The sequence below is a fragment of the Triticum aestivum genome, chromosome 5B (assembly GCF_018294505.1).
Source record: "Triticum aestivum cultivar Chinese Spring chromosome 5B, IWGSC CS RefSeq v2.1, whole genome shotgun sequence".
Classification (NCBI taxonomy): domain Eukaryota; kingdom Viridiplantae; phylum Streptophyta; class Magnoliopsida; order Poales; family Poaceae; genus Triticum; species Triticum aestivum.
The window spans coordinates 51,952,586-52,024,438 of NC_057807.1; the positions used below are offsets into that span (position 1 = coordinate 51,952,586).

At 47.5% G+C, this 71,853-nt stretch overlaps 3 protein-coding genes across 3 annotated transcripts; 2 read left to right on the forward strand and 1 right to left on the reverse strand.

Moving 5' to 3' along the window:
• Positions 1-20,138: 20,138 nt before the first annotated feature.
• On the forward strand, positions 20,139-21,194 carry LOC123115635 (uncharacterized). Its single transcript, XM_044536750.1, has 2 exons — positions 20,139-20,471; positions 20,764-21,194. Exons 1-2 carry the CDS (start codon positions 20,140-20,142, stop codon positions 21,050-21,052), a joined length of 621 nt encoding a protein of 206 aa, XP_044392685.1. The 5' UTR covers position 20,139; the 3' UTR covers positions 21,053-21,194.
• Positions 21,195-29,040: 7,846 nt separating this feature from the next.
• On the reverse strand, positions 29,041-30,882 carry LOC123110344 (uncharacterized). Its single transcript, XM_044530841.1, has one exon. It carries the CDS (start codon positions 30,836-30,838, stop codon positions 29,312-29,314), a length of 1,527 nt encoding a protein of 508 aa, XP_044386776.1. The 5' UTR covers positions 30,839-30,882; the 3' UTR covers positions 29,041-29,311.
• Positions 30,883-34,803: 3,921 nt separating this feature from the next.
• LOC123115636 (uncharacterized) lies at positions 34,804-37,684 on the forward strand. The gene is made up of 5 exons (XM_044536751.1): positions 34,804-34,964; positions 35,963-36,066; positions 36,204-36,573; positions 36,701-36,817; positions 36,973-37,684. Exons 2-5 carry the CDS (start codon positions 35,963-35,965, stop codon positions 37,402-37,404), a joined length of 1,023 nt encoding a protein of 340 aa, XP_044392686.1. The 5' UTR covers positions 34,804-34,964; the 3' UTR covers positions 37,405-37,684.
• The last annotated feature ends 34,169 nt before the right edge of the window (positions 37,685-71,853 follow it).

Sequence of the window (71,853 nt, forward strand, 5' to 3'; positions counted from 1 at the left end):
GGGGCCACGAGGCAGGGGGCGTGCCCTAGGGAGGTAGGTGCGCCCTGGACCCTCTGGGCACCCTGTAAGGCGTTGACGCTCTTCTTTTACTGCAAGAAAGCTAATTTTATGAGAAAAATCTGGGCGAAAGATTCACCCCAATCGGAGTTACGGATCTCCAGATATAAAAAAAAGGTGAAAGGGCAGAATCTGAGAACGCAGAAACAGAGAGAGACAGAGAGACAGATCCAATCTCGGAGGGGCTCTCGCCCCTCCCATGCCATGGGAGCCAAAGACCAGAGGGGAAACCCTTCTCCCATCTAGGGAGGAGGTCAAGGAAGAAGAAGAAGAAGAAGGGGGGCTCTCTCCTCCTTGCTTCCGGTGACGCCGGAACGCCCCTGGGAGTCATCATCATCACCGCGATCTTCACCAACACCTCCACCATCTTCACCACCATCTCCATCACCTTCCCCCATCTATATTCCGCGGTCCACTCTCCCGCAACCCGCTATACCCTCTACTTGAACATGGTGCTTTACGCTTCATATTATTATCCAATGATGTGTTGCCATCCTATATGATGTCTGAGTAGATTTTCGTTGTCCTATCGGTGATTGATGAATTGCTATGATTGGTTTGAGTTGCATGTTTTATTGTTGGTGCTGTCCTATGGTGCTCTCTGTGTCGCGCAAGCGTGAGGGATTCCCGCTGTAGGGTTTGCAATATGTTCATGATTTACTTATGGTGGGTGGCGTGAGTGACAGAAGCACATACCCGAGTAAGTAGGTTGTTTGTGTATGGGATAAAGGGGACTTGATACTTTAATGCTATGGTTGGGTTTTACCTTAATGATCTTTAGTAGTTGAGGATGCTTGCTAGAGTTCCAATCATAAGTGCATATGATCCAAGAAGAGAAAGTATGTTAGCTTATGCCTCTCCCTCAAATAAAATAAAATTGCAATAGTGATTACCGGTCTAGTAAAGTAGTAAATTGCTTAGGGACAATTTCACAACTCCTACCACCACTTTTCCACACTCGCTATATTTACTTTATTGCTTCTTTATCTAAACAGCCCCTACTTTTTATTTACGTGTTCTTAATTATCTTGCAAACCTATCCAACAACACCTACAAAGTACTTCTAGTTTCATACTTGTTCTAGGTAAAGCGAACACTAAGCATGCGTAGAGTCGTATCAGTGGATGAGCCGATCGTCGTCGTCGTCTTCCTCTTGGAAGCCATGGCTACGAAGAACCGCTAGACTAGCTGCTAGACCGGATTTTCACAACTACGCCCCCTACCTGGCGCGCCAAAGATGTCGGTGGAAAAGCCACCTATGGGATCACTGGAATCCCTACTACGGTCAGCGGGCGCGAGGTTGTGGAAAGAGCGGGTCTAGGAGCTAGCACAAAGATCATTTACCCAGGTTCGGGCCACGAGGATGCGAATACCCTAGTTCTACTTTGGTGTGTATTTGAGTGTTCTTGAGCTAGCCATGATACGCGACTTGTTCAAAAGAGCTGAATCCCTCTCCAGTATGCATCGGGCCTCCTTTTATAGGAAAAATGGGATGCCACAGTGGCACACAAGAGGTGGAAAGTGTACAGTAGTTGAGCTTATCGCTTGTCATTATGGGACAAAGCGCATTAAATGCGCCCTTAGGTGTCCCCTTGCTTTATCGAGGACGGTAACGAAGCACATCCTGTCCGTCGCTGCCTCGCCTTGCTTCGACATGCGTCCTAGCCAGCGAGGCGTGCGGCGCCATGTAGGCTGGCAGGCTGCTGAGCTGGTGCGGTGTCAGTGTCTTCAAGAAGATCTGCATGCCACCAAGCAAATGCTTGCTGAGCTGGTCTAGAGGCTTCACGTCGCCATGCAGGTGCTCGCCTGGATGGCTGGGCTAGCAGCTGCATGGAAGGGCTAGCAGCGGCGGTGGAGTCTTAGCAGGTGCGGGCCTGGCCGCGGCGTCGCTGATGTCCTCGGGAAGGGTCTTGCCAGGGTCCCGGCAAGGGTCTTGCCGTGGCGCCGCGGTCGTCTCCGGCAAGGATCTTGCTAGAGGTCTTGTGGATTTCCTTGGCAAGGATCCTGCCGAGGATCGTCATCTTCTGGTTCTCATCTGATCTTGCATGCTTATGATCTTTACAAAGATATGCATGCCACCATGGAGGTGCCTCCCGGGCCTTGGTTCCAATGTGGTTGATGGCGTTGGAACCCTGGGGCTCAAGGGTGGCGCGCTCCGCTCGCGTTGGGCAAGTTGCCCCGGCAAGGCTCTTGTCGGGGCTGCTGTCGGTGTCAAAACCGGCGGATCTCGGGTAGGGGTCCCGAATTGTGCGTCTAAGGCTAATGGTAACAGGAGGCGGGGGACACAATGTTTACCCAGGTTTGGGCCCTCTCTATGGAGGTAATACCCTACTTCCTGCTTGATTGATCTTGATGATATGAGTATTACAAGAGTTGATCTACCACGAGATCCTAGAGGCTAACCCTAGAAGCTAGCCTATGATTATGATTGTTGTCCTCCTACGGACTAAGACCTCCGGTTTATATAGACACCGGAGGGGGGCTAGAGTTACACAGAGTCAGTTACAGAGAAGGAAATCTACATATCCGAATTGCCAAGCTTGCCTTCCATGCAAAAGAGAGTCCCACCCTAACACGAGACGAAGTCTTCAATCTTGTATCTTCATAGTCCAACAGTCCGGCATAAGTATATAGTCCAGCTGTCCGAGGACCCCCTAATCCAGGACTCCATCAGTAGCCCCTGAACCAGGCTTCAATGACGATGAGTCCGGCGCGCAGATTGTCTTCGGCATTGCAAGGCGAGTTCCTTCTCCGAATACTCCAAAGAAGATCTTGAGCACAAGAATCATGTCCGACTCTGCAAAACAAGTTCCACATACCACCGTAGAGAGCATAATATTCCACAAGTCTAATCTGCTAACAACTTTTTCATAGCATGACATCACGCCACGGCCGGTCATTTTTCGAACCGTTTTTCTCAACCTGCTACTACGCATCTTGCGAGGCGGTTTTATTGGCACAGTTTGTCGAAGCAGAGATCGTGTCCCCTTATCACGGGATTCTCATCAATACGGGTGTGGGTAACCCAACCGCGCCATTAAAACGGCGCTTGGGAAACAAGCGAGTTTCTTGTGCAAGTGGGGAGGCGCAGGATCCCTACTACCTTTATAAGGAGATAAGGACTCCCTTTTTTCACCCATGCCTTCTTCTTCCTCTGCTCATCCATTCTCTCTCGCTCGAGCTCCAGCGCCCAAGCATTCGTCTTCTCCGCCCACAAGGGACCTCCGAAAATGTCCAGATCCGGAGCTGGAGGCAAGTGGATGGCCTCCACCATCCGGGAGAAGGATGTCAAGAAACTTCGGGAGGCCGGGTACCTGGCCAAGAAGATTAGCCACCACCTTCCGACGGCGGGACAGATTGTCCCTACTCCAGAGCCCCATGAGAGGGTTGTGTTCCTCCCTCACTTTGTCCACGGGCTAGGGTTTCCCCTCCACCCATTTATTCGCGGCATTATGTATTACTACGGGATCGATTTTCACGATCTATCCCCCAATTCCTTCCTCAACATCTCGACATTCATCGTCGTGTGCGAGGCCTTCCTCCGCATCTCTCCATACTTCGGATTATGGTTGAAGATCTTCAGTGTGAAGCCCAAGGTGGTGAGCGGCGAGCATGCGGAGTGCGGAGGAGCCATGGTGAGCAAGATGCCCAACGTTACATGGCCACCAGGTACCTTCAATGATTCCATCAAAGGATGGCAACAACAATGGTTCTATGTCACTGAGCCACGCGGCACAAAATGGGTCGCAGCTCCCGAATTCCGATCCGAAGCTCCACTGCGGCTTACGTCCTGGCCCAAGAAGGGCCTTAATGGGTCTTCACCAGATGAGTTGTCAGTGCTCCAGACGCGCGTCAAGGGTATGGAAGACAAGAATATCAAACTTGTCAACACTGTTGAGGTGATGTTAGTTCGCCGGATTCTCCCTTGTCAACACAGGGCTTGCAATTTATGGGAATTCAACCCGGCCAAGCACCAGACCCTATCAGGGCTTTTCGACTCATCGGACAAAGACATCTGGAAGGTTCTCTTTAAGTCCGGCAAATCGTGGTCGGATTCAACCGAGGACCGCGGGTACCAATTGTCACGACCCGCGAGTCCGATAAGTTTTCGTATGTTGGCAAGTCATACACTTTATCCGCATAATCCGAGGGAAATGCTTAATGTGTTTTTCCACATCCCTCCCTGGCCTAAACGAAGAAGGCAGGGTGGATCTACTGCCCGGCCCCGCTGCCAGAAGAACCAGCCGGCCCACTTCTGACGAAGATGCTGGTCCCGGTGCCTTATAAGGCGCCGAAGAAGAAAGCCGAGAAAGAGGCCAAAGAGACCAGGGGCGGCCTTCGTCGCCGAGGCACTTCGGACACAATATTCAAAGACTCCGATGCCCGCTCTTTCTCCATAGAGGACGAGGAAGAGGAGGAAAGACGATCCCCCCAGCAAGGGGGAGGAAGAAACGGATGGCCTCCACACACTTGGAGGCTAAGTCACCCAAGAAGGGTAAGACTCCCCTTCCGGAGGAATCCGCCACTGCCGCCGACAGCAGCCCGGAGTGGGATCCCAGGGTCCAGCCCCTTGTGAAATCATGAGTATATGAAGCCCAGACACGTTTGTGTATCTAGACTCACTATCGTGCAGCGTTTAACGCATTGCACCATGTCTTTTTTGCAGTCCGGCAAGGTCCCGCACCGAACAATCCTCATCAGAGGATTTACTGGGCTCGGACGCGATGGACAGCAGGACACCCCGACGGCCCCCTCCCCCAAACACGTGAATGACACTGGGGTATCGTCCCAAAGTGACCCAGGCCAAGGAGGGGGTGGGGAGACCATCAAGACGGTGCCGGAGGGTCGAACCTCGGTGGCCGGACACACGGGGGAGAAGGCTCCCATGGAGACCGACGGTGGGAATTATCTTGAATTCGGCCCCCAGACATACACCGTTCCGGAGACCAACACAGCTCCGAAATCAGGCAGGCAACCTCCCTTGACAGAAGGGGGTGCGCCTGTTCCACCGGCAACCTCAGCCCAACAAGAGGTGTGGGATACCTTATCAGCAGCGCTGAAAAGCGCCTCCATCATTGAAGAACACGGTGCCCTTATGGGTGTGGTGATTGAGAAGATTCAGTCCGCTGAAAGTGGGCTGAATGAAGCCTGCATCAGCCTTATAACGGGCTTTGAGGTATGTTGTGAGGTTTCAAAGAGTGTTACAGTATAGATAGTAGCCCCTGATACGTTGTTTGGTGTTCAGGAAAAAAACGGACAGGGGATCGAATATATGTTCACAGGAGACTTACTTTGTGACACCTCTCCCTCTTTTGTTTTTTATAAGCAGGCGTCTGTAGTGTCTGCCGCCTCTCATACTGCGGAAGTCTCCGGACTGAAACAGAGTCTGGAGCGGGCCGAAGACAAACTCGGCCAAGTGAAGAAGCAGTTGGAGGATAGCCAAGGTATGCAAAAAAAACCTTGTTCGCATTCAGCGTGAATGAATGATTGAGTATGACAAAAAAATTCTTCATGTGCTCTAGGAGCGACGGCCGAAGTCGAAGCTCTTAAGAAGGCAGTGGCCGAGGCCGAGAAGAGGGCAGCCACAGAGCAGGCTCTTCGTGAAAAGCACGAGGACAAGGTTATTGAAGCTGAGCAAGAGCTCCAAGAGGCCGTGAAGAAATGCGAGACCTTGGAGCAGAGTTTAGCGGATAAAGAATCCGAACTCACCAAGGCTCGTCAAGCCGCACGCGATGCCCGGGGCGAAGCCCAAGGTGCCCTGCAGGAAATCCAGGAGGCGAGGGAGATTGCGGCGTGTACGGCTTTTTCTATGCAAAGCAAATATTTGAAGGGAGAATATCACGTTACTAATTTGAATTCGGATTTCTCTAGGGGTGTTTGTGGAACTGCCACGCAGCATATCTGATGCCACACAATTCTACCAAGCCGAAGAAAGGAGTACTACAGGGAAGCTCTTCTGGTCGCAGTATCTGGCGCCAAAGTATCCGGTGCCCTTTGCTGATCAACTGAAGCAGCTGATCGAACTGCATAGGGCGGCCGAACTAGCCATAAAGGATTTAATTATCCGGCTATGGCCCACCTAGTCGATTCCCAGCAGCTACTTTGGGCTCGTGAGGCGGCTTGAAAGTGCCTGCCCTCGACTAGAAGTCATCAAGCGGTCGGTCTGCATGGAAGGTGCGCGAATGGCCTTCGCCCGTGCGAAGGTGCATTGAGCGAAGGTGGATGTCGAAAAGTTGATGACCGAGGGACCGCCTGCGGGGAAGGAGCACCGCAGGCCCGAGTTATATTATGACAGTGTCCTGCAAGGATCCCGCCTTGTGGTGGAACAATGCGCCAAGGACATTATATTCCCATGAATACATTCCTGTCGTCCTATGTAATGTTAAACAAGGTCATTTCTATTATTTAGTGCCTATTATTTGAAAGTTTTACCTCCTGTGCGGCCGTTTTATATATTAATCCTGAGAGTTGGCCAGTCGTCGGCTTCTGCCCCCACGAAGGAAGTACGGGGGTGTTCGGGATAAACCTGAGCACTCTTTACCCCAGTTTTGTGTCCTTGAAGGAGGTGTTCAGCACAACAAACCAGGCAATCGGACTATAAAGGCTTTATCACTCTCACTTAGCAATAGGAGTTTGACAAAAGAAGGGTAGGCGCAGCCCCTAGTGTTCGGAAGACTTCACTAGGGGCTCTATAAGCACCTGATCGGAAGAAAAGTCGATCCATCGCACGCTGCATTTGTTATCGCATAGTGCGGAAGAAATCATTAAAGATTTTGGAACCTCTCGAACAGCTGACCAGCTCTCGCCGTATCATGACAGTCAGTTTTCGGCTTTCTCTACTGAGGCGCTCGTCCGGAAGAACCGAGACGCAATCATAGTAGTTCTCCCTTTACTACCCTAGCCGATATAGCGGAATGTAGGGTAGCAAGCACACGAGCCGGGCAACCCAACTATTGACCCAAGACATGATTCAGAACCGATGCCTATAATGCTATAAGTTCGAGGTGCCGAACGACCATGAAGGTATTCGGACTTTATTGCCATATTGTGGGTACAACGAAGCCCCTGGCATATTAAGGCATATCATAGTGTATGGATGCCATTTGACAAAGAGTATCAAAAAGGGAACAGCAGGTAAACGTCATATAAAGCCACACGCTGCAATTGAATAATACGTCAAAGCGTACGAGTACAAGTAATGTGATAAAAAAGAAATATGACTTCATAACCTGCTAAGACCAGGGGAGGGAGGCTGTGTGCGGATCCGGGTAGTAATCGGATGGTCATCAAGGGGAATATCTAAGGGTTCCCTTACGCGTTCGAGCTATTTCCCTCCTTGGTATGTTTGTCCCCTCCTAGGTCTGGTTGCTGTGTCGCCGGTGATGGCCTACACGAAAGTGTACCTGCAAAGAAAAGGCGAAAAAATGTTTGTGTGCCACGGAGCGGTTGAGCCGCATTGTGGGGCCTTAACTTAGCTTTGCCTCCGCCTACCGCCGGCGCGGTTGATTGAGCTCGTGACGAGCTGGGCTATCCTGCCGCGGAGTAGTTCAGACTCCTTTAACGGTGTCCGAAGGCTTGGCTGTCGACTGAAGGTTCGATTGAAAGATTCCACTCTGTGCTTCTACTGCTAAGGCGGCGGTGTACTCTTCAGTATGGAGGGAGCGTTCGGCTTTGCCATTAACCGTGATGACGCTGCATGGACCGGGCATCTTGAGCTTAAGGTAGGCATAATGCGGCACCGCGTTCAATCGAGCAAACGCGGTTCGTCCGAGCAATGCATGATAGCTGCTGCGAAAAGGGACGACGTCAAAGATTAACTCTTCATTGCGGTAATTATCTGGGGGTCCGAAGACTACCTCCAGAGTGACAGAGCCTGTACAGCAGGCCTCTAGGCCTGGTATAACACCTGTAAAGGTGGTTCTAGTGGGTTTGATCTTTGAAGGATCGATACACATCTTGCGCGTTGTATCCTGAAAAAGCATGTTCAGGCTGCTGCCTCCGTCCATGAGGACTCGTGTGAGGTGAAATCTGACAATTATTGGGTCGAGTACTAGTGCGGCTGAGTTGCCTTGACGGATATTGGTTGGACGATCCTTACGATCAAAGGTGATCGGGTCGGACGACCATAAGTTATATTTTGGGGCGACTGGCTTCGTTGCGTCGACATCCCTAAGTGTGCGCCTCCGCTCCCGCTTGGGAACATGAGTGGCGTTTATCATGTTCACCATTTTGATTTGCGGGGGAAACTCCATTTGCCCTCCTATGCTCGGTGGCCGGAGCTCCTCGTCATCATCATCGCTTTGCGACCCCTTCTCCTTGTTTTCGGCACCGAACCTACCAGCTTGTTTGAAGACCTAGCATTCTCTGTTGGTATGGTTGGCTGGTGTTCCTGGGGTGCCGTAAATTTGGCATGGACGGTCGAGTATACAGTCCAAACTGGACGTGTCCAGACTGTTTCTTTTGAATTGTTTCTTCCTTTGACCGTTATTAGAGCCGCTGAATCCGGTGTTGACGGTCGTGTCTTTGCCGCTGTCGTCATTATTTCGACGCTTATGCTTGCTGCGTCGGGACTTGCCGTTGCTATCTCTGGCGTCTGAGGTGCCAGGATTTCTTGGTGTGCTGTTGCTACGAGCCAACCAGCTATCCTCACCCGCACAAAAGCGGGTCATGAGTGTCGTGAGGGCTGCCATGGACTTTGGCTTCTCTTAGCCGAGGTGTCGGGCAAGCCACTCGTCACGTATGTTATGCTTAAAGGCCGCTAGGGCTTCGGCATCCGGACAGTCGACAATTTGGTTCTTTTTAGTTAGGAAACGAGTCCAGAATTTCCTGGCTGACTCTCCGGGCAGTTGGGTTATGTGACTTAAATCATCGGCATCCAGTGGTCGCACATAAGTGCCCTGGAAGTTGTCAAGAAATGCGTCTTCCAGGTTCTCCCAACTGCCAATGGAGTTTGCCGGCAGGAAATTCAGCCAATGCCAAGTTGGTCCCTTGAGTTTTAGTGGGAGGTACCGGATGGCATGTAGATCATCGCCGCGGACCACGTGAATATGGAGAAGGAAATCTTCGATCCATACCACGGGGTCTGTTGTCCCATCATATGGCTCGATGTTCACGGGCTTAAACCCTTCTAGAAATTCATGCTCCATTACTTCGTCAGTGAAGCATAGGGGGTGTGCGGCGCCTCTATGCCGGGCTACCTCACGACGCAGTTCAGATGAGTCTGGTCTGCTGTATTTGGCCCGGCGGGATTTGTATTTAGTATATCCGGCGTGGCGGTCATCGTCACGCGTTGGGGCGCGCTCCCATGATCCATAGATCGATCTTGACTGTCCTGCTTCATTATCCAATTCGTCTCGCAGGTCCTGCGTGTAGCCCAGGGCCTTCATGTTTTTATTTGTTTGGCGGCGGGGTGCGGGCTGGTGTTCGGGCTGATACGCCGCTTTGTCTCGACCACAAGGTGGCCGGTCAGCCGCATCCTGCGTTGGTAGTATAGGCTCTAGTGCCTCATCCTCGAATTGAGGTAACAACCTGTGCCTCGGGTAACTTTTAGTTGGGCGCTCGAGTCTGTATTCCTTAGCTGCCAGGACCTCCGTCCATCTGTCAGTAAGCAGATCTTGATCAGCTTGAAGCTACTGCTATTTTTTCTTCATGCTCTTTGTCGTGGCTATAAGCCGGCGCTTGAAGCGCTCCTGCTCGACGGGGTCCTCAAGCACGATAAATTCTTTGTCACCGAGGCTCACTTCCTCTTCGGAGAGGGGCATGTAATTGTCATCCTCCGAGTCTCCATCCATTGCCTGTTCATCAGGGCTAGCTTGCACATCCTCCCATCCAGCTTGCTCGAAGCTTGGCTGGGTGGGATTGTTTTCGTCTTTGGCATCATCCGGAGTGCTATTGTCTCTTGTGCCAGTATCGCTATTTTTGCTAAGGCGGGATTTAGAGCGGCGCCGCTGACGTCGGCGCTTAGGTTGCTTCTCGAGAGGATCACCCTCCGTTGCATCCTTTTGATCCTCGCCATCATTTTCTTTGGGTGTGTCCACCATTGTATATCATATGATGAGGTGGCTGTCCAGCGCCCTGTGGGCGGTGGTTCCTGTTCTTCTCCGGCATCGTCGTCCTTACCGTCGATGTCTTCGGAGTCGAAATCAAGCATGTCGGTTAAGTCGTTGACAGTGGCTATTAGGTGGGTGGTGGGTGGGTAACGAATTCCTTCGTCGTCCGCTTCCCACTCAAGCCGGACACAGTTCGGCCAAGAGTCTCCTGACAGGGAGAGAGATTTTAAAGAATTTAGCACATCGCCCAAGGCAAGTGCTGAAAGATATCCACGGAGCTAAACTCCATGATCGGTGCCCAGCTAGGTCCAATGGGCACGGATGTACGCGGTTCGGAACCTACGGCCGGAGACGAGTCCGAGGGTCCGAAGACACAGACCTCCTTGGAAGTGAGATCTGTGTTCGGCTCTATCGCTGCTGCGTGTGCGGCCTCCATGGCGGGGTCCATCCAACCGTCCTCGGATGGCACGATCTGCTCTGGATTCAAAGTCGGGGCAGCTGCAGGTGTGATCTCCCAAACACCGTCCGATGGCAGATCTAAGTCATGCTCATCGCGACCATGGGGCGCACCTGTCCTGGGCTTGAATCCATCGAAGATCAAGTCTCCGTGGATATCGGCAGTGTAGGTCAGGCTTCCAAATCTGACCTGATGGCCAGGGGCATAGCTATCGATCTGCTCCAGATGGCCAAGCGAGTCGGCCCACAGTGCGAAGCCGCCGAATACGAAGATCTGTCCGGGAAGGAAAACCTCGCCCCGGATCGCATCGTTGTAGATGATTGCAGGAGCCATCAAGCCTTATGGTGACGGCACAGTGGAACTCTCAATGAAATCACCAATGCCGGTGTCAAAACTGGCGGATCTCGGGTAGGGGGTCCCAAACTATGCGTCTAAGGCTAATGGTAACAGGAGGCGGGGGACACAATGTTTACCCGGTTCGGGCCCTCTCTATGGAGGTAATACCCTACTTCCTGCTTGATTGATCTTGATGATATGAGTATTACAAGAGTTGATCTACCACGAGATCGTAGAGGCTAACCCTAGAAGCTAGCCTATGATTATGATTGTTGTCCTCCTACGGACTAAGCCCTCTGGTTTATATAGACACCGGAGGGGGGCTAGGGTTACAAAGAGTCGGTTACAGAGAAGGAAATCTACATATCCGAATTGCCAAGCTTTCCTTCCACGCAAAGGAGAGTCCCACCTGAACACGGGACAAAGTCTTCAATCTTGTATCTTCATAGTCCAACAGTCCGGCATAAGTATATAGTCCGACTGTCTGAGGACCCCCTAATCCAGGACTCCCTCAGCTGCAGAGGCTGCCCTGGCAAGGGTCTTGCCGGGGGAGTCTGCCTCGCCCTCTTATTCTTTGTGTCTCTGTCTTGGCGTTGCTTTGATTGTCTTGTGGCTTTGGCTTCCCTCCTCTACCCTGCTAAGTGTGGCCGCGGGCACGGCTCTGACTGCCCATGCACAAGTAAAGGGGTACAAAAGAGATCCCCTACTTTTGTACACCGACACTTATGCTCTTCTTCATTCTTTGAGTAGACCAATATGTCATTGATGAAAACCACGACGAATTTATCCAAAAACTCCATGAACACCTTGTTCATCATACTCATGAAATAGGCAGGGCATTAGTCAAACCAAATGAATTAACTGTATACTCATATAGCCCATACCTTGTGGTAAAAGTTGTCTTAGGTATATCCTGCTCTCGGATCTTCAACTGGTGATAACCTGATTGAAGATCGATCTTGGAGAAAACCTTAGCTCCTTCAAGCTGGTCAAACAAATCATTGATCATCGGCAGAGGGTATTTTTTCTTGATCGTCACCTCATTCAGCGCACGATAATCAACAACCATCCTCAAATATCCATGCTTCTTCTCCACCAGAAGTACTGGGGCTCCCCAAGGTTATGAACTTGGTCGAATGTAACCTTTCTTCAGTAACTCCTTAATCTGCTTCTTAATTTTTCCAGATCATTTGCGTGCATCCGATGCGGTCGCTTTGATATTGGTCCGGTGCCTGGCAATAACTCAATCAAAAACTCAATGTCTCGATCTGGTGGCATGCCTGGTAACTCCTACGAAAATACATTGGGGTAATCCTTCACCACTGGTACTTCCTCCTGAACAACTCCTGATAAGGAATTTACCTGAGTCCTCCTCGGCGCATGCCTAGACACATACTTGATCCTCTTTCCTTCTGGGGTGGTGAGAAGAATTGATTTACTGGCACAATCGATGTTTCCTTCAAACTTGGATAGCCAATCCATGCCTAGTATCACATTCAATCCTTGTGACTCCAGAACAATCAGGTCGGTGGGGAAGACATGTCTACCTATGGTTACTGGCAACTGATAGCATCCCCTACTAGCCATATACTCCGCTCCTGGGGAAGTTACTAACGTAGGTGACTTAAGGATTACTGTTGGCAATTTATATTTATCCACAAATCCCCTTGATATGAATGAAGACGCACCAGTATCGAAAAGAACAAGTGTCGTAAATGCATTAATCAAAAACTTACCGACAACTGCGCCGGTTGATCCTCAATCTCCTCCACACTGAGGTGGTTCACCTGACCTTTGGTGAAGGGGTTGGGCTTCTTTGCAGAACCTCTATTGCCATTTCCATTCTTGGCTTTAGGGCATTCAGTGGCATAATGTCCGGTCTTCCCGCACTTGAAACATGTAATGTGACTTAGATCCCTCTTGGCTGGTGTTGCGGGGTTGGAACGGTTCTGACTGTTGCTTCCTCCATTCCCATTGCCATTCTTGGGGCCACTGTGGTTGTGCAAATTTCTGCATATGCCCTCCATGGTTATGGCCTCCATGGTTGTGAGTATGTCCTCCCGACTACAGGGAATAGCAGGGCTTCTGCTGAGCTCCAGAAGTGTATCTCCCCTATCCATACTTCCTCTTGCGATTATCAATCTGTTGCTGCTTGCCTTCTATCATGAGGGCCATGTCTACCAACCCTTGGTAGTTGTTGAAGGTTGCCACCATCAAATGCATACTCAGCTCATCATTGAGTCCCTCAAGAACTTCTCATGTTTTGCGGCATTTGTGGCCACATCATCTGGGGCATAGAATGCTAACTTGCTAAACTCATCCACATATTGTCCCACTGTATGACCTCATTGGCGCAAGTTGCGAAACTCGCGCTTCTTCATGCTCATAGCTCCTACTGAAACATGGGCGGTGCGGAAAGCCTGCTGAAACTGATCCCATGTAACTGTATCAATGGGATAAGTGGTGGTGAAGTTCTCTCACCAAGATGTTGTGGGTCCATCAAGCTGATGTGCGGCAAAGTGCACTCTCTCTGCATCTATGCATCCTGCAGTAGTCAGCTCCCTCCCAATCTTGCGGAGCCAATCATCTACAACAATCGGCTCGGTGCTGCTAGAGAATACTGGCGGATTCAACCTCAGAAAGCGGGCTAGGTTGTCAACAGGGGGTGGTGGCGGTGGGTTGTTGTTGTTGTTGTTGTTGTTGTTGTTGTTGTTGTTGTTGTTGTTGTTGCCTTGGTTCTGGTTTTGGACTAGCATCTGCATCAAGGCATTTTGCTGCTGGATCAACTGAGTGAGCTCCGGTGGGAACACGAATCCATTGCCACGTCTTCGAAGGCATCTGATGGGTTAGAAGGGGTGAGAAATTAAAATAGAATAAGGGCTAAGAGAGATTCACTACCCATATGCACATGAGACAAACACAATCAATTAACTTCATTCAATATCAAACAAGGTTCACACAAAGGATCTAACTACGATTACAAATCGATCGAAGATAACTACTTGGAAGAATACTACTAGTAACATGGTGGTAGTCTAGAACTTTTGATCGGAGGAAGACTCCATGATATCTGCTCCAGCTTCGTCAACATAGTCGTCATCACTTTCATCATTTGCATCACTATCCGTGTCGGTGTCGTCCAAGATGATTTAGTCCTCCGAACGGATCTCCACTTCAGGTTCTCGCTTATGGTTCTCCACGAGTAGTCCTAGCTTCCTCTTCAGGTCTTCATGCTTCTCCAGTAGTACAGCAATTTCTTCCTCACATCCATCGCGTGTTGACTTGAGTTCCTATTCTAGCTCGATATTCTTCTTCATCAGCTTCTTGATCTTCTTCATGTTGAAGCATAGTTGATTCTCTTGTCGACGAATGTGATCACCCATCTCCCTAATGTAAGCTACAATTGATCCATCCTTTCTGGTATGAATCATCTCCCATTCTTCGTCTCAGCGACCACATATTTGATATATGGTGTTTTCAAGCTCCTTGTGATACACTTCACATATGAGTCCAAAGGTGATGTGGGCTGTCATGCTCTTTCCCAAACTCCAGCTTGGTGCATCCAAGTAGAAATCAATAGGCTCCGTTGTTGGCACAAACGTCCTCCCAGGTACCCAAACTTTGATCTTCCAGCACTCCTCTTATGGTAAAGTGCAGAGAAAGTCCCAGTGAAGCTTGGTAGTCCAATGTTCAAGTACTTAGTGACTTCCTTCAAGTGTCGTCCGAAAAGGGTGTCGTCAGTCGGCTGAGTGGACTTGTTCCTTGGGTCCGCCATCTATAGAGTAGAAATAGAGGAGAATTAGAAATGAGCAAAGGAGAGAAATCATGTGGCTTATTCCTAGTGGTCGCGTCCTACAGTCAACCTGGCTCTGATACAATCTTGTGCGACCACGATCCCAATGGACCGAAGTCTCTGTGCTTAAGTGTCATCCCTGGATCGGTAATGCTGACACACACAATACTCGAAGAATTATAGTAGAGTTCAATCACACACTAATTACATCTAGTCGTCAAGAAGAGTATGATTACACAAAAATAGTATGGCTAAAGGCCATCTAAACTAAATAACTGCAGAAGCTTTGAAGGTAAACGAGTCCATCAACTCCAACGACATAGCTGAGTGCATGACAGCGACCTATCGCACCTTATTCGTTGTCTGGGTAGTTTGCAACATGAGACGTTGCAGCCGTGTAGGTCAGCACATTGAATATGCTGGTAGAGTTACACTGTAAAGCAATGAATGCAAGAACTATATCTACATGCAATATTTGGCTGGTGGAGGCTCTATGTTTATAATTTTGCATAAAGCTAGTTTTTCTCTACAACAAAGGAATAAAATTTTATTTACTACTCCCAAGTTGTACCAATATTTGAGAAGGTTCCTCCAATTCAAATCCCAATTAAACAAATATCATCATTAAACCCAATCAATTAATTAAAGAGTGATGAGATCAACAATAATATCCAATTCCAGATACTCAAAATGTCCATAACCAGGGACACGGCTAACCATGATTAGTTTATACACTCTACAGAGGTTGCTCACTTTTTCCCACAAGACTCGACCGCATCCATGATCGGAAGATCGAGACATAGTCTTTCTAAAGCATTAACTCTCTACTCCGGGCAGACCGGTACACCTACTTTCCCCTACATCTGCTAGTCCACCTCTTCGAGAGCTCGTATAACTTACTCAACTATGCCAGAGCCCATAATTGCTTATGGCTACACACGAAAGTTTCTAGGCATGAAATATCATATGATCCCTTTTAGCCTGGGTGGCGAACCAAGGAAAAATCACATGGGTACTCCGGACAAACATTGGATTCTCCAGGTGCCCCAACCAATCCACCCAGATGTGTATTAAAGTTGCCACCTTAATGATATCCAAAATTAATAACTCGCATAACTTCCATGTGTATCACGATCCAATCCCTGTCTACGAGCATGGCTAAGCTATATAAGAGCATAACGTATATTCCCGGGGACATCGAAAAGTATTAGGTTCCTACCTCAAGCACTACAATCAAACCACATGTTCCCAATCCTACTCATGCAAATATTTGAGAGGCAAAACTAATTCATAGTAAAAACTGGGTATAGAAAAGTATGATCAAAGTGTAACTTGTCTTGCTGACGATCTGCAAACTCTAGGGATTCATAGTACCAAGCTTCGCACTCCGGATAATCTAGCATAGACAAACAGTAGCATACATAAGCAATCACTCATACGAAACAAAGAGAAATCGAGAAAAGATCCAAATAAAACTCGAAACAAGCAAACGACTAAACTAAACAGAAAACAAACCCTAACAGCATTATTATCATGTGAGTTAAATCTTAACAGTAGGTACATGTGATTAGCTATGATTTGCAAAAAGAAACAACTCAAACGGAGTTACGAAACTCAAGATACAAACGAAACAAGATCGATTACTAATCTAAACTAAACTCAAATTTTAAATTTTCAAAATCATGTTCAAGTTGGTTTAATGGAAAGAAGAGATCGTTACGAAGATTTAGGCGTTGGTTTCATCTAATCTGGATAAACGAGCAAAAAGTTACGCTAGTTCTAAGATCAGGGGCTAAATCGCGAGAAAACTATTCGCGGATAGGTCCCTGGGCGAAAAATAAAACTACAAAGAAAAATACTACGGAACGAACGTTCGTTAACAACACTAAACGAACAAATTCGTTCGTTAATAAGAACTAGCAGGTGAACGTTCGTAATCTAACGAACTAACTAAAAAACCGACCTAAAAACTAAACCGAACAAAACCGAAAAAAACCGAGTTGGTTTTTACCGGTCAACGCGGTTTTTGACGGCTGCGGCGGCGAACTCCGGCGGGGCGGGGCGCGGCTCCGGCGGCGGCGGGGTGACGGCGACGCAGGGCGGAGGCGGCGCAGCGAGGGGCGACGACACTAGGCGGCAGCAGTAGCTAGCAGCGCGGCGTCGGCGCTAGGCGGTGACAGCGGCGGCAGTGGTGGTGGTGCGTTGCGGTGGCGGGGCGATGTGGGGAGGAGAGGGGGCGGCGGCGGCGCCTTAGAAAGGGGCCAGGGGGGGTTCCGACTTGGGGAGGGAGTCGGCGCGCGGCAGGGAGAGCCCGGACTCCTCGAAGTCCGGCAGGGGCACGGCGTCCCGGGCGGGGGAAGGCAGTGGCGCGCGAGTGAGCCGGCTGGGCCTTCGGCCCAGTTCGGTCCGGAATTTTTTTAAAAAAAAATTGCCCGCAGAAAAAAATCCTAATAAAATATAAAAAATTCCAGAAACAATTTTCACCGTCCAAAACCTAATATTTAAGACAAGATGAACATTTTTCTGGACTAAATGCAATTTTCAAAAAATGCATGTTTTTCTCTAATTCAAATGAAATGGCAAATAAAATAATAATTTGATCTTAACATTTCTTTTCCAATATTTCTCCTCTATTGAAGAAGTCATATTCTCTTCTCTCATTTATTTTTATTGTTTTGAAATTATTGGAAGGAAAATATTAAAAATCAAATTGATCCTCTTTTCAAATTTGAAATAAATTTCAAATATGAAAATTTTGTGAAACCTCCAACTCTCTCCTTGGGTCCTTGAGTTGCTTAAGATTTCTAGGATCACAACAAAATGCAAGCAAAAAAATATGATATGCATATGATGCTCTATGTATAACATCCAAATTGAAAATTGGGATGGTGCATGGATGCATCCATGATTTAATTTCTGTAAGCTTGGGTATTTTTATTGTGACATCTATGATAGATTGATGACTCTGCCAATGCATAGTATTCTGTTTTCACCGCTTTTATTGCTACACAGCAACAGAAATAACTAGGACAAAAGAGTTCCCTACCATAATATCTTCACAAAAATAAATAAATGTGCTTCCTCCAGATGGGTATGTTAGTCAGATGGTCACCAACAGATACTCCTGGTACTGCAAAGTTATCTCGATCAAGCATCAATGCGCAACAACCCATTCATGGCTTGTATAGACTTTTTGTGGTGTGCAAAACTAATTTTGTTTTGATATTTTATTTTTTTCGTGGCCAGCTCTTCAAAAGAAGTCTGGTGACCAACATATTTCAAATTGTGAGGAATGGAGGACTGAGCATATGTGTCAAATGAAGTAATGCGTCCTCAATAGTTTTTCAGAAGTTTCAACAAAGTTTGAATAATATGTTTGCAAAGCTCTGTACTAAGTTCAGTTCTTATAAATTTTGTGAAAAGCCCTTCAAAGTTTTCGATGAAGTTCTTACATGGACTTCGTGAAGGCCTTTAGCATAAATCTTCAACTTTAGTACAAGATCCACTAAAAACCGGAGGACGTGGAAGAACAAGCATGTAGGACGGTTACGAACAAGAGATAGCCTTTAGTTTTTTCATTAGAAAAAGATTTTATTGAAAAAAGTTCTTGGGATGTTTCAACAAGTTTGGAAACACGGTTAAATCAATAAAAAAATATTTACAAGGTTTTGTAGAGTTCTCATGAATTTACGGATCATCTTTGCAAGCCAATGAATAATCATATGAAAAGTACCCCATGTTTTAGATAAAAGTTTGGGCAAGAAACTAGGAAAGTTTTTTGTTGCTTCAAATAAATTTTGAGTTATCCTTCTGGTCCTATGATTCTTCAGATTTAGTAAGAAAGTTAAGGGGTCATATTTCAAAAAAAAAATCAATTATCACTATGAGCACGTGCAGAGCATTTTCATGTTATTAGAATAATTGAAATTAATCATTTCTAGTTAATTAAGAAATTTCTAAATAAAAAATAGTTAATAAGAAAAGGGAAGAAGAAAAAAAATAACCACAAATGGAGAAGTAGTGTGATAGTCAACAGACCGTAGTCAGCGAACCCCATCGGCTTAAGACGACCACTACTGCCCCGATGGCATCGACATGAGAGACAGGGACACATAAAAAGTGTCAAAGAGGAGCACAGGGGAGCAGGAGGAGGTAGGGACCACAAGTAGGAGGGTGTGTTGGAGGTCGAAGGAGCCACGTGAAGCGACTTTGTTGTGGGTAGGGTTCACTGGGGGCAGGTGTTGGCTGTTACTCCTCACTCATGTCCCCCACATCGCTCAAACCCCTATTGACACATCCATCTGTCACCGCCTTTTGTTCTCACACCTGCCCCAGTTTGCCACACCACGTGTGGCTCGCTGGAGCATGGCTCCGGGAAAACGACCGATTCGACGCTGATTTCAGGTTCATGTGGGTCACGAATTCGTTGTAGTCCAGATTACTAAACATGTAAAAATTGCATTCCGAGGGCAGCATGCGACCTAGTACCAACTACGTTCGTAATCTACATCCACGCATGCATGGACCGATACATGTAACCAATGATATGCTCTCCGTGTATGGATTTATTGGTAGGTGATCGATTAGGCCCACCGCAAAAAAAATGGTGATCGATTAGGCCTACCGCAAAAAAAGGTGTTTGATTAGGCCAATATGTCCACTCATCGTACATGGGCACCATGGCTATTTGAGCTAGCAGTGAGAGCTTCCGTGGCTCCACGCTGGCGAGTAAGCCGAGGAGGTACGTACACGAGTAATGCTACACTCACCGGATGGGATCCACGGACTCAACGGGCTGTGGTTACGTGTCAGTTTTTGATTCGTGATTAGAAGGGAGGCAGGGCCCACCCCTCATGAGAATCAGAGGGGGGAGACTACCTGGCCATGGGCCGGGACAGGCCGGGCTTGGGTCGGGCCTTAAAAAGCCCATGGCAGAAAACTGAGGCCCAGGCCCTACCATCAGGCCTATTTTTCAAGCCCAAGTCCGGCTCATCTGATAAAAAGCCCTGAAAAGCATTAAGGCTTAGGACCATGGGCCGGGTCTCTTCCTTAAAATGCCAATATGCCAAGCCCAAGCCCGTCCGGGCCTGCTAGTGGGCTCAAAACTCAGACCCAAGCCCAGTCCACGGGCAAGCCCATTGGGCCTAGGCCCTGGATTTTAGGGCCGGGCCTGGGTGGGCCGATAGGGCCGGGCCTGGGATGGCCAGGACTAGAGGAGAGATTGATTAGCATTGAGTTGTCCATGGGAGGCCCGTAATGTTCCGTGCGTCTAGGATTATGCATTTTTTCTCTTTTGGGACTAGCTACCAGCCTACAAGTGACTCGGGCCAGGCCAGTGCAGCGGCGCCCACGGGCTCTGACTGTTACGGACGCGGGGATCTGTCACGGGCTCACGGCCCTAACAAACCTCCCTAAGAGTTCTCAAAAAAAACCTCCCCGAGAAAAAGATGGATCCCAAACAAACAAACAGATCATTGTACCACCAGACCAAACCCAACCCTACCCGGCGCCACCCCAGAAAAGAAAATTTTCCAAGTAGATCGATATATGGATTGACGGAGGTTGTACCGACGATGGCCGACGACGAGCTGGTGGTGCCGGAGGCCGACGAGCGCAGCCGTTGGATAGTGCGGCACCCTGTGGGCTGCGCCGGCGTCTCGCTTGTTTGCATCTACTGCCAGTTGGTCACTGACGACCCGCCCTTGACGCTCCTCATCCTTGTGCTCGGCCTCCTCGCCGTATTTCTTTACGACCTTGCCTGGCTTTATGCAAACGACAGGTACGTACCTTTGCCCGGCCGGAGAACCTTAGTAGATAAATTCTTGCTGCTCTATTAATTTATTCATTCAGTTCTCAAAAGAAAACAAAAATAAATCCACTCATCCGTCGATGCATTCATCTAAGTAGTAAGCACACATCTACAACTATAATTTGTCCATGATCGATACTTTATTGAAAATGTCACACTAGCTAGATCCATATTTCTGCATGTACGTCTTGCTTTTTTTTGGGGAGGGGGGGGGGGGGCGAATGTACACGTGTCTTGTTTGTTTGACTAAGAAATGATATAGTGATGTGTCCGCCGACGAGCTGGAGGAGGAGGTGGAGCTGGCGGTGCCGGAGGCCGACGAGCGTAGCAGATGGGCAGTGACGTGCCTTATCGGCTGCGCCGGCGTCTCGCTTCTTCGCATCGCCTGTCTGGTCGACCACCACAACAACCCCCGCATGAGGATCCTTATGCTTCTGCTCTGCTACCTTGGCGTATTTCTTTGCGGCCTTTTCGAGGCTTTTGTTATCCAAAGGTACCTCAATGTGGAGGGTCAGCAAAAACTAGTAGATAAATTCTTGTTACTCTATTAATCAATAAATCAATCCTTGCATCCATCCATCCATCCATGCATCTTTCTATCTATCTGTGAATATTTTTTGAACACTATCTTTTACTCCTTAGCCAACTACCACCTACCGTACACTCTAATACTGTAGCATGCACCGAGTTGACTTCCCAAAAAAATACATGGAAGGAAAATATGTTTGATTTGTTTTGAATTGATTGCAGGAATTACATGTATGGCACCTGCAACTCTGCTCTCAAAACGTATATGTATGAAATTATATTAGATTTTTTGTTACCAATGTCTCATGTCTATGTTTATTGTTCCGTGGCAACGCACGGGCATGCAGCTAGTCTATATAAGTTTTGAAATACTCCCTCCGTAACTTTTAATAAGATATTTTTCGAGTCAACCGTGTCAAAAAAAGTCTCAAAACTATGTAATGAGATGCACTCCAAATCCAGAAGACAAACGAAATTCTAGGATTATCCATTTGGGCAGACTTTTATGCAGCTAGCATATGGTTATGTTTCACTAGATGCACGTCTCAATTATCATAAGTTAATTATATGGTGATATTTATCATAATCCATCCACATGATGGATACCTCTAGATCAGAATGGATTCTTTTGTGCAACAGTGCAAACATTGTTACATATTGTATATGTGTATTGTAGGTCTTGCTACAGATCAGACAAGGGAAATCTTTGCAAAATCCCTCCTTCCCAAAATTTTGGACGTATTAGTTTTTGCATGCAATCCCATAATATTAGGCGCAGGTGACTTTCCCTCTCGTGCAGTTACAACCAAGCTAAGAATCACTATTTTTCTGGAAACTAAAAAGATTGCCCGATAGGTCTCTTGTGTAGTTAGAGCATCTCCAGCTGCGCCCCCAACAGGTCCTTCCCAGGCTTTTTTCCGCGCCGGCGCCGAAAAATTGCCCAAGTCGCGCCCCCAAGACACCGAATTCCGCCGGCTTGGCCCGTTTTTGCGCCCGGCGATCGCAGGCCGAACCCGGCGCACTGGGGGCGCTCGGGGGCTCCGGCGCAAGGAAAAAGCGCTCCTGGGGCCACATTGTCAGGCAAAAAGTCAAGCCACCCGTCCAGATTCGCCTCCGACCCCCCGCGCTCGGCCGCCAACCTGCCGATCCCGGCGCCGTCGACCGCCCACAGCAGCTAGGTAAATCATTTTCGGCCGGGAAAAAGAAGGGGTTTCGCCGAGGCAGCCTCTCCGCCGCCGTTCGGGCACCTTTTCCGGCGTTCCGGCCGTGCAGGGCCTGTACACCGGCGGGTTTGCGCCCACCTCGCCCGCAAGGTGTTTGGTGATTTGCCCGCGATGGACTCCGAAGATGAGGAGGCGCTCGCGGCGTTGCTGGAGGAGGAAGCAGCCAAAGCCGACGTCCAGGAGCAGGAGCGTCTCATGGTGCTCGCCGCCCTCGCCGGCCTGCTCGCGAGCAGTGAAAAGCCACAGCGAGGTGGCTCGGCGCTTGGGCGGGTGAAAGCAAAGAGCCGGCATCATCTGGAAGGCTACTGCATGCTCTACTCGGACTACTTCGCCGACGCTCCATTGCACGGTGAGAAAAAATTTCGGCGCCGTTATCGGATGAGCCGAAAGCTTTTCCTTAGGATTGTGAATTCCATCCGGGAGTTCGACAGCTACTTCAAGTGCAAGATGGATTGCACTAACACACTTGGATTTACCTCGATCCAGAAGTGCACGACGGCTATGAGGATGCTTGTATACGGAGCTCCCGGTGATTCACTCAACAACTATGGGCGCATGGCCGAGTCCACCACCATTGAGTGTTTCTATAAGTTCTGCAGGGCAATGGTGGCAGTGTTTGGACCGCAGTACTTGCGAACACCCAATGTGGAAGACACTGCTCGGATCCTAGCACAGAATGCAGCAAGAGGGTTTCCTGGGATGCTTGAAGCATCGTGTATGCATTGGAAATGGAAGAACCGTCCATTTGCTTGGCAGGGGTTGTACAAAGGCGCCAAAGGCTGTTGGAGTGTGGTACTTGAGGCAATGGCCACACAGGACCTCTGGATTTGGCACTCTTTCTTTGGGATGCCAGGAACTCACAATGACATCAACGTCATGCAGTGCTCCCCAGTCTTTGCCAAGTTTGTTGAAGGTCATTCTCCTCCGGTGAACTTCAAGGTCAATGGGCGGCAGTACAACAAGGGGTATTATCTAGCTGATGGCATCTATCCGAGATGGTCGACATTTGTGAAGACCATCTCAAACCCTGCAAGAACGCCTGGTTTGCGAAGGTTCAGGAGGCTTGCAGGAAGGATGTCGAGCGGGCATTTGGTGTGCTCCAATCTTGATTTGCTGTTGTCCGGTTCCCTGCTCAGACCTGGTCGAAAGATCAATGTGGGAGATCATGACTTGCTGTGTCATCTTGCACAACATGATCATTGAGAGCGAGCAGGAAGAGCTAGTGTTTGACTGAACCATATTACAGGCAGGGTCCTCTTGCCCAAGTTGATCACCAGCTACCGGCAAACTGGACTGAATACCTGAATATGCGTCAGGAATCCGAGACCCACAGGTGCATCAAGAACTGCAACACGATCTGGTGGAGCACCTATGGAGGCTCAAGGGCAAGGCCGGGGCGACGCGGGAATGACGTGTGATGAAATTTGAGTTTTGTTTTGTTAAACTATATAATTTGTATTGAACTATTTGTTGAACTATTTGATTTATGTGATGAAACACGCTAAACCATACCGAACTATGTGACGATCTAATTGATTTCTATTTGTATACGAAAACTCACGCCGAAACACGCCGAAACACGCCGAATATGGGCCGATTCACGCGGATATCGAGCCATTTTTGCACACAATTGGGCCGAACACTGGGCCGAAATCGGCGACCTGGGGGCGACGGCTGGGTGCCCAACCGCCCCAGCGCCGAGCTTACCGCCGGCTCACCCCCAGGCCGCTCTTTTTCGGCGCCCTGGGGGACCGAACGGCTGGAGATGCTCTTAGCTCTCAGTTCCCATGCCATCCCTCTCTCTCCCTCACAAGATTGACCTGCGTTAATTTCCGTGCAGAAAACTAATATGCCTTAGAATATGGCAAGGAGGAAGTACATAGCATCAGGAAATGAAAATGGATCTGACATGTTGTTGCAATATATATGAAGAAAAATATTATAAAATGTTCTATAGCACGGATACACAGCGAACTGTCTCAGTATGAAGTCAAAAAAAAAAAGAAGTCGTCATGATTCATGAACAAAGTCTTAATAAACAAAATAACAGCAAACTATCTGAACAAATCTAGCTGTTGTGCATATGAACTTGTAACATCTACAATGGACAATAATATAAACCTGAATCATAACGTGTAGAATCTAAATAACAAAGAAGTAGAAGTATCCCGAGATAGAAAAACTACTCTCTGGTACTAAAGATGGTATATAGATATAGCCAGCCATTAGCATGAGGTCATTGTTTTTGAGCTCTCCTAGTTACTCCCTTCATCTTTGTGCTAACTTTATACTAAATCTGCGACATTTATTTTGGGATGGAGTGAGTACAAGTTAATCGTCACACAGTGATATTATCAGTAATGTGCTTAGGAAACTTTTGCATACTTCTTGATAGCCAGAATCCATGGCTAATGTATTTGATCTATGAAAAGAACACGTGCCACAAGTTATCAGCGGATTACATCTTTGCTTCCAATTCTATAGCTACGAGGGTCATGAAACCATACAATAATTAGTATCTCAACAATAACTATGTTTTTATGGCAAATATGTGGCTACTGTTCTATCAGTGGGTGAGAAATAGAAAATATGTTCACCATTGCTTCATCTACTACTAATTTCTTAATAGAAACATAAAAGTCACAAAGCAAAATGAATATAAGTTTCAAAGAAAAACATAAGATCATAAGTATTCATTTACCCGCTGAAATAGTTAGCCAGTACATTCAAAACAACATTGGCCAATCAATTAAGAAACTACAGGAATCAAGGCAAAATGGTACATCACTAAATTTCAAATATAACCTAAATGACACATACATGAGAAACCATCCTAAAGTACTCACTCCTCCTCGTGTCATCTGACTTAAACTTGGAAACTTGTTGTCGCTTCAGGAGAGAAAGCATTAATGAACCCGGCAGGAGCCCTCGAGGAAGATAAAAACAATGATTAGAACTGACCATTATCAATATTGTTTCTAAATTATACAAACAACACAGAAAAGCACATACTTGTCAGCGACAGTGTAGGCACTTAAGCAGGGATGGATTTTTTTTTTTTGCTTCATCCAGAAGAAAGTTACTTTCTGTTACAATTTGAGAATGGAAACAAGAGAATGGGGCGGCTCTGCTTCCTATTTTACATAGTAACACCAAATAATCAAAATGGTAAATTAGTTTCCATGCGTATATGATGGTGCGAGTAAGAGCGAAAACAGAAGTGCACTCCTAGTGCTACCTTAATGCCCTATGTGGAGGATACTTCACCTGGTTCCCAAAAATAGTAAAGAGTAAGAAGGCCTCTTCCTGCTACTTGATCAATGAAAGATAAAGAAGAATGCCGTTCCCTTGGGACGGTTTCAGAGAGAAGCATGTTTAAGATTGGTTACCTGCAGAGAAAACCCACAGGCTATTCCACATTCCATGGATTGGAAGATTAATGTTGGAACTTGGAAGGGCCTGTTCAAGAAGTAGTCCTGAAATACAGAGTGTCGCTGTTGAGCAACACAATTATGATTAAACGGCTAAGCTGTCCACCTTTGCATTGTTGAGAGAATTTAAACTGTAATCGCCAAACAGAACAAAAAACAAGGTTAAGAGTGATTACTGCTACAAAGATGATGAGTTGACGATCGTGACTCGTGTTTAATCCTCTTCTTGTCACAAAAACATGTTGGGGAACAACACCACATGAATGCAAGCCACAATAAAACCTTGAATATTTGTCTAGAAATATGTGTTTGATGCAAAAATTGACCGATCATCACAACTGCCTATTACTACTACAAATATAATGAGCATGCACAATTTTTTTTTTCAAAAGCTGGGCTATACATTTATCTTATTATGTCTGATCACGACTGATCATTACTGCTAGAAATATATTATCACACAAAAGTTTCTTTTGTGTGATGAACATCAGACGTTGGTTTGCCAGATGATTAAAGGAAAAAAATACATCAGTTAATTACCATTAATTTGGTTGTTGTGATGCTTTGAGTGCCGGACCCCTATCTTTGGTGATGAACTGGTCCGGGAGCGCATGCGAGCGAGCAAGAGAGGCATGGTGCGGCAAGATGGTGCAGGCCACGAGGGCAATGAATAAATAATTCATAACTGTCCACGGAGAAGACATATCCATTACAAATAGGGAATTTTACTATTTCATACCATTCATGTTGCTGCTTTCAGATTAAATTGAGTTTGATCACATAAGCACTTTTAATAGTACATTGGGCATTAGGAGTAGGAGCCCAACATAAAGTATCTTCCATATTTGTATTAATGATAGGAGTTCACAAGATATTCCTCTTGAAATTATCATCAAAAAAGAGATTAATTTTGTCCTCATCCCAATCTTTACTATTAGATTTCCAGAGAGCACTAACAACTTTAGGATAGGGCACATCTAAATTTGGATTAAGATGATCATAAATTTTATCCCAGTCATTGCACCAAGGATTAGTCCAAATACAAGCGGTTTGTGATGAACTAGTCCGGGAGCACCTGCGAGCGAGCAGGAGAGGCGTTGTGCGGCAAGATGGTGCAGACTCTGTTGCCTGAAATTCAGAGCTTGGGTACGGCACTACTCATGTTTGGAACATAGATATATCTGTGTTCTGTGATTCACAAGTTAATAGTGGCCCCGGCAGACGGCAGTACATAGCAGAATTAGGAGTTGCAAACAGGGTATATAGATATAGAAGAAAAATGCAAAGCAGAGCTTGTGTAACATGCATGTAGTCCAAACATTTTCCTCTGCTCTTTATTTCCCTAATCTCAGAAAACACATTCGTGTAAGCGAGCGAGATAACACGCTAAAGACCATGCATCATGAAAAGTTCATCAGTGCAGAATGTTGCACAACCTGACTAACTGTAAAAGAAATGCGGGTTGACTAACTGTATATATTGCATTTGCTCAACTCTAGAAAACTGCTTGATCAGCAAGTAAGTTGGAACCGGTAACCTAGTTGCATTTGCAATTTTCTACTCCCTCCGTCCCAAAATAAGTGTCTCAACTTTATACTAGCTCTAGTACAAATTTGTATTAAGCTCAAGACACTTATTTTAGGACGGAGGGAGTACTAGGAAACTACCTAGCATGCTGATACCTCTTAGCCCAACAACCAATAGAAACTAACTTAGACGTTTTTGTAGGGTAGTTTAGCAACTCGACAGAAACTAGACGAACCACTGCTGAAACACTGAAACTAGACAAACAACTTGACAGAAACTAGACGAACAACTTGACAGAAACTAGACGAACCACTGCTAAAACACAGAAACTTATATTTTGGTATAGATGTATTCCCCCCGTCTCACAATTAGTGTCTCAAGCTTAGTAATATAACTTCGTACTAAAGTTAGTAAAAGTTAAGACACTTATTTTGGGACCGAGGTAGTAGCACCTACTAACTTGACAGAAACTAGACGAACTTTTTCCCACTGAAGCATCGATGAACAACCGACATTTCTGGCATACAGCGGAATCAAATTAGTGAGGTAATCTCACGAGTCCACCAAAACCGGAAAGAAGGGCACAAACACAACAAGAAGTTGATCGATCACGTACACAAAATGATGACCGGTACACAAAAAACCCATGTCTGCTGTCTGAAAAATTCAGAAACTTGAATACAACACTGCTCATATTTGGCGTAAGATATGTCTGTGATTCAGAAGTTAATAACCCCGGGAAGGGTATATACAGAAGAATTAGCATGTCTGTGATTCAGAAGTTAATAACCCCGGGAAGGGTATATACAGCAGAATTAGCAGTTGTAAACAAAATATGTACTATGTGATTCAGAAGTTAATGTGCAACATGCATGTAAAACAGGTATATCCGTGATTTAGAAATTAATGGTGCAGGAACAGGCATATACAGCAGAATTTGCAGTTGAAAACATGGTATAGAAGCAACGTCGCTGGCCAAAATGCAAAGCAGGGCTTTGTGTACTTAACATGCATGTAATCTGAAACATGTTTCTCTGCACCTCCTTTCACTGCATTTAAGCGAGTGAGGTAACAGGATAAGTAAAGACCATGCATGACGACAAATTTATCAGTGCATAATTCTACACAACCTGACCAACATTAAGTTGCATTTGCACAACTCAAAGAAACTGCTTGATCAGACACAACTAGGAAATTGCCTAGCAACCAACAGAAACTAACTTCGCCCAGCAACCAACTCTCCGAAAACCGTTTGATGAGACACAATTCAAGGTAACTTTAGTCAGTTTCTGTAGTTGATCAATCATAACTACTGATAAAATCCTGAAGCTTAGCCCAGCTACCAACATTTCTGTCATAAGCTGGAATTTATCCGAGGTGAGTTCATCAGTCAGAACCGAAAAGGCGGGAATATCAAAGAGTTTCAGTAAAGGCTGATCGTGTATCTGAATGACATTCGTCCTACATGATCCATGGTGCAAAAATAGAACATGCAGTAGATCTATCATGCACACCTTAACAGATCAGAAACAAGATGAACACCGTAAGTTCACGAGCCATAACCGAAAGGGGACTGCCAAAGACATTCAGTTAGCAATTTAGCATGACCAGAACAAACAAACTGAAGTAGACAAAGATCCTGCAGATCAACCATCACAAGATCATCTGCAAACTCAACTTAGTACTGCACATCATAACAGAAGAAGAACGAAACAATCATTGCAGTAAGTTTGTGGCATCGGATCCTGTGCCTGATCAACAAACACGCACGCTTTTCAATCAGAATCCTAACAACTGAACAACATTCCTTGTATGTATGCATGCATAGGATGATTCAGAGTAAAAATTCGAAGTGAATTGAGCCGTATAAACTGTAACTGATGCATGCAGGAACAAAATTAGCACAAGCAAGAACAGAAGTTGAGCAAACAGTCGGAACAGAGCAACGAGAAGATGAATCAAATTCGCACCAAAATTGATTCAAGTCGTGCAATCAGAAGTACTCATCTCTTATCTGAACCTCTATTGAACTAAACGACTGCCCAAATCCGAACCACTACTCCACTACGCAAAACGATCGAGACGAGACGTACGCATCGCATCACTCGCCGGGAGAGGTGATCGCTGAGGAGGCGCAGTCGCCGAAGGGCTCCCCGACGCCGCAGGTGCCGTTCGTCTGGTCGGTGGCGGACGCGACGGCGAGGTCGGCGAGGTGGAGGCGAGGGAACGGCACGTAGACGCCGTGGACGGCGATGCGCGAGTTGACCACCACGTCGGGCTCCTTGATGGGTATGTAGTTGATGCGGACGTCGTCGTTGGAGGAGGCGGAGCCGGTGGCGTAGTGGGTGACGACGAGGCTCTGCCCCTCGCCGGCCAGCGTGGGGAGGACCGTGCCGGGGCGGAGGCGCTGGAGGTCTGCGCGCGTGAGGCGGTGGTTGGGGACGATGTGGAAGCGCACCGCCGAGACGTAGTCGTGGCCTCCGCCGACGAAGATGGCCGGGTCGTCGAGCGCGAAGAGCGTCAGGTTGGCCAACTTCTCGAGCTCGGCGAACTTGACGCGCATGGCCAGCGCCATGAAGCCGTAGCCCCCGTCGCGGAGTCGCGCCATGGCGTCGCGGATCATGATGCGCACCACGGAGGCAGCGGTGGCCGCGGAGGCTGCGGCGGAGCGGCCGGTGAGGTGATGGTGGTGCTGGCCGTCGAAGCAGGAGTGCGTGAGCGGGCGCAGGAAGCCGTGGAGGCCGTGGACGACGTAGCGGCCGTCGTTGTAGAGCTCGGGGTGGGACACCTCGACGCCGTCGGCGTAGATCCTGGCGTAGTGGATGCCGAAGGGGCCCCGCTCGGTGGCGACCTTGATGCAGAAGCCGACGGAGGCGGAGGGGATCTTCATGGTGGCTGCGGCGGCGAGCTCGGAGTAGGGGTAGTAGCCCATGGCGATGTGCTGCTCGAGGAGGTGGCGGCGCGAGCACATGGGGCAGGCGGCCTGGAGGAAGGCGTCGGGGGCGGCGAAGACGGTGATGGCCCCGGGCCACCTCGCGAGCGGCGGCGCGTGGGCGAGGAGCGGCGCCTCCGACGCCATCTCGTTGTACCCCAGCGAGGTGAGCACCCTGGAGAGCTGCTGCAGCCCCTGCTCGGCGTCGGACACGGCGGGAGGCGGAGGCGGGCTCGTGGTCGTCGCCACGGTGGCAGGGAGCGGAAGAGGCGTGGTGGTCGTCGTCGGCGCGGACCCCTCCTCCTGCGGCCGCGGCGTCGCCTCCGCGAGATCCGGCACCGGGAGGACGAGCGTGGGAGGCGGTGATGCCGCTTCGGCCTGGGGCGGCACGAGCGGAGCGGGACGGGCCTCCGCCGCGTCCGTGGCCTGCGCGTCGGCGAGGACGGGGTCGACGTCGCCGGTGGCGAGCAGGGACTGGGTGTCGGCGTGGAGGTGGTTTTGGTGCATGGAGGGCGCGGCGCTAGGGACGGGGTGGAAGTGGGCGGTCGTGCCGAACGGCGAGCGGTGGTGGTGGTGGTGGGCGCGGGCGGAGGCGGAGGCGGTGGCGCTCTCCGGCGAGTGGGTGGCGGAGGCGGTGGATAGCGCGAGGAGGAGGAGGAGGAGGGGTAGGGGTAGGTTGTGAAGACGGAGAGCCATGGCTGGCTGACTGCCAAGGAAGGAACGAACTGGAATGGGGATGGGGATGGATCCGGAGGGGCTATAAAGAGTAGCCGGCCGCGGCGATGGCAGGGGAGAGAGCGGAGCACGGCGTCAGGTCGCATCACGTCACGTAACCGTCTTGTGCGAGGGACCTAGTCAAAGCGAGTCAAGGGTCCAGCGATCCCAGCCCTTTTTTAGCGCAGGACAAGTGGATTGGATTTCAAATTTGGGTAAGACTACCCACATACCCATAGTGGGAGTAATATCGATGGTAACATCACACTTATCTACTCCCTCCGTGTAGGTGTGTAAGTCATCTTATGAAAACCAAATAATCCTAAAACACTTAGGCGCGGTGCCTTAACTTCTACCTCGTTTCTTGTTTCTTGACATATCAACCAATAAGAGATGAGGGGTGTGCATGTTTTTAATGACTTTAGACTACAAATAAGACATGCAGTGGTTAGTTCATTGCATGCGATGCTATTAATTAACAAATAAACATTAATGTCTCTCGTTTTCCCCTCTTCCTTGATCACGGTGCACAATCTAAGATGGCTTACTCACCTAGACGGAGGGAGTAGGTAAAATAGATGATGTGACATGTAATTAATGAAGAAAAAAAGGCATGTGGTAACATAGCTAGTTACTGTAACATCACAAATATCAAGAAAAGATGAGTCTACAACGTAATAAATGAAGTGATGCATGACACAGTACATATGTTACTACCCACTGTGAAGGTAGTAACATAGACTAGTAACATATGCATGTTACTAGTCTAAGTTACCCATTGTGACTAGTCTAAGTTGAAATGAACACAAGCGGGTCTGTTTTTCTTTGTCGACGGCGTCAACCGGAGATGATGGATCCAGGGCTCGAGTTGCACGGGGTCCGTTTCGTATCCGCGCCAATGCAAATGATCATTAGTGCGCAGTCCCTAGTAGCTCAACCCAAGCTTGCTGCCATAAGCATGATTATATGATTTGGTTGATGAACTTTAAATGCAAATATCCGATAAGGATATTTATTTTGTATACAAATTATTTGAACAATTACAGTCGCTTATGAGATTATCGGTTTTATGTCTAAGATCTTTTAGTCGAAAAGACATACTTATATTTGACATGTTTATTTTATCTTGGCAATGTTGTGTGGCATACTTGCAAAGAATGCTCTCCTTCGTCAGAAAGTGGTTCATAGAGCAATTGATGTATGCCGGAAATAAAACCACTTCATAAAAAACGTCCAAACAGATGCCTCCTTGCTTGGTTGAATTTTATCGCGAGACTTGCATGTGTATGTTCAAATGGTCTTCTACAAACAAATATGGCACATGTTTTGATCCTATTGGAACTAGTACTCCTAAAATTGATGGTTGCTTTTACACGGTGTGAGAGATGCATAATTCAAGAGGACGCAGGTGTTTGTTGAGCAAGCCAGTACGTTGCAATACAACTTCTACTATTTTTTTAGATCTTTGGACGCAATGGCAACTCAGAAAAATGATCAAATTATCTGGTCTGAGATTGCTGAAACACATGAGTTCCTTTGCAGGGGCAAATGTCAGGAAGTAGCAAGTCTACAAGTTGATCTAATTAAGATGTTATGGTTGCCGCTTTCGTTCATAATATGGTTTACACATTTTATTCATATGGAAGTTGTTGTCGGCTTGGTGATTGAAGACTTGGTCTCTTCCATAATATTCCGAGTGATTGAACACACTTGGTAGCATAGGAACTTGACCATCATATTTTGCAACATGACACGACTTGTATGTCGACTTTTGCATTTGCTTAATGGTTGTAGTTAAGATTGCTATTTTTGATATATATGTGTATTACAAACTGAACATGAATTGCATATTTTGAGTTTAATTTCATGATAACATATATGGTGCTTCTGAATTTGTGCTAAAATGTCAAACCCCGAGCAATGTTTTGATAGAAATATTGGACGTCGAACTATCTGTGCATATAGAACAATGTCATATGAACCATAGGCATAAAAACGTATGTCGGTGTAGAATGTCTGGCGGTGTAGATCACACCTACCCTATCATAGTGTCAGTCGAATTATATTTATATTTTGATAAAGACCTTTGCTGATGGTAGTATAGTTGGCAACTGCTTTTTCTCGTCAATTTTTTTGCCGACATTAAGTATGTCGCTCTATGTGGCCTGTCTCAACAAATTGTTTGACACTACTTTGAGTGTCATGGTGTAGTGCAGGTGAATGAAAGGAAATGATCAAACTTGACTGATGCGACAGTGATAGACATAGTATCGCTGCTAGCATGATGACTGTCTATATTGTAGTCAAGCAGTAGTGCTTGTAAAAGTGAAGTAGATATTACAAGTGCATATTTCCTGCAAACACCATAATCATAGTATTAATAAAAGAAACACTCAAGCAACATGCTTATAAGTGAATTGGTATTTCGCCCTTATATCCATCATTAGCAAGCAAGTTCGGTTGGGACAACATAAAACACACATACAACATGTAATGACAACAAAATGGGCTAATTGTTGGGTTGGATTCATATCAGCCACATTGAACAAGTCTTACAAACCCATAATATGCATATGTCTTTAGATAAGAAGTTATGATTTATGAATGCCAAAAACGACGTAAGGCAATATAACCGTATTTATTGAATTGTACAAAGTTAGAACCCGACCCACTTAATCGCCTACTTTCTGACCCGATGATGTTGTTGAAGCATGCAACGTGAAAAAGCTGGCCGCGAAGAATATCGAGGGTGGATGTGGCCCATGGCGACAAGGCCCCTTGCTAAGGTTGTCATAGATGGAGGCGAGAGGGAGCAATGGGGGTGTTGTAAGCGGGTGGTGTTGTGTGAAGGAGTGGGAGAAGTGACAAAGGAGAAGCACCTGCACATTCTCTATCTCAAAGTTTTTATTTGGGCTTGGGCCACTCATTCATTCGCTTTCGTATTTGAGTTGAAACGAAATTCCTTCCATTGCTAAAAACTGAAGAAGCCCATGTCAGAAAAAAAAAAACAAATGAGGAGACTTGTTTTTTCGTTTCCTATTAGAAGAAGATGAAAATTCCAAGTCAGGTAGTGGCCGTCTGGGCCCACCAAATCCCTGTTGTCCTCTGCTCTCACTACGCCACAAGGCTCTCCCCTCTTTTAATGGAAGATTAGAGCAAGTATAATAGTGGGCTATAAGTCCGCTTACATGATACTTTTGATTATGTGGAGAGAGACAAGAAAAAAAGTGAAGGAGTGGATTCTCAAACTCTACGCGTGCTCCTAGGTAAAAATATTTAATGAGAGAAAAATATTTAAAAATATTTAATGGCTATAAAAGATGAATGAGACCAAATTATATCTCATCTAGATGAGTTCTAGCAAAACTGATTAATAATGCTAACTCTTGATGATGGGAGTATTAAACATGCTCTTAATAATTGGTTAAACTGAATTAGTTGGCACCTACTTGTTGCCTAAGTAAAGTGGGGAGCGACACTAGGTACTCCCCCTGGTTGCTTTGGGGAAGCACATGAAAGACCTGCATGCATCTACTGCTACTACAGTAGTACGTCTTGTATACTGCGATGGCGTCTCTGGGAAGGTGTTGGAGGGCGCGGGACGCACGCACGGTGTGGGTTTTGCTCTGTTGTGACGGTCCCGTTTTTCTGTTTTACTGTCAGTGAAAAGCGTATTTGATTGTTGGTTGGACGTAGTGGAAACACAGGAAAAGAAGAGGCGGCGCCCCGTGTAGGAAGGAGCAAATGGAGAATCTGGGTGGGTAGAAAAGCAGTAACCGCTCGCCTGCGGGTGTCAGAGCCTGCCTCAGAGGAGAGAGAGAGAGAGAGGAGGGGGGAGCCGAGCCGTGGGTTGCACCTGCACCGCACCGGCACGTCTCCTCGCGTCGATCGCCCCGGTGTATATAACACCCACACACCCACCCCTCGCAGCGCTCGCTCACATCGCTCGCTCCCTCGCTGCCAAGCCCTCTCTCTTCCTCCCCCCGTCTCTCCCTCACGCAGTCACGCCGGCCTGCTTCGGGATCCATCCATGGCTAGGCAAGGGCTCGCGTAGCTACATCCACCTCTCCGTCCACCTACTACCTGCTACGCTACTCCGGCTGGCCAGGTACGCACGCACGCCGGCCTCTCGCATCCGCCGACCCGTACGTCCTTTCCTCGTGCTTTGCTGCGGCGCACGCGTTTCGAACTCGCTTTGCTAGCCGGCGCGGCGGTGCGCGCGCGCGTAGGAACGAACGAGTCCGGCCGTGCAACTCGACCGACCTCTCGTGCACTAGAAACACGTACGCCGTATGTACCAGGGTCCGTGTCCTTCCATCGATATCCATGCTGCTAGCTGCGCTAATCTCGTTGCCGCACCCGGTGAGATCCTACTGATTTTGCTTGTTGGGACGGGTTTAGTAATTTGTGAGCACCCGGCCGGTGAAATTTATCTGTTCATGGAGTACCTACTTTGTTTACTGGGGTTTAATTTCGTTGCGGCACCCGGTGAGATGGCCGTACGTACTAGTTTTGTTTGTTTGTTTGTTTGTTGGGGGTTTAATTTGTGAGTGCCCGGTGAAATTGATTTGTTCATGGATTAGTACCTAGCTTGTGAAATTCCTTTTCTAAATAAACTCCACGGTTATAATTTATTTTGTTCATGAACCTTGGTTGGGTTGATGCCTTCATATGGAAAACGTATCATCTCCGTGCATGTAATTTTGCTGAGGCTGCTGCTGGATTGGATACCTGCCTGCTAATTTTGTGTGTTGGGGTTTAATTTGTGAGCACCCCGTGGTGGAGTTTATCTGTTCATCGATTGGATGCCTGCCTGCTAGCTGCTGCACCCGGATGAGATACTATACTGAATGTATTCATTTTGTTCGTCTTGGGTTACTTAGTTATTAATCCTTAGATTCATACATGTTTGCATCTCCGTGGTTACTTTCACTGATTACTTACATATACATTGATTCATGTTCTGCTGGCAATTGATCACTGAAGCTGCACATAGAATTTATTGATCTTCATCTTTCAGACTATGAAATTGCCCCAAGTAATCAGTGAAGCTGCAGCTCTTCTCTAACATCAATTACATTATTAATTTACTGATTACTTACACAGATGGCGCAGGGATGGGCAGAGAGGATGGCTAAGGGATGGGCAGACGCTAGCCACCTGGATGTCTTTTGCTGGGGAACGGCCTGGATCAGCCCTCTCTTTTCACTGTAAGTACTATCAGTTCAAGGAGTGCATTGTCGATCGATCGATCAATCATCTAATCGAATGAAGCAAGCAAGGAAGCATTCATTTTCTCGATGGATCATTTCTAAGTTTCATTCATGCGCCCTTGTACATGTTGCAGCTGGGCGACATGCATCTCGTGGCGCCACCGCGCGCTGGGCGGGGGTGGCCGGCGCCCGGAACCCACCATCGCCGCGCTCATGGGCAGCCTCGCCTGGCTCGCGTACGGATTGGAAGTCATCGACGACACGGTCGAGCCGCTGTCTGTCAACGCCTGGGGCGCCACGTTCCAGGCGGTGTACCTCGTCACTTTCCTCTTCCTGTGCACTGGTGAGGAGCGACGCCGTGCTATCAGGCCGATGGTGACCGCTGGGATCTACGTGGCCCTCTTGCTCACCATCGGCGGCGTCGACTCCGGCAGCTTCAAGTTGCTCTGCAGCATCGCGGGTTCGGTGTCCGCCGCCGCGCCGCTGTTCACCTACTGGTTCCTGGTACTGATCGAGTGTGATCCATCTCTCATCTTTCAACCAACTCAACTGAACAAGTGTATACTGAATGATGAACGAGCCTGAACCTGAACCTGAACCTGGATGGTTCCTTTGTTGCATTGCATTGCAGGACCAAGCTACGCTTCCACCCTGGGGCATGTCTGCCTTCTCCATCGTACACTGCTTCGCGTGGTGTATACGGGGCGTCACGAAGCCGGTACCACAGCATGAGGACTTATACATGGCGGTGCGAAATTTCTTCCTTCCTTCCTTCCTTCCTTGGACTTCATACTTTCATAGCTCTACTGCTGCTGCACATTATTCATTCTTTCGTTATCTAGCTACCTTTGCTGCTGCTGGTGCTTAACATGCATGGACTCGCTGGATTTACTATGGATGCAGACGCAGAATGGGATCGGCGCTTTCTGCTCCTTGGTACTAGTGTTCCTGGCCTGGTTTTTGCCCGGCGCCCTGGCACCGCCCATGGAAGAGGACATGGATCTCCTTGCGGCACTCATCAACCCAGACGTCGTGGAAGTGGAACACCCTCTGTTGCCCGGCGCCCTGGCACCGCCCGTGGAAGAGGACATGGATCTCCTTGCGGCACTCGTCAACCCAGACGTCGTGGAACTGGAACACCCTCTGTTGCCCGGCGCCCTGGCACCGCCCATGGAAGAGGACATGGATCTCCTTGCGGCACTCGTCAACCCAGACGTCGTGGAAGTGGAACACCCTCTGTTCCCCGCTCCCCCACCGCCGCCGAGACGCAGGAGCACCGGCGCTGACGTCGACGCGCACCACGACCCACCGCCGCCGAGACGCAGGAGCACATGAGCCGGACTCCGGCGACCGTCGCTCTGCGAAGAGGACGAAAGCGGCCGACCTGACGTGCGAACCGAGGCCAGCATGCCTTCTGTTTGACACTTGTCCTTCCTCACACTCATCATTCATCAGTACGTCGCTTGCTAAGGCTGCCTGTCAAGTTAGAACTGAGTTGGATGTTGCTTTTGTGAGAATTCAAGTTCCAAAACTTACTCTGAGCTAGAATTCAGCACCCGACATTCATGTGTTTCACTTCATGCATATGTTGAAATGGAGCACATCACATAACACATTCTTACATTTGCAGCATCCACCAATTCACCTCGAACACAACTTTATGTGAACGACATAACCAGTTTCAACAAAAAAAAAAGCAAAAGTGTGGAAATTTAAATACACACAAGTTTAAACACAAAATCAACAGTGTGGCAATTGATCAATGTCGTAAGTCATGAGAAGTTTTTTTTTCAAGTCCAACATGAGAGCTATTGGTGTTCACTAGTTGCCCTCTTCTCCGAAATTTCTCTTTCACATCGCGTCTAATAGCAGCCCACCAAGATATAATTAGGCTTTATCTTTCCTATCTTATTTCTCTGTAACATCCCGTTTATGTGGTCAATTAGCCTCTATTTCCTTCGTCATAGTTTGCTATGATTCATGAGACGGCTTCCTCATACCTAGAAAACTTAAAGACATATATAAATTGGATAGATTGAGTGTAAGGGCATCTTCAACGGCGATCAGCAAACCGCCCGCATCAGTCCGGACCGCGGATCCCATCCAACGCGATCCGGACGTGTTTTCTCCGGCAAACAGGAGACAAGTGCCCTGCATTGTTTCCGCGTCAAAATCCCCACTCCCTTCTTCCATCCCCCGCCACTCTTCGCCAAATTCCCGCTTGAAGAGAGAATGACGATAATCAAAGAGAGAAAGGTCACGCTTGAGGAAAAGAACATGCAGATCACCGCCAATGCGGAGGAGGCCAAGATGTTGACCTTGAATATGGACTCTTTGGATGCCGACACAAGAATCATCGTGCAATCCGTCCGCTACAAGATGTTGTTGCGGCAAAAGGATCAGTTGGCGGTGGCGGCCGACGAGCAGTGGCGCAGGGCGAAACTTTTTTAAGGTGGGCCGAACTCTTAAGCGAAAAAAAAATCTGTGCACAACCAACATAAATAATACGAACCAACAGTGCCCACCAATATTTTCATATAATCCTAAACAGAATAGCCAAGTACAATGAAAATGCAAACATATTTTAAATAGCCGAACAACCTAAATCATACCCCAATGTGGAGAAAACCAAAATCATCCATTCGGTCATGTTTAAAAACAAAACAATAGTGACAATAACCTTTTTTCTTGGAAACACTATATTCCAACCATTCAAAATCCTTATACCATGCTGCTGAAAAGAATCTTTCATCTTTATTTGGTGGAAAATTGGGACAATTTTTTTTTCGCGAATACGCAAGCCGCGTATCTTTATATTGATAGAAGGAGATAGTAGCATGAGATTACAACGCATACAAGGCCATGTACGCAAAGGCATGGAGTAGAAGCGTTGGAGCAGCCTAGAACAAGGGGGCTGCTCAGCCCTAGTGTCTCCGCTAGCAACTACGCGCCAGGAATGATGTTAAGCAGTCCGTTGGCGCCTGCCCTAGCCCATAGGCGCGCGTCGTCTTTGATGGTATTGGAGATCAGCGAGAGCGAGGGGGTGTCCCGGTCGAAGATGCACGCATTGCGGTGCTTCCATAGCCACCATGCTGTGAGGATGATGAGAGAGGAAAGCCCTTTTCGAACAGGCGCCGGAGAGCGGTCGAGGCTGGCGGTCCACCATGTCTGGAAGGGGGTGTGGGCATCCGGGAGGTCGACGGTCATGCGAGCCCAGCTGAGGATGTCATGCCAGACCTGGCGCGAGAAGGGGCAGGCCGCGAGTAGGTGATGCATGGACTCGAGCGCCTGATCGCAGAGCGCGCAAGAGTCCTCGTGTGGTAGGCCGTGGCGGGCCAGGCGCTCCGCGGTCCAGCAGCGGTCTTGCATGGCAAGCCAGAGGAAGAATTTAACTCGTAGGGGCGCCCAGGGGCGCCAAGTGAGCCTCCAGTGGGGGTCCTCGCATGAGCCAACGAACAGGGCCTTGTAGCAGGAGCTCGCGGAGTATACGCCGGAGGCAGTCCAGCGCCAGGTGAGCACGTCCGGCGTGGGGTAGAGCAGCGTATGGCGCACGAGCCGCCATAGGTTGACGTACTGAACCATAGCCGCAGGGCCTAGTGCGCCGCGGATGTCGTGCACCCAAGAACGCAGGTGGAGGCCGTCTCGCACAGTGCGGTCTCTCCGAAGGCTGCGAGGGACTAGTGCGAAGACAAGAGGGGCGATCTCAGCCGCGGATCTGCCCTCGATCCAGTGGTCGGTCCAGAAGCGGCAAGTGGCGCCCGAGCCCAGCCGCCAGCATGTGAAGGCGCGGAAGATGGCCTTAGCGTCAGCGTCGTGATGGAGAGGGAGGTGGCTCCATGGACGCGCGGGGTCCGTGCGCTGGAGCCATAACCAACGAACACGCAAGGATAGCCCCGCACGATAGATGTCCCGGATGCCCAGGCCACGGAGGGGGATAGGACGGGACACCCGCTGCCAATTGATGCGACATTGGCCTCCGTTGGCCTCCTTGTGACCTGCCCAGAGGAATCCGCGGATGATCCGGTTCACCTTCTTGATAGCCGATTTGTTGAAGGCGATGGCCGTGAGGAAGTGGGTGGGTATGGCGCAGAGGACATGTCGCACGAGCGCTAGGCGATCCCCTTGAGAAAGCATGGAGGCGCGCCAAGTGGAGAGCTTGCGGCTGAGCTTGTCGATGATCGGCTCCAGGCTTGTCGGACCAGCCTTGCGGATGGCGAGAGGTAGCCCCAGGTAGGGGATCGGGAAGTGTGTCACCGGGCACTGCATCTCGGAGCTAATCGTGGCAATGTGATCGTCGGCGCATTGGATTGGGGTCGCCGAACACTTGTTGAAATTGGTATGAAGCCCGGATGCTTCGCCGAAGACGTGCAGGAGGGTTCGCACGGCAGCGATCTAAATTGGGACAAATTGGTTCAGTTGGACCCATCTCTATGGAAGCAAATCTAACATTATCTCTAATATTGGGGCTAAATCCATCAAGAGGAATGCGAAGTCCTGGATCATCCTTTATGTAGTCCATTGAAAAAACGGTTATACCTTCATCTCCTAGAACCTCCACAGTCTCCTCAACTATGGCTTGCACGGAATCTAGAATCTCTTTCCACTTGTTGAGAGGGCGAGGAATTTGCATTCTCTATTTCCACGGTATTCGCTTGATTTTGATGAACAGATTGGCCCGGAGCGTTGCCATTTTCCCAGATACTTGGATTGGAGTTGGAGCTGCTTCGACTACCACCAAGTACCTCAAAGTATCTCTTCAAATCTGCAGTTCCTCACATAAATATGCAATTAATCACTGCATCCTATCCCCTTGGGCCCTTCCTGTCCTAAAATTCAGAGAAAAATACCTATGCCCTTATTCACGTACAATGGCAATCAGGCCGTCGGTAGCCAGCAGTTTTTAGGGATTTTAGGAATTAGACCGTCTGTATTTTAATTAGCAGACAGACTACCTCGTTTCTCATTCTCTCTTTCACACGCCACCTAAATTCCTACGTGGCTTATATTACACACGGCTGACTGGATATCATTGTACATGCCCATAGTGTATAGATTGTATGAGCACGTGTGCATGATCACCGCGCATGCCCCCTCCCGTAGGTGGCCTAGGTAGTGCGTGAGTGGGCGTTGTGTACATGCAAGTAGCGGCGCACGATCTGGCCACTGTAGATATATGCTTTCATAGGGCTAAGGGCATGTACAACGGTGTACAATCAGCATGTACAATTAGCAATCCTCCACATCACCTATAAACAGGTGTAAAGACACCCCGTACATTACACTGTCTTTCTGGGCTATTTATAATAGCATGTACGTGGAGCAGGGGGATACACGGCGGTTGGACGGGGAAACGTCAAATTAGCCACGCCTGTGTGTACAACGGCAAAAGTTTATCGGTAAGTAGCGAAAGTTTAGGGATATCGACGGTATGTTAAATTGTAGACATCCTTGTTCTCTCTCCTTGTTCTCTTACCTCCACGTAAAAAAAATCTCATGTGGTATGCATTAGAGCATCTCCAACAGTCGAGCTATAGCGCCGCGCGCAAAAAACCTGTTAGCGCGCGCGCTGCGCCTGGTTTGGCGCGGCGCGCTGCGCCCGCTACAACAGCCGCGCTAAAATGCAGCGCGCGCGCGCCGCTCCAGCAGCGCGCAAAAATGCAGCGTGTACAAAACATTTTTTTTAATTTTCAAACGCATAAATAAAATAAAAACTAGATAGATTGCATAAATAAAAACGATACAAAGGTATTTTACATCGGGGCAACTAGATAGATAGTTCGAAAGCATAGATAAACTACGGCGCAACTAGATAGAAACTACTCTACGTCGCTATCATCGCTATCATCCTCGGCGGTGTCGTCCGAGGTGTCTAGCCAGATGTCCAGCCACCGATCATCGTCCGGCGCGAAGAACGACTGCCCACCTGCTGCAACGATGTCGGACTGCGCATTCGCCAACGCCTTCCGCTGACGCCTTTCCAACCGCTTCTCGCGGCGCCTTTGCGTGTCCTCCGCGCGGCGCCTTGCCCAGTAGGCCTGCTCGTAGGCGATGTCCTCCGGGTGGCGCTGACGCCACTCCGCCATGACCCTCTCGTCCTCCTGAGCGACGAGGAGGCGGCGTTGCCGCTCGGCGTGCTCCGCACGGTCTTCCGTTGTGTGCAGACGAGGCAGAGGGGCGCGGTCGAGAGCTTGCTGGAGCGTGTACACATCTTGAAAATTCATCTGGCCGCGCGGCCGGCCTAGGCGCCATGCCGCCGCGTCGTACGCGCGGGCGGCCTGGCGCTCCGTATCGTACGTGCCGAGGCCGAGCCGGAGTCCGCCGGAGCGTATCTCCGCGGTGTAGACGCCGGTGGGGCGCAGGCGGACGCCGTGGTAGCCGGACGCTCCTCGGCGGCGCGGCGGCATGGCGGCGCGGTGGTGGCGGGGCGCTGGAGCGGCAGACGCGCGTCGGTGGCGGGGCGCTGGAGCGGCGGAGGCGCGTCGGTGGCGGGGCGCGTGGCAGAAAGACGAAGAGGAGAAGAGAAGGTGCGAGAGAGGCGCGTGGCGCGCGCCGCATTTTATAGGCGCGCCGAAAGCGGTGCGCAAAATATGGCGCGCGAGCTGGCGCTTTTTCGCGCGCGCGCGCAAGCTGTTCCCGCGCGCATGATTTTCCCGCCGCCGCTGGAGCGCGACAAAATGACCCGCGCGCGCTAAAGGCTGCGTTTACCGCGCGCGCGTCGTTTCGCGCGGCCGTTGGAGATGCTCTTACAAACTGATTATACTGCGTTGTACATGCCGCTTACATGGTCACACGCAGTGGCGCCGACAGTTCGACGCCGTCCTCGGCATGTTCGGTCTTCGCGACCATGATTCTGCCACGGCTCTTCCCCGCCCTGACGACCCCGAGTTGTTCATGGCGGATCATGCAGTGGTCCACTGGCTATACTCCACCAGGCGGCGGCCTTGGTGGCGTGGGCGGCGCCGTCCCGGCGGCGGGCGCTGGAGTTGGGGCTGCCTCCCCTCGGCTGCGTGGGTGGCTAGGCGGCGGTGGACTTGGGCGTCGTGCGTTGGGACCCCCCGCATCCCTCTTCGCCAGATCTAAAGACGGTGTCCCGTCGCTTGCAGCAGCCTCCTCTACGTCAGGTTCGACCCGATCTGGTTGTTGGCTGCGTGGATGTGGAGTGGGGTGCTCTGGATCGGGGTAACCCCTTGGCCTCCGGCGGCGGCGGCGGCCACCTCGTCGACGGCGCTTTGAGCACTGCTTTCCTTCCTGAAGGCGGCGTTGAGGTTCACCTCTCCCTCCTCCTCCTTCCCCTGCACCTGGGTGAAAGCCCACAACTTTGGTTTGGGCGGCGGCGACGCCATGGCGGCGTCGTTACCTTCTTGAAGGCGCCGTTTTGGGTCTGTGGGGAGGCGGGCAGGCTGTTGCGAGCTTCGGGTGCTCCCGGTGGCGGCGGCTTCTCCTGGTGACTCTTTGCCATGGATGGCCAGTTCCCTCCTATGGCCATCGTGCTCTCCCCCCATGTGGTTCTGTCTACCCGGCGGATCGACGCCCACGGCCTTGGCGAGAGGGGATAGTGGTCCCCTCTTCGGCGACATGGACGCGACGGTGGCTGTGAGTTGGTGGCCGTGGCGAGCTCTGGTTCCTCTTGGTGGCTGTGTTTCTCAAATCAGTGCCGTGCCTTCTTGGGACGCCTCTGGTCCTTACCTTGCATCAACGACATGCTTCAATTGTGGGCTGCTGCTTGTGTTCGATGTACCTTGCTGGAGTGGTCGCGCCCTTTGCCTTCCGACGGCCTGACATCTATGGCGAGCTTGCTCTCGGGGAGCAGTTTCTCCTTGTCGACGGCGCATCATCACTCAAGCATGTGCGTTAAGAGTTGGCCCCCGTCTATTGGTGGTGGCTTTCAATCGTGTTGGCTTCGGGTGCATGGCGATTTCTTCCGGTGGCGCGATTCCCCTCAGGAACTTAGATCTTCAAGCTGTGGCCTTTTCTTTTATCATTGCGCTTGTGCTTTCCTTTAGCTCCTTGTATCAGCCACTGTAGGGTTGCATCCCTGCTTTCTTTTTTTTCCTTGTTGGTTGATCTGTTTCCGCCGTAATCCTCGCGGGTTGATGGCTTTGTTAATTCAAAGCCGGGCTATGCTCGAGCCCTTCTCGGGATCGGGTTGTGTCTTTTCTCTAAAAAAATACTCCACCATCACTCCGGAGCTGCTTGATGCGGTGATGCAGCCCGAGGACACCGCCCTCACCGTCTGGAGCGCCGTCGGCGACCTCTTCACCGCCAACCAGCTCTCTCGCGTCGTCTACGTGTACTCAGAGTACCACGTTTTGTACAGGGCGAGATGTCCATCATGCAGTAGGCGACTTCTTTGGAGCTATATGACGTGGGCAACGGAAGCGGGGATAGGCCGCAATTATTTATTATGTTTACTGGGTTTTGAACCTTGAACCTCTTTTTTCCCCTATGAGCACCTTCAAAAGACTGAGCCGTCATATCATCTTGAGATTTACGAAGTCACCGGTGCATCGACGAAAATCCTAAAATAAATCCAGAAATAATGCGGGCATCGGGACTTGAACCCTGGTGGGCTAGGGATACCATTGTCCCTCTTGCCATCAAACCACAGGTTGGTTCGCGCCCAACAAAACGTTTGTCGATTATTATTGGCGACCAGACAAATCAGATCGATGTATATACGTATACCTAGTAAAAATTACAAAAAATCAAGGTAGGGTATACGTATGATGCATTCCTTTGTCTACGCGTCCTTCCTTTTGAACGCCGAACTTTTGAGTATGTTTGATCGCCGAACTGGGTGATCGCCGAACTTTGTAGCAGGTCGTCGCTGATCGCTGAACTTGTGGCGTTTTTTGGCAGCGGGAAAAGACAAATTTGAATTGATGTGCGTCTTGGGGCCGAAACCTGGGGGCGTGGCTGGGAACTGGATCGCCCCCAGGGCAAAAAAAAACGCCGGCGCATGGGCCAAAAGGCAATTGCCGAGTGCGCTGGGGGGCCGAACGAGTGGAGATGCTTTGAGCGCCTTGATAGATACTTTCCTAATGCTGAATGGTGCAGATAATTTCTATAATCTGCCTATTCTCTACAGTGATCATGCTCCTATTTTAACCATTTCTAAATCAAATATTGCTAAGACCAAGAGTCCTTTTAAATTTGAAAATTGGTGGCTTTTAGAAGAGGACTATCATGACATAGCAAAACATAACTGGACCAATACTAATAATGAACCTTTCCACATTAGAACTTCTATTCTTGCAGGATCACTCAAGTGGTGGAGTAAAAATGAGAAGCCTCTGAAGCAGCCGCTTGATACTATTCATAAAGATCTTGAGAATTTGCAGTCTAAGCCAACTTGGTGGATTTTTTTTGAGAAATAACTTGGTGGATTTATATGACGCGACTATGGCCAAACTTACGGAATATTACATGCAAAGAGATAAAAACATTGGGCTACTAAGGGAGACATGAATACTATTTACTTTCATAATGTTGCTCTTGAAAGAAGAACGTAATCTTTGATAATAATAATAACATGCTACAAAGTCCAGATGCCATAGCAGCTTGTTTCATAAACTACCTCACTAATCTTTTCTCTACTAGTAATCCCAACTCAAACACTTTACCTGCTTTTCATAGTAATAATGATAATAGATGAGTTGTCCTACTGTTCCAGATAAAGAAGAAGTTCTGTAGGTACTAAAAGGAATGCCGCTCCCGGACCAGATGGGCCAAATGCTGCATTCTATTTGTCAACATGGAGATGGATAGGAGAAGACATAACTAAACTAGTTCAATGATTCTACATAGTAGGTAAATTTCATGCCCAAATTAATAAAACTTGCATCACTTTAATCCCTAAGAAAAGTAATGCTAAGATCCCTCAAGATTTGAGACCCATTAGTATGTGCAATGTAGTTTATAAAATTATTACTAAGACTTCGGCAAACAGACTTAAGGACCTTCTTCCTGATTATATTCATGAGTCACAACAAGCTTTATTCAAGGCAGAATGGTTACTAATAATATTATTATTGCACAAGAAGTAACCCATTATTTTCTTCTTAAATCTTGGAAACAACAGTCAAAATTGATTTAGCTAAAGCCTTTGATAGCATTGAATGGTTCTTTACAAGAAGAGCATTGATACGTAAAGGGTTGCATGGTCATTTTATAAATTTGGTCATGTGTAAGTGCATCTAGTGCCCCTTAGTGATTTTGGTGTATTGAAGACTTATAAGTTAAGGGACTGATGTGTTTGTGAGTGTACACAGGTCTATAAGTCTATGCGGAGTTTGATATTTACAGAGAAAGTCGACCCCTAAAAATGAAGTTCTTCGTCTGAAGACTTTGGATATCTGAAGACTTTCTAAAGACTTTGAAAGTGAAGAAATTGGTGTGACCTTGAAGACTTGGTATTCATTCGAGGAACATGAAGCGTGAAGACTTTTGTTTTCGTAGTTTCATTTTTCTTTTTCTTGAGTCATAGGAAACACCGTACTGTTAAAGGGGGTCGAGGAAATACTAAGGAAAAATTTCCATGTGATGCTCAACTCAAAATCCTACACCTACCAATCCCTTCGAGTGAAGCCATTGGAAATCTCACACAGTTCAGTCATATTTTTCAGTGACAGAGACAAAGTTCTTCTGGTCTCTAAGGAATTTGTTCTGACTGAGGAGTTAGGAATTCGCCAGTGTGAATTGCCTACACAGTGAGGAACATGATAGCCCTGACGATTTTGATAGTCAAAATTCCGACCGTTGCTGTGCTATGCGCCAGCGGTTCCAAAATATCTACCCACCTAACGGTCATATCAGACAAGGGCATTTATGTCTTATCATGTCGAGCTGCTCCCTAGGCTATAAATAGCCGCCCCCTTCAACCACTAGCTGGTTGGCTGCTCCGAGAGAAACTGACACTTGTCATTTGAGAGCATCCCATCCTCTGAGGACTTTGAGCGAAAATCATCAAGTGAGGAAAACCCACACCCAACACCTACAAACCCAAAGTGATTGAGCATCACTGAAGAGATTGATCCTGCGTGGATCCGACGCTTGTTTCCTTTGAAGACTGTGCTTGTTCCAGATGGTTAGGCGTCAAGGTCTAGAGCATCCAAGAGGAATTGTGGATCGCTGAGTGACCAAAGTTTGTGAAGGTTCGGAAGTCACCTGAAGACTTACCACGAGTGATTGGGCGAGGTCTGTGTGACCTTAGCTCAAGGAGAATACGGTGAGGACTGTGTGTCCGGGACGGGGTGTCCTCGAGTTTAAATACGCAGCCGCTCCAACCAGATGTACAACTGAGACAGCAGTTGGAACTGATCATTGTCTTCACCAAGCTAACTGCTTCTACTTCCTCAACTCTTTCATTTCCTCATGTCTGTTGTTGTGTGCCTGTTCATATCTGTTTGAAGACTTTGACTAAAGACTTTCTCAATTTCCTCAGATCAATTTCTTCAGTCTGTCCGTCTTCTTTCTTGTGCTATCCTGTGTTTACGCTTTCTGTACTCTGTGTTTTCTTCATCTCGCCATGATGACTATGCTTGTATTCTGTTATGTTTACTTCTGAGTACTTATTCCGCTGCTAGTAGTTCTTCATTTAGGAATTTTCTCACCAGCAAATTTCTCAGTGAAGAATTAATAAAAATCGCCTATTCACCCCCCTCTAGTTGATATAACGCACTTTCAATTGGTATCAGAGCAAGGTACTCCCTTGTTCTGTGTGATTTTGGTTTAACTTCCTGAAGTTTTAGTTATGTCGACCGCATGTATGATCAAGGTCTCTGCTGGGTGTCCTACCTTCGATGGAACGGACTACCCCTACTGGAAGAACAAGATGCGAATGCATCTTGAGGCAATTGACAACGATCTCTGGTATGTTGTGGAAAATGGTGTTCCCACAGTCTCACCCTCTCTGAATGCTACTGATGTGAAGAGATTCAAGCAACTCGATTCTCAAGCGAAGAATATCATATGTGGTCATCTAAGCAAAAGACAATATGGAAGAGCGAGTGCTTTGGAAACTGCTAAGCTTATCTGGGATAGGCTGTCCAAAGTAAATGAAGGAGTCTCAACTCAACGTGACTCTCGTGTTGACGTTCTTCGCAATCTCTTCAACCACTTCAAGAGACTCGACAATGAAAATGTTCAGCAAACCTTCAATCGCCTCACTCACATCTCAAATGAGCTTCAAGCGCTTGGCGCCACTGACATCACCGACCATGAGGTGGTGAAGAAATTGCTGAGATCGCTAGATTCCTCATTTGGCACTCTCGCACTGATGATTCAAGAGCGTGCTGACTACAAGTCACTTGATCCCGCTGATATCCTCGAGAGGCTAAACAGTCATGAGTTCCAGCTTGCTGAGAAGAGAGATCTCTATGGTTCGAGCTATGGCAGATCACGTGCTTTGAAGGCCAAGGCAGTCTCTGAGTCTGAAGATGAAGACTCTGCTAGCAGCCTTGGTGACCCTGAAGAACTGAGCCAGGAACTTGCACTGCTCGTGAAGAAATTTCAGAAGTTCTCAAGACGTGGTCGCTTTGGAAAACCCTCAAGGAGAAATGATTCCTCATCCAGTGACTACAAGAAGAGGCTATGCCACAAATGCAAGAAACCTGGTCACTACATCCAAGATTGTCCTCAATGGGATAAGGAATCAAAGAAGAAGAAATACAAGGATTACAGTTCTGATGACGCAAAGAAGAAGAAGAAATCTTCAAAGTCTTCATCATCAAAATCCTTGAGGTCTTCATCTCACAATAAGAGCAGCTCCAAGAAGGCTCGGGCATTCATTGGCAAGGAAATGGACTCTGAGGCTGAATCTGAGGAACATGAGGACGAGGAGGCATCTGAGGAGTCAGAGTCTGGTGTGGCGAGCCTAGCTCTCGCTACTTCATTCGTCAGCAAGTCTATCTTCAACTCTGAAGAAAACGACTCCACCAACAAGGCTGATGAAGGCAATGATGACTACGCTCCCACCTATTGCTTCATGGCAAAGGGTGCCAAGGTAACTAAATATGCCTCCTCTGACTCAAGTGAGGATGAATCTGATGAAAATCTCAAACCCAGCTACTCTAAACTTGCTAAAATTGCTGTGAAACAACAAAAGGCTTTTGAAAAGGTTCAAAACATGCTAGACAAAAGTGATGATATGTTGGGTGAAGAAATGGATCGCACTAAAACCTTGACTGAAAATCTTCAGAGACTTCAGTCCAGGTTTGACAATCTTCAAGGTCATCATAACACTCTCTTATCTGATCACGAGAAGCTTTCTTATGAATTTCTTCAAAGAAAGTGAGATCTTGAGAAGCTAAGAGTGGATTATTAAGATCTTCAGAAGGAGCGCGATTCATTACTTGCTCAACAAATCAGCGCTACCCAGGAAGAATTTGTTCCTCCATGTCTGAAGTGCATTGAACGTGAAACTGCTAATTCCTCACCTGAATGTTCAAATGCTTCTAATGCTACAAATTCTTCGTATGTCTCTGTTGTCACTAATTCCTCATATGAGGACAATGCAAATATCACTGATGATGCAGGGTTGAAGGAATTGTACATGACAGGCATGTACAAAAGCCTCAAAGGGCATCAGACTCTTTGTGATGTGCTCAAAAAGCAAATCCTCAACAGAAACCCTAGGAAAGAGGGTATTGCCTTTGAGAGGAAACTCAATGCTAATGGAACATATTGGAAGCCTGAGCAGTACCCCAAAACCTCATGAGTTGCTGCAAAGGGACCTCCAGTTGATCCATCCAACTTATCTGGCTTTACATGTGAATCTCCTCATTCTTCTGATGAGTCATTTGACTCTAACTATAAACTGTTCAAAAATCAGAATGGTGAAGTATTTGCTAGATATGTTGGGACTAACTGCAGGAACGGTTCTCCTATGAAGAAAATCTGGGTTCCCAAAAGTTGCCTTGAAAGTCTTCAGGTGAATGTCCTCATGACACCACCTGTGAAGAAAAGGAACTCCAGATCAAATTCTTCATATGAACCAAATTCTTCATATGGATCCAAGTCCTCAGGTGGACCAAATTCCTCACGTGGATCAAATTCCTCAAAAGGATCAAAGTCCTCATATGAACATCATCGTGCTAACCCTTCTGTTTCGCAGGGTAGAGCTAAGGGCTATGATTATGTGCATTATTCTTCAAATCATTATGTTCATAAGTCCTCGAAGAATTTCTCTGCTTATTCATATGCTTAACCTAACACCTCTTATGTGAAACAAAGTGGACTGGCGTCCATGCCACCTTTCTCATATGGTGCTCGCTGTCACATCCCTAGCTTCTGGCATTGCTCTAGGTTAGCTTCATGTGTGCATCATGTCTATATTTTTGAAACTTGAATTGAGGAATATTGGAAGCCTCAAAACCCTAAATAAAAGAGGGGCAAAAACACTGGAAATCTCATTCATTGCTCCAAAGTGCTCCTCTTAAATGTTTGATAATTTTTGGTAAGGGTTCTGGTCCCAACCAAAATATTGAACATTTTTAAGGATTTATTCTTGGGACTTTGGATTTAAATCTTTAGCTATTTGAATTTGAGTTATATTCATATAATTAGAATATAATTTCAAATACCCCTGAAATATTTTATGAGCTTTTTGGAAAAGTCCATCTAGCAACATAAATTATTCAGAGGATATTTGGCACTGTTTTGAATTTGTTTAAATTTGAAAACAGTGGCAAAAGAATTAAATAAAAACAAAACAGAACAGAAAAATATAACACAGAAATTACCTGGACCTTACCTAGCAGCCACCCACAGCCCAACACTGTGCAGCCCACCTGCGCAGGCCCGGCCCACCTCCTCCCCTTGTCTTCTTCCTCCCCTCGCACCGAAGCAGCTCGGTGGCGAGCGTCGACGCTGCCTCGGCCACCTCCTGCTTCCTCTCGTCGCCCTGGACTCCGTCCGCAACGCCACGCAACCCCTGGCCCTTCTCACTCCCTCTGGACCGCTCCCCCTCCCCTGGCTCTCTCTTTCCCTCTCTTCCTGTGACCCCCGAACGCACCTGGGAGCGCCGCTCGCCGTAGCCATGACCGCGGCCACCCCCTCCCCTCTCCGACGTGCTCCCGAGCTCCTGCACCTCGTCGCCAACCCCCTCACCGAGCCACATGACCGGAAGGGCCCCGAGCAGCCGCCATCGTCATCATTCCCAAGCTTCGGCCCGGCGCCGTTCTCCGTCGAATTCGGCCACTCCGGCGCGCCCCCGAGCCCACTGACCCTCCCTACAGCTCCGCGGTGAGCCTCTGTGCAGACCCCCTCTCTCTCCCCTCGTGTTTGCAAGCCCTAGGCCATAGTTCCGTCGAGACCGAGACCTCACCGGCGCCGGACTTGTCGCCGTCGTCGTTTTGGTTCACCTCCGTTCAAACCGAGCACGCAGGCGTACTCAGAGCACTCCCAGGAGTCCGTAGCACGCCCCAGCCCCTCCTGCCGTGCTCCCTAACGCCGACTCCGAGCTCACCCGAGCTCCGGCCGCCGCCTCGCTCGCCGTCGGCACCGATTCCGGTCGCCCCGAGTGCAACTGACTCCACCAGGAGCTTCGGCTCGTCCCCAGCTCCTCCTAGATGCCCTCCGCGGCCCATTTGGTCGCCGGAGTGGCCAAAACCACTCTCGCCGCCGCGCTAATGGTCGCCGCCGGCGAAACTCCGGCAGGAGCCGACGTGGCCAGTCATTAGGGCCTAACTACCCCCGCTAACCAACCCCCTAGGCCACTGACAGTGGGCCCCAGGGCTTAGTCAGAGCTAACCAGCCCGGGTCAACGCGGGATTAGTCCCTGTGTCACTGACCAGTGGACCCCACTGGTCAGGTTTGACCCGGGGCAGCCCTGTTGACTTGCTGACGCAAGCATGACGCAGTGCTGATGTCATAATTAATTTCCTGGAATTGTTTTAATTCTAAATAATCAGAAAATTCCAGAAAATGTCTAAAACTTCAATAAATCATAGAAAATTAACCGTAGCTCCAAATTAAATAAATTATATATGAAAAATTATCAGAAAAATTCAAGGAATCCATCTGTACCATTTTCATGCATGTTAGAACAACTTATCACTACTGTTTAGGGCAAATGAAGTGAATGACATTTGAATAACCACATACGGAGTTTGAATTTGAATCTTGTATTCAAACCAACTTCATTTAATCTGGTTTTAGGTGCATTAGCCCAAAACACATTCATATTGCCATGTCATAGCATGCATCATATTGTGCATTGCATTGATCGTGTCTTTTCTGTGTTTGCCGGTATTTGTCCCCTCTCGATAGACGTGTACCGATGATGTGATCGTTGACACTGATGAAGACTCAATGTTATCTTCAGAAGTGCCAGGCAAGCAAAACCCCCTTGTTCATTCCGATACAATCCTACTCTCTCGCTCCTGCTCTCTTTTACTGCATTAGGACAACATCGATTCATCTGTTACTTGCTGCGGTAGTTGAACCCCTTTATCCTCTGCATGACCTGTCATTCCACAGTAATTAGATGAAACCCACTAGCATGAGTAGGAGTTGTTTGAGCCCTGTTGTGCCTACTCATTCATGTTTGTTTGTCATGCCTGCTACTGCTTAGAGTTGAGTCAGGTCTGATTCATCCGGGATGAATCAGAGGTGTGTGAACATGTCCTATTGTGTGTGAGCTAAGTGTGTGAACACGATTTGGTAAAGGTAGCGGTGAGAGGCCATGTAGGAGTACATGGTGGGTTGTCTCATTGTAGCCGTCCTCAGGAACTGAGTTCTGTGTTTGTGATCCATGATTCAGTTACTACCATACATTGGGCCCTGAAATATGACCCCGCTCGACTTCTTAATCACCCTAGTCCTCTGTCCAGGAGTTGCAAGTAGTTTCTGGTGTTTGTAGTATGCTGGAGGCCGTGGACAGCGCTGACCGTAGGGGTGGGCTGTGATGCGGTAGGCACGTGGCCGGGTATACCGGGCGCCCGTTTGGTGTCACGGAACCCTGTTCACATCGTTTGGGGCTGTGAGCGAAACTCCGGCCGGATCTCCTCATGGATGGAACCCGAATAGGCGATAAACCTGGACTAGAGACTTGAGTGTTTAGGTAGGTCGTGGTCTACACCCACGTCGGCTTTCGCTTGAAGTCTGCCGAGCACATGTCGTGTGCAGACGCTAAGTGGTGGAAACATGTATGAAGAAGTACACCCCTGCAGGGTTATCATCATCTATTCGAATAGCCGTGTCCGCGGTAAAGGACTTCTGGATTGCTTATATCAGTTCATAGACAAGTGAAAGTGGATACCCTAAAATACGCAAGATAAGCGTGAGTGCTATGGATGGCATTCTCGTAGGGAGACGGGAGCGGATCCATAGTGGTGTATTGATATGGTGAATATGTGGACTCGTGTGCGCCACCTCAAAAGAGTCGCTTGCAGTCGTAGTTTAGGATAGCCACCGAGTCAAAGCTGGCTTGCTGCAGTTAAACCCCACCATCCCCTTTGTTGATAATGATGCATATGTAGTTAGTTCTGATGTAAGTCTTGCTGGGTACATTTGTACTCACGTTTGCCTATTTTATGTTTTTGCAGAGAGACTTCAGTCTCACTAGTAGTTCCACGTGGACTTCGACGTTTAGTTTGATACCTCAGCTACGATCTTGTGCCCTCGGCAGGATCTGATAGATAGTCAGGCTTCTCAGCCTTTTTCATTTATAGATGTCTGTACTCAGACATGATAGCTTCCGCTTGTGCTTTGACTTGTATGCTTGATTGTTGGGTCATGAGACCCATGTTTGTAATGTCTCGCTCCTCGGAGCCTATTGAATAAATTACTTGAGTCGTAGAGTCATGTTGTGATGCCATGTTGTATCTGCACATATCGAGCATATTGTGTGTATGCTATTGAAATGCTTGGTATGTGTGGGATCTGACTATCTAGTTGTTTATCTTTAGTAGCCTCTCTTACCGGGAAATGTCTCCTAGTGTTACCGCTGAGCCATGGTAGCTTGCTACTGCTCTGGAACACTTAGGCTGGCCGGCATGTGTCCTTCTTCGTTCCTGTGTCTGTCCCTTCGGGGAAATGTCACGCTTTGAGTACCGGAGTCCTGTTAGCCCGCTACAGCCCGGTTTACCGGAGTCCTGCTAGCCCAGTGCTACAGCCCGGACCCACTTGCTGATGACCGACACGTTCGAAGCTGGGTCATGGATGCCTGTCCCTGTAAGTCTGTGCCACTTTGGGTTTACGACTAGTCATGTCAGCCCGGGCTCTTTATCATATGGATGCTAGCGACACTATCATATACGTGAGCCAAAAGGCGCAAACGGTCCCGGGCAAAGGTAAGGCGACACCCGTGGGAATACCGTGCGTGAGGCCGCAAAGTGATATGAAGTGTTACCGGCTAGATCGATGTGACATCGAGTCGGGGTCCTGACAGCGTTGGTATCAGAGCTTGACTGCCTGTAGGATTACCAAGCCAAACTGGTCGAAGTTGAGTCTAGAAATTCTTTAGTTATATAAGGGAATGGATTGTGGGATGGAACGTAAGGCTCTTTTTTACTCCTTATACCTTATGCCTTCTGATCTGAGTCATCTTATCTTTCCTGCGGGGATTAAGAACTAGGCTATTTTTTCTTTCTATCAGGATCACGTGTTACTAATCCGTAGACTTATAGATTGTTGGATTTAAGTCTCAGTTCAGTTCTTACTACTTCTGTATGTTAATTGTTGATCTCGAAACCTTGATATTGTGCTTCCGAGTGGTTATGCCACCATTTTTGTGAATGTCTCAAATCTTTTCTGAGCATTTACAGCCGTTATGCTGTCCGAGTCATCCCAGGTTTCTAAATAGTCGGATGCATTTGCAAATCCCTTCCTCCTGTTTCCGATGTGCCTTTGGTCAGATTAATCACACAAATCAGTGAGTTGAGGTACTTTATTGCCTTGACATATATGTTGGAGCTAGTATTATGACCCTAGGCGTCTTAGGGGATCATCTAGTAATTTAGCCATGATTTGTGTTCCCAGTGTGATGATTCTGGCCATCATTCTCGAAAACATCCTGTGATGCTACTTAGTAGTAGGTATTCTATTCCTGGGTTCTTAAACCCGATATTCACCCTACTTACATCATGTTGATAGTGTTGCTAGTTCCTTTAGTATATCAGTAACCTTTGCGATAGTCCTCGAGGTCCGTGGTATATCGTTCTTCCAAATACCATGAACCATTATGGCAGAAGTTTGTTGGATCAAAAGATCACAACAGGCCCTCTATGAGTTCTCCATGCTATATTGTGACTCTGCCAGTTCTACCTTTCTGCATGGATTATCCGGAAGAATTATGTTGAACTTGGTTCGACATACTAATTTATGCATCCACAACTCAGAAAGTTATATGTTCCTTTGAGTTGTCTCTCCTTAGTTGCATTCTGACCCTCGTCTATCAATTGATTGTCAAGAGTATGCGTGCGCTCGTCTATCGATGCCTATTACCCTTGTGGTCCGTCAAGCCATTCTATCGCAGAATGACTAGGAGAAACAAACTCCAGTACCTCTTCCATATCCAGGATTGGGTCAAAGAAGTTGTGCTCCGCAGATCAAAATGCCAATCTAGCTTCTGGTCTGCTCTACCCTGAAGTATTACCTTCTTTATGACAGGAATTTCATGAGAATTGCACCACATTTTGTGAATTCTTGACATAGTGATACTTCTTGCCATCATTAGTCATTCCTCGGCCCTCGTGTTGATGCAACCGGAATACCGACAAATGAATTGTGATGTGTGAAATCAATACTGCTAGCAACTCTATTGCTTGGTAGTTAAAGGATAATAATTTCATTCTTAGTATGTTGGTTTTCGAATCATCCTTCTAAGACTGATCGTGCTACCTAGTCCTTATTTCGGTGCACCCTTCGATTGATGAGTTAGGATCTTGTCAAGTCCTCACTCATTTGATCATATCGTCTTGCCCTCAAAAGCAAGATTGTTCTCGAGCTTAGTAACATACTGGTGGTTCGTGACTTTCCAAATATCTTCTTGGAGGTGTTACCGGGTTATCACCTGACCGCTATGTTGAGCCCGTGATCAAGTTGGTTTCTTATGAACCACCTTCTTTCCAAGAATCGGTGTTAGATATCCCTGAGCTAGTTGGTTAAGCTGGACAACAACTTGGAGAGTTGGAAGATAAAAGCTTGCCTGACTTAGTTCGTTCCAAAGGGATATTCTTGTGTAGTGTGTGTTGAAGAAAGATGATATCTTCATCGATTGGTCCTTGTGATCAATTGCTGGACCTAATGTCTTATTAATCCTTTGATTTGAGTGTGGGCTATCGTCAAATCAAGTCGGAACCAACGATGTTCGTAATGTTGTCTTACTCGTGGTTGATCCCTCGAGCATACACCATTATATCCTTTGGGTCTGACCAATGCTATCACCGTGTTCACTTAACTATGGAATTCCTTTTAAAAGGAAACCCGGATGAATTGTTGTTGAGCCCATTGACAACATCCTTATCTCCTCCATGATTTTGTTGAACATTAAGCTAGTGTTGGAAACTTTTGAAAGCATTTGTTCATGCTAGTTCATGAAGCATATGTTCGGATGTAAGAAGTGACTTCCTCCAGTTCATGTGCATCTGATGCAAGTTGCCGCCGTGGATTCGAGAAAGTCAATGTTGCTTTCTTTGGAATCATTCCAAATCAGTCATGCACACGTGCGAAGAATGCTGTGATTTGAAGACTTGCAACCTTCAATCTATATGTATCCCTAGCACACCAAGCCACTGACTGATTTGTTCAAGGAGAAGGAGTATCTTCATAAGAGCTAATCCGGACTTATGAAAGAACTTCGATATCCTCGCTGATGGTTCCCAACCAGAACTCGGTAGTGTTTTATTGTAAGACTACCATGTGGGCATGCTTGTCTTGGACAACGTGTTCACATGTTTGTAGCAGAACCAGCTCATGTTTTGGAGCTTGCTATCGTAGTTCATCTCCCGAGAATCCCGCAACGTCATCTCGTCGATTTGTGTTGCAAACTTCCGTTTTTCTTCCTAGACTCGATGAGTCTGGAATATCCTGACACCAACCAGATCTGAATCTCAGGCAGATATGATGGTTGGAATATTTCCAAAGAATTATAATATTAGTCGCGCGATAATCGGTAAAGTGGATGTCGTGGCCAACACACCCAGCCGGAAGACCTGTTATTATAATATCTTGATTGATGAAATTGGCCACCTCCCCATAAGGATTTCGTAGGATTTACCTCCGTAACTGTTTCTTATGGATTCTATTGCTCCCGAAGTCCGACCTTTACTTGATGTTCTAGATATCAAACCATATCTATGAATGGGTTACCCTAGCACATCAAGGAGAACATTAGAAGCGGAGTGCTAAATGTCTCTGGGTCGATCATCCAGATTTTATCTCCTTGGCCCCGCCAGGGGTGAAATTTGAGAAGGTGTTATCTTCCTTTGCATCTGCATCATCCATCATCATTCATCATGGTAGCAAGTTGTGTTGCCAGGATCCTTGACACGGATGTTGGTAAAACCTTGATGAATATGGAAATGCTCAAGTTCTTGAGAGCACGCTCAAGCGCTAGGTGTTATCTTCGGCATTAACTGGGGATCCTCTCCGTTTCCTCGACATGCTATGACCTACTCAAACAGTGAATTCACTCTCTATTGATGGGTTCTTCCCCAGTTACCAGAATCATTCCTAGCATTTGCATTCTGTTCCTAGCTTGCACCGCCAATGTGCCATTCTACCATGGGTCTCTTCCATTTCCGGTGATAAGCAAATTCATCCATTACGTTGTCTTCAACAAGGTAATCCACATCATCCAAGTCCGAGTATGCCATTCTACCGACCCCGCCAATCGATTGCTGTGATTTGCCTTAGGCTGATATAGAGAGTCTCAATGATCTCTATATCAAAGGTAATTCTTTTTGCCACTTAAGGGGATATCTCTACGAGTCACCTTCCCTAAGATGTATCGTTATGGTATCATGGCAATCCAACTCCTCGCCACCTTGACAATCGTTTACCACCTTCTTAGGTGTGGAATCGTTGTCTACCTAGTGAACCTTCGTCATCCGTTTCTTCCACCCCTCTTGATGTGTATCTCGTGTCTCAACCCGAGAGATGGTCCTATGTCTCATTTCGTGAGTTGTTCGATCTTCGAGAAGATCGACCCTTCTAGAGTCTCCTTCTTCCCTCCATGTCATGTTGACAGGATTTTTCAAGGCAAGACTTCAAGACAATGATGGTGAATGAATCAACGTTCAACTGAAGTGCACCCTGGATCGTGAAGATTATACTAGTTTGCGTTTCCCCTTCAGCCTACCCTACGCCTGAATCTCGAGACGAGATTCTTGTTTAGTGGGGGTGAGTTGTCACATCCCTAGCTTCTGGCATTGCTCTAGGTTAGCTTCATGTGTGCATCATGTCTATATTTTTGAAACTTGAATTGAGGAATATTGGAAGCCTCAAAACCCTAAATAAAAGAGGGGCAAAAACACTGGAAATCTCATTCATTGCTCCAAAGTGCTCCTCTTAAATGTTTGATAATTTTTGGTAAGGGTTCTGGTCCCAACCAAAATATTGAACATTTTTAAGGATTTATTCTTGGGACTTTGGATTTAAATCTTTAGCTATTTGAATTTGAGTTATATTCATATAATTAGAATATAATTTCAAATACCCCTGAAATATTTTATGAGCTTTTTGGAAAAGTCCATCTAGCAACATAAATTATTCAGAGGATATTTGGCACTGTTTTGAATTTGTTTAAATTTGAAAACAGTGGCAAAAGAATTAAATAAAAACAAAACAGAACAGAAAAATATAACACAGAAATTACCTGGACCTTACCTAGCAGCCACCCACAGCCCAACACTGTGCAGCCCACCTGTGTAGGCCCGGCCCACCTCCTCCCCTTGTCTTCTTCCTCCCCTCGCACCGAAGCAGCTCGGTGGCGAGCGCCGATGCTGCCTCGGCCACCTCCTGCTTCCTCTCGTCGCCCTGGACTCCGTCCGCAACGCCACGCAACCCCTGGCCCTTCTCACTCCCTCTGGACCGCTCCCCCTCCCCTGGCTCTCTCTTTCCCTCTCTTCCTGTGATCCCCGAACGCACCTGGGAGCGCCGCTCGCCGTAGCCATGACCGCGACCACCCCCTCCCCTCTCCGACGTGCTCCCGAGCTCCTGCACCTCGTCGCCAACCCCCTCACCGAGCCACGTGACCGGAAGGGCCCCGAGCAGCCGCCATCGTCATCATTCCCAAGCTTCGGCCCGGCGCCGTTCTCCGTCGAATTCGGCCACTCCGGCGCGCCCCCGAGCCCACTGACCCTCCCTACAGCTCCGCGGTGAGCCTCTGTGCAGACCCCCTCTCTCTCCCCTCGTGTTTGCGAGCCCTAGGCCATAGTTCCGTCGAGACCGAGACCTCACCGGCGCCGGACTTGTCGCCGTCGTCGTTTTGGTTCACCTCCGTTCAAACCGAGCACGCAGGCGTACTCAGAGCACTCCCAGGAGTCCGTAGCACGCCCCAGCCCCTCCTGCCGTGCTCCCTAACGCCGACTCCGAGCTCACCCGAGCTCCGGCCGCCGCCTCGCTCGCCGTCGGCACCGATTCCGGCCGCCCCGAGTGCAACTGACTCCACCAGGAGCTTCGGCTCGTCCCCAGCTCCTCCTAGATGCCCTCCGCGGCCCATTTGGTCGCCGGAGTGGCCAAAACCACTCTCGCCGCCGCGCTAATGGTCGCCGCCGGCGAAACTCCGGCAGGAGCCGACGTGGCCAGTCATTAGGGCCTAACTACCCCCGCTAACCAACCCCCTAGGCCACTGACAGTGGGCCCCAGGGCTTAGTCAGAGCTAACCAGCCCGGGTCAACGCGGGATTAGTCCCTGTGTCACTGACCAGTGGACCCCACTGGTCAGGTTTGACCCGGGGCAGCCCTGTTGACTTGCTGACGCAAGCATGACGCAGTGCTGATGTTATAATTAATTTCCTGGAATTGTTTTAATTCTAAATAATCAGAAAATTCCAGAAAATGTCTAAAACTTCAATAAATCATAGAAAATTAACCGTAGCTCCAAATTAAATAAATTATATATGAAAAATTATCAGAAAAATTCAAGGAATCCATCTGTACCATTTTCATGCATGTTAGAACAACTTATCACTACTGTTTAGGGCAAATGAAGTGAATGACATTTGAATAACCACATACGGAGTTTGAATTTGAATCTTGTATTCAAACCAACTTCATTTAATCTGGTTTTAGGTGCATTAGCCCAAAACACATTCATATTGCCATGTCATAGCATGCATCATATTGTGCATTGCATTGATCGTGTCTTTTCTGTGTTTGCCGGTATTTGTCCCCTCTCGATAGACGTGTACCGATGATGTGATCGTTGACACTGATGAAGACTCAATGTTATCTTCAGAAGTGCCAGGCAAGCAAAACCCCCTTGTTCATTCCGATACAATCCTACTCTCTCGCTCCTGCTCTCTTTTACTGCATTAGGACAACATCGATTCATCTGTTACTTGCTGCGGTAGTTGAACCCCTTTATCCTCTGCATGACCTGTCATTCCACAGTAATTAGATGAAACCCACTAGCATGAGTAGGAGTTGTTTGAGCCCTGTTGTGCCTATTCATTCATGTTTGTTTGTCATGCCTGCTACTGCTTAGAGTTGAGTCAGGTCTGATTCATCCGGGATGAATCAGAGGTGTGTGAACATGTCCTATTGTGTGTGAGCTAAGTGTGTGAACACGATTTGGTAAAGGTAGCGGTGAGAGGCCATGTAGGAGTACATGGTGGGTTGTCTCATTGTAGCCGTCCTCAGGAACTGAGTTCTGTGTTTGTGATCCATGATTCAGTTACTACCATACATTGGGCCCTGAAATATGACCCCGCTCGACTTCTTAATCACCCTAGTCCTCTGTCCAGGAGTTGCAAGTAGTTTCTGGTGTTTGTAGTATGCTGGAGGCCGTGGACAGCGCTGACCGTAGGGGTGGGCTGTGATGCGGTAGGCACGTGGCCGGGTATACCGGGCGCCCGTTTGGTGTCACGGAACCCTGTTCACATCGTTTGGGGCTGTGAGCGAAACTCCGGCCGGATCTCCTCATGGATGGAACCCGAATAGGCGATAAACCTGGACTAGAGACTTGAGTGTTTAGGTAGGTCATGGTCTACACCCACGTCGGCTTTCGCTTGAAGTCTGCCGAGCACATGTCGTGTGCAGACGCTAAGTGGTGGAAACATGTATGAAGAAGTACACCCCTGCAGGGTTATCATCATCTATTCGAATAGCCGTGTCCGCGGTAAAGGACTTCTGGATTGCTTATATCAGTTCATAGACAAGTGAAAGTGGATACCCTAAAATACGCAAGATAAGCGTGAGTGCTATGGATGGCATTCTCGTAGGGAGACGGGAGCGGATCCATAGTGGTGTATTGATATGGTGAATATGTGGACTCGTGTGCGCCACCTCAAAAGAGTCGCTTGCAGTCGTAGTTTAGGATAGCCACCGAGTCAAAGCTGGCTTGCTGCAGTTAAACCCCACCATCCCCTTTGTTGATAATGATGCATATGTAGTTAGTTCTGATGTAAGTCTTGCTGGGTACATTTGTACTCACGTTTGCCTATTTTATGTTTTTGCAGAGAGACTTCAGTCTCACTAGTAGTTCCACGTGGACTTCGACGTTTAGTTTGATACCTCAGCTACGATCTTGTGCCCTCGGCAGGATCTGATAGATAGTCAGGCTTCTCAGCCTTTTTCATTTATAGATGTCTGTACTCAGACATGATAGCTTCCGCTTGTGCTTTGACTTGTATGCTTGATTGTTGGGTCATGAGACCCATGTTTGTAATGTCTCGCTCCTCGGAGCCTATTGAATAAATTACTTGAGTCGTAGAGTCATGTTGTGATGCCATGTTGTATCTGCACATATCGAGCATATTGTGTGTATGCTATTGAAATGCTTGGTATGTGTGGGATCTGACTATCTAGTTGTTTATCTTTAGTAGCCTCTCTTACCGGGAAATGTCTCCTAGTGTTACTGCTGAGCCATGGTAGCTTGCTACTGCTCTGGAACACTTAGGCTGGCCGGCATGTGTCCTTCTTCGTTCCTGTGTCTGTCCCTTCGGGGAAATGTCACGCTTTGAGTACCGGAGTCCTGTTAGCCCGCTACAGCCCGGTTTACCGGAGTCCTGCTAGCCCAGTGCTACAGCCCGGACCCACTTGCTGATGACCGACACGTTCGAAGCTGGGTCATGGATGCATGTCCCTGTAAGTCTGTGCCACTTTGGGTTTACGACTAGTCATGTCAGCCCGGGCTCTTTATCATATGGATGCTAGCGACACTATCATATACGTGAGCCAAAAGGCGCAAACGGTCCCGGGCAAAGGTAAGGCGACACCTGTGGGAATACCGTGCGTGAGGCCGCAAAGTGATATGAAGTGTTACCGGCTAGATCGATGTGACATCGAGTCGGGGTCCTGACACTTGCAGAGTGATGAATTCTTTGCCACCCCTCCAGATGTGGGTGGTGAAGAAAAAGAACTAATCTCTTATGCAGGGTCAGGTCTTCAGTCGTGCTCAAAACGACTGAGGAATTTGCTGGAGACCTGAACAGTGCCTGATTGGACGCAGGCTAATCATGATGAAATGAACCTTCATTTCTCACGTCCTCATACTGATTATCTGTTCTAACTGCTTGATGAAATTGACCTGATGATACTAATTTCATATTCTTCACTAATGAAGTATATGAGTTTGTAAGCTGCACTAATTCATCTGCAGGATGATCAACCCAAAGCCAATGAGTGGGTCCTCGATAGTGGATGTACAAATCACATGACTGGTGACAAGAATCTCTTGATGGATGCTCCCTTATCACCGTCACATCTGAAGCATATCATCTTCGCTGACAAAGGCAAAAGTCAGGTATTGGGTCTAGGTAAGGTTGCAATCTCTAAGGACATACACATGGACAAAGTCATGCTTGTTGAGTCCTTAGGATACAACCTCATGTATGTCTCAATGCTTTGTGATCTTGATATGGTTGTTGTCTTTGGAAAGTATCGCTGTGTTGTGATCATGGAAGCTGACAATTCCAAAGTCTTCGAAGGCTTTAGGAGAGGAGACTTGTACATTGTTGATTTCTCTACAGGACCACAACCTGGCGTATGCTTACTTGCAAAAGCTTCAGAAGGCTGGCTATGGCATCGACGACTTGGTCATGCTGGCATGAGGAATCTGCACACGCTCGCGAAGAAGAAGCATGTCATTGGCATTGAGAATGTCAAATTCCTCAAGGATCATTTATGCGGAGCCTGTGAAGCTGGGAAGATGACAAAGGCCAAGCATCCAACGAAGTCTATCATGACTACCACTCGACCATTTGAATTGCTTCACATGGATCTCTTCGATCCTAATCATTATTCTGCTGTGACAAATGATGCATCTCTATATGGCTTTGTTATTGTTGATGATTATTCTCATTACACATGGGTACACATTGTTACTTACAAACATGAAGTGCAGGAAGTCTTCAAATGATTTTCCTCGAGGGCTTCAACCAACTTTGGTGTGAAGAACAAGCACATCAGGAGTGACAATGTAACTGAGTTCAAGAATTCCGGTCTTGATGACTATCTTGATGAACTTGGTATTACTCATGAGTTATCTGCTCCTTATACTCCTCAACAGAATGGCGTCGTGGAGTGCAAGAATAGAACCCTCGCTGAAATGGCTTGCACTATGCTTGATGAATACAAGACACCTCGTCGGTTCTGGATTGATGCAATTGAAACCGCTTGCCACATCATCAACAGAGTATATCTTCACAAATTCTTCAAGAAGACTGCCTATGAACTCCTCACTGACAAGAAACCCAATGTAAGTTACTTCAAAGTCTTCGGTGCTAAATGTTGGATTAGAGATCCTCATCACAATTCTAAGTTTGCACCGAAAGCACATGAGGGTTTCATGCTTGGTTACAGAAATGACTCGCACACCTACAGAGTCTTCAACAACGTTCATCACAAGGTTGTTGAAACTGTAGATGTGCGGTTCGATGAAACTAATAGCTCGCAAAGAGAGCACCTACCTTCTGTGATAGATGAACCAGCACCTGAGGATTCTATCAAGTTCAAAGCCACTGAGGATGTCATTCCTACTGAAGAATCTGCTGAAGAATTCATTCCCAAACGCGATGAACGTCAAGCTGGCGCACCAGAAGAAAATGGTGCTGAGGAAAATGCTCCTGAAGAAAATGCGGATCAAATTCCTCAAAGACAACCCGCTCATCCTCGTATTGCAAATGAAGTGCAAATCGAGAAGATCATGGATGACATTGAAGCACCAGGTCCTCTCACACGCTCAAAAGCTTCACATTTATCTAACTTTTGTGGGCACTTTGTGTTTGTCTCTATCACAGAGCCCACTAAGGTAGATGAAGCATTTCTGGAGCCTGAGTGGATTCAAGCTATGCAAGAAGAATTACATCAGTTCTAGCTCAACAACGTCTGGGAACTGGTCAAACGTCCAGATCCTTGCAAGCACAACATTATTGGCACAAAGTGGATTTACCGCAACAAGCAAGATGAAAATGGCCTTGTGGTGTGGAATAAGGCACGGCTTGTAGCTCAAGGCTACACACAGGTTGAAGGAATTGACTTCGATGAAACTTTTGCACCTGTTGCTAGACTTGAGGCTATTCGCATACTACTTGCTTATGCTAACCATCATGATATTATCTTACAGCAAATGGATGTGAAAAGTGCATTCCTTAATGGTAAGATTGAGGAAGAAGTATATGTTGCTCAACCCCCAGGTTTTGAAGATCCAAAGAATCCTGATAAAGTCTTCAAGCTCAACAAGGCCCTGTATGGCCTCAAGCAAGCCCCTCAGGCATGGTATGATACCTTGAAGGAATTCTTCGTGAAGAATGGCTTCAAACCCGGTTCACTCGATCCAACTCTTTTCACTAAGTATTATGATGGTGAATTGTTTGTGTGCCAAATATATGTTGATGATATCATTTTTGGCTGTACTGACCAACGATATAGTGATGAATTTGCCTATATGATGAGTGAAGAATATCAAATGTCTATGATGGGAGAGTTAAAATTCTTCTTAGGTCTTCAAATTCGTCAACAACACAATGGAATATTCATATCTCAGGAGAAATACCTCAAGGACGTATTGAGGAAATTCGGCATGCAAGATTGCAAAGGGGTCAAAATTCCAATGCCCACAAATGGCCATCTATGCACTGATGAAAATGGTAAAGACTTTGATCAAAAGGTATACCGCTCCATGATTGGCTCTTTATTGTACCTATGTGCATCTAGGCCGGATATTATGCTTAGTGTTTGCATGTGTGCCCAATTTCAAGCTACACTGAAGGAATCACACCATAAGGCTGTGAAGCATATTCTTCGATACTTAGCTCACACACAAATACTTGGATTGTGGTATCCCAAGGGCTCCACTTTTGATCTCATTGGATATCCAGACTCTGACTATGCTGGTGATCGCGTGGACCGCAAGTCAACATCTGGTACATGTCATTTCCTCGGACGATCTTTGCTCTGTTGGTCCTCGAAGAAACAGAACTACGTATCTCTCTCCACTGTAGAAGCTGAGTACATTGCTGCTGAATCGTGCTGTGCTCAACTACTATGGATGAAGCAAACACTCAAGGACTATGGCGTCAACGTGAAGAATGTGCCTCTCCACTGTGACAATGAGAGTGCCATCAAGATTGCTCATAACCCATTTCAGCACTCAAAGACCAAGCACATCCAAATTCGTCATCATTTTATTCATGATCATGTGTTGAAGCGCGACATCTCCATCGACCATGTCAGCACTTAAGATCAATTGGCCGATATCTTCACAAAGCCCTTGGATGAGAAGAGATTTAGCAAGTTGCGGTGTGAGCTAAATATCCTAGAATCCTCGAATGTTCTCTAAAATGGACACACATCCTAACACTTATGCTGACTTGATGACTTAGATGCGCAACACACGAAGTAACGTGTTTTTCTTCAATCAATGAAGACTAACCCTCTAAGTGTGAAGAAATTAATGAAGAAATTGATTCTCAGAGCCCTATGACAATTGTATGCGGTGTCTAAAATCAGCTTTCTTATACGGTGGGTTACGCCACCAACCAAAGTTGAAAATCTTCAATTTGAGTTTTTCTTCGTTTTTGAAATTCCTCAGTTTTCAAATTCTTCAACTTTGCATTGTCTTCACTCTTTCCGGTGTTGTTCTTCATTCGAATATATATATATATATATATATATATATATATATATATATGAGTTTTATGTCCTCTACAACATTCACTTATTGTTATTTCTTCAAGTTGATTTCTTCTGCTAAGTGTATGTGATCGGACCCTTCCCCCTCTATGCTAAATTCAACCCAGTCTATTAACAAATTCCTCATATGCGTTCTATTTTAAACTCGTTCAAATTCTTCACTGTGTCCTTGACAGCTGAAGAAATTGCGAACGAAACTTTAAAACTTATCTTATCTGAATTTTCGGCTTTGCCGCTCAAACCGTTCTACATCCCACGATATACTTATCTATTCACCCATGATCCAACATGATCGCCACCTCACAGTACGTGGGTGACACATGTCATGCAAATGAGAAGGGTCAGGGGCACGTTCGTCCTAAATCTTCAGGCGAACAGTTTTTCACTGCGACTATAAATACCCCCTCACCCCTTCCTCACTTCCTTTACTACGCTCGACCTCTCTCTCCCGCTCGAGCTTCTCAAACCCTAGCACCGCCGCTACTCCATCATCGCCAGTGAAGAAGAGCTTCACTGCCTCGACCTCGTCGCCGTCGTACTCGCGCCGGCCGCGGAAATCTTCACTCCGCCGCCGCCGTAGCCGTCTTCCTCCGCCAAGTTAGGGCGTGGAAGATCTGAACTGACGAACTTCACATCTGTTCTTCCCAGTTCGTCGTGTTCTTCACTTCGGGTAATTAAAAGTTACTTTTAACTGCTCGCCTTGATTCTCAAGTTTTTCTGAAAATCTTCAAAGGTGTTTATTCTTCAGTTCTTCACACACACAAACACCTCACATGTCATATGTTCTTTATTCGTTTCTCTAAGCTATGATTTTCTTCAAGATTCCTCAGTTGTGTGGATTTTCAATCTATACAACTCTGGAACCTAAGACAAACAACGCTTAGTGAAATTCCTCAAGACTCATCTGGTCAAATTCCTCAAACTTGTTCCTTGTGAAAAACCCTCTGAGAACGCATATAACCTCTCCAAATTCCTCGCAACTACACTCTGTTCACAGGTACAAATGTTCGCTGCTGAATCACTAGGTTCTCATCAACTTAACTCATTTGCAGCGTTCCTCGAAGAAAAGTTGCATACTTCTTCAGAGAATTCGATTGTTCAAATTCCTCAACTGAAGAAAATGGCAGATGGTAAGAAGCCACAGAAGGGAGGAAAGAAGCCTGAGGTCATGACTTCTTTCGAGATCCCTGATAACATTACGCAGGCTATTGCACACCTGATGAGGCCAAGTTTGGTAAGGAGAACAAAAATCAGCGCAAGGTGCGCATACAGAGGATTGAAAGGAGATGGGCACGGGAATGGAGGGAGTATAGGTATGTAACTCCCAAGTACATGAAGAAATTCGCACTCAACCCTCCATGCCCAAGACCTCCATTGGCACCAGGCCAGTTGGCGGATCCCACTAGCCTCAAGCGCGGTGAGGATTATCCTGACGAATGGGCAAAGCGCCAAGCCAAACTGGCTAAGCAAGCAAAGGAAGCAGTGAGGAAATTCAACGCTGACTCTGCTGCTGCTGCTGCCTCTGCTGAGGCCTCTGCCAGTCAGCCCAGGAAGGCTATGCCCAAGAAGCCTGCACACAAGTCCAGTACTTCACCTTCAATGCCCTCACGGCCAAGCTCCTCTGCTATGCCATCAAGGCCAGACTCCTCAAGGCCCTCACGACAAATTCCTCAGACTACTCCATCAAAGTCCTCAGCTCCTCCGTCAAAGTCTTCAGCTGCTCCGACAAAATCTTCGGCACCTGTGCATCTCGCCACGTGCCAAAGGACTCAAGGCTTCTCTATTGCCTCAGGAGCATCTGCGAGTTCCTCAATTGCTCGAAATTCCTCAGTCGGCCCTTCTCCGCTGAAGAAAAAGGCTACTGCTGGACGAGGCACTCGCCCAAGTCCTCACAAGAAGCAGGTTGCCTTCCATGTACCTTCTGATGATGATGAGGCTGATGATGAAGAACTTGCCAAAATCATCAGAAACAGGCAAGCTAGGGCCGCTAGAGCCAAAGGCAGCAATGTGCAACTGATGTTGGATCCCAAGCTGATCCTTGATTACATTGACTTATTGCACAAGGACCCCAACACGCCTTTGTCGGAGATGAACCTCACTCTTGGTCAAAGCCATGTCCTCACTGCTTTCATTGAAGAAGAGAAATGGAAATTTGAACAAGGCAGAAGTCTGAAGAAAGTGCAGTACAAGAAACAGCGCTACCTCAAGGACAATGTCCTCACTCTCACCCCTGATCAGCTCATTGCTCTGCCAGCTGAAATCAAGCAATTGAGTGATGAATTTGATCGCTATTATGCTGACTAGAAGGGCGCCAAGGTGCGTTTCATCAATCTTACAAAGAAATTCACTTCAAGTGCTGCTCCACCTATGCACATTGAAGTTACTTAGGCTGAGGCATCTGCTCAGCCTACTGAAGAAAATGCCAGCACCGCTGATGACAATAAGGCTGCTGAAGAAAATGAGAGTGCTAGGGCTGATGACTCCATTCCAGCCGCTGAAGATATTGCCAGGGCATCCACTAGTGGTGCGCCTGAAGAAAGTGAACAAGTCAGGGCAACTGCATCAGTTGTGACTGAGAAACATGAACCAATGTCCTCTGCACCTCCTGCGCCTACACCAACTCCAATCCTTCCATCTGCATCAGATGCGAAGAAGACCGAGGTTGCAGAACGTGCAGCTGTGAAGAAAAGGAAGGCATCATCTTCATCAAATTCTTCATCTCTGAAGAAGATGAAGACTCTGATCAGTTCAATTGACAATCCAATTGATGTCGTTCCAGTTTCATCAATGCCATCAAAGGACCTTGTTCCTTTTGGTGAAGAGTATGTGATTCCTGATGAATCTGATGAAGAAACTCCTTCTGCTGCTCCTTCAGAGCAGTTGGACGAAGAAATTGAAGTGGATGAGATCCCTTCAACCCCAATCATTTCCTCACCTTTGCCATAGTTTACTGCTGAAGAGGCAGGTATTGAAGAAATTGAAGAGGAGGATGTGGACATTGGCTGTACCACTCCTGTGCTCAATGATGAATTTTGGGACAGTCAACATCCCAACTCTCCAATGTTCAATCCCCTTCAAGCTATTCCTCAGTCCCCTGCCGCCACTGAAGTGCAAATGGGATCTGAAGAACCTCATGCAACCCCAAGTGTTCATGAAGAAATTCCAGCCACTAGTGCTGAAGAAATTGTCAATGAAGAATTGACGACCCAGGCTGAAGCTGAAGAAGAGCCTGAAATTCCTCAGCCTGAGGAACCTGAGATTGCGATTCCTGAAGTGGTGCTGCAACTAACTGACACTCCTCAGCCCAAGCCAAAGGATCCTTTCTCTAAAGCAAAAATTCAAGGCTGATGATTTCTTCGGCGAGCACGTGTTCTTCACTGACTTCAACCCCTATGACAATGCTCGTCTTAGAAGGAAGCGTTTCTGGACTACCAGCCAGGCAAACTTCTATTCCTCAGTGCTTTACAACAAGGACAAAGTCTTTGATCATGAGCATATTCCTCATGTGGACATGGAATCCATGCCATGCTTCTCTCAAGTCCTCAACATGATTCATGACGCTGGCTTGCTCAATTTCTGCTCTGACATTGTTGATTGGAATGAAGAACTTATTCTTTAGTTCTACGCAACCTTGCATATCATAGGAGATGCTACCGACGTCAACTCATGGGTGTTGGACTGGATGATGGAAAACACTCATTACAAGGCACCAGCCACTGAATTGCTTCGTGCCCTACCAATCAGTCCTCCACTTGACGGTGCTTGTTGTCTGTATGATGAGCCTGAACTCACCGATCACTATATGCAAGTGCTCATGAAGCTGCTGAAGCCAGGACAAGCTCCAAGGACCAAATTCCTTGTGAAGGAATTGCTCTATGTGCCAAGGACAATTTACCGCATTTTGATGAAGACCATGAGTCCCATCAAAGGCCATGACTCATCCGATGAAGAAATTATCGGAATGATGAAGAATATGCTTTTCAACATCATGCATGGCATCCCCATTAATTATCATGATTTCTTCATGAGGTCACTAGCAAATGTTGCACTTTCTCCATTTGAGCTGAAGCCTTACGCGCCATGGATCATGAGATTCCTCAGAACAAGGTATTCACTCAACTACAAGGCTGATTTTCAGAATCACCTCAGCTACTTGCCCCCTATCGAAGTCCTCAAGCGGACAATTTCCTCATCTGATGAGAAGGGCAAGTCACCAGCCGTGATCGATGAAGGCATTCGTCCATTGGATGGTCAGTTCCGCAAAGCTGCATCTTACTCCACAAATGATGACTCTGCCACTCATGATTCTGCTGCCAATGCTACCAAGACAACTCCTCAAGCTACTGCTCCTTGTGTGCTGACTGATCGTGAACTGTTGATAAGTCTTCACCAGAAGGTGGATCGCAACCACAAGTGGGTTAAGCGTCAGTTTGGTTCTATTCTTCACAACATGACTTCCACACATAATGAAGTGAAGAAAAACCACTACTACCTCCATGAAGTGTTTGATCGCACCTGGGCTATTCTGTCACATCTCTATGGTGAAGAAGATCTGAAGCAAATGGGCTTCAAAGAAGACTTTGACTGGTCTGCACCTCCATCAAAGAAATTCAAGAGGGTCAAGGTTCCTTCCGTGGTGGCCAGCTCATATTCTTCATCACGCGCCACGGACGAGCATGAAGACTTGGACGACACTGCAGCAGGCCCTACATCGACTCAAGACCCTGACAACGCTGGCGCTCCTCCATCTTCATGATATTCTTCAGGGGCGTTAGTCCTCAGTTTCAACCCTTTTGGTCATTCGATGACAAAGGGGGAGAAATTTGAGTTAGTCTTCAAGCGGGTCTATCTTATATGGGCGTTTTTTGCTAAGTTACAACTCTCGTTCTTCTGATGACTTTGCTGGATCGAGTTGTAATCTTAAACTCTATGGTGACCTGATACTTTTGCTGAGTTCTTCTGCATGCTTCTTCCTCATTAATGTTAATGCACGCATGCTAAATTACATCAGTCACCATATTTCATCATGCATTTCAAATTCTTCATATTATATATAAATGCGTGTATGAAGTACAAGATATAGGGGGAGATCTCCATGATTATACTCCTCAAGTGTGCATTGCTTCAAAAGCAAATTCCTCACTATGCACATCTTCAGGGGGAGTTCTTCTATATCTTGCAATCAAATTCCTCAATATCAGTATTTACACTTCACATGTTTATCCCCGTTGAAAACTTAACCTATATTGTCATCAATCACCAAAAAGGGGGAGATTGTAAGTGCATCTAGTGCCCTTAGTGATTTTGGTGTATTGAAGACTTATAGGTTAAGGGACTGATGTGTTTGTGAGTGTACACAGGTCTATAAGTCTATGAGGAGTTTGATATTTACAGAGAAAGTTGACCCCTAAAAATGAAGTTCTTCGTCTGAAGACTTCGAATATCTGAAGACTTTCTGAAGACTTTGAAAGTGAAGAAATTGGTG

What these genes read in the sequence shown, in the direction of transcription:
- LOC123110344 (XM_044530841.1), bottom strand. Translation starts at nt 30,838, where the DNA reads ATGGCTCTCCGTCTTCACAACCTACCCCTACCCCTCCTCCTCCTCCTC.
- LOC123115635 (XM_044536750.1), top strand. Translation starts at nt 20,140, where the DNA reads ATGGATCCCAAACAAACAAACAGATCATTGTACCACCAGACCAAACCC. An exon ending in TGGCTTTATGCAAACGACAG is followed by an intron (nt 20,472 to 20,763) that starts GTACGTACCTTT and finishes GAAATGATATAG; the next exon opens with TGATGTGTCCGCCGACGAGC.
- LOC123115636 (XM_044536751.1), top strand. Translation starts at nt 35,963, where the DNA reads ATGGCGCAGGGATGGGCAGAGAGGATGGCTAAGGGATGGGCAGACGCT. An exon ending in ATCAGCCCTCTCTTTTCACT is followed by an intron (nt 36,067 to 36,203) that starts GTAAGTACTATC and finishes TACATGTTGCAG; the next exon opens with CTGGGCGACATGCATCTCGT. An exon ending in TGTTCACCTACTGGTTCCTG is followed by an intron (nt 36,574 to 36,700) that starts GTACTGATCGAG and finishes ATTGCATTGCAG; the next exon opens with GACCAAGCTACGCTTCCACC.